A 72089-nucleotide genomic window follows, 5' to 3' on the forward strand; every position below is an offset into this window, starting at 1 on the left:
CACAGAAGTCACAGCTGACCTTCCGTTTAGTATGTCTCACTGACTGGTCAGCACCCCAGTGCTGAGCATGCCAGCACACCTTTGTGGTGTGTCCTTTCTTACCACAGAAGTCACACTGGACATTCTGCTGAGGATTCCATCTCTGCTGACTAGTACTTCGGTACTCAGTTTTCAGAGGAATGTTTCTTTTATTTGGAACCTTAAGTTGGTTCTGAATTGATGTGACATCCTTCCTCAGTTTCTTAGAATCTGATTGGACCTCAGAGACAAACTTTTGCATAATTTCTACATTACTATGCAACGTTGAGTTGTCCTGGAGAAGGTATCGAAGGTCACTCAGTTTGACCTCCTCAACCTCGTCACATCGCCTGCTGAATGCTCTAACCTTTTTATTACACTTTTTGACAAGTGTATAGAGGTCACTCAGGGCATTAACCATTTCATCTCTGAGCAAGGGTAGTGATATTACCTCAGTTGAGTGTTCCTCATCGTCAGATGCAATGGAGGGGTCAGCATGCTCAGAAACACATGGCTCAGCAAGTTCGTCAGCCATGAAGCAAATCTTTGCTGACTCAGTGGCATCAGCTTCTGATGATGAAGACTCATCACTGTCGCTCCAAGTTGCCACCATTGCCTTCTTGTTGTTCTTTCTTTCTTTCCTCAGCGTGGGACAACTTGACTTGATATGGCCAGTTTGATGACATTCAAAGCATGTAATGGGCTTTGAGCTGTCCTTCTTGTACTTGCTGTCGCTGGACTCAGCTTTGTACTTATCAAACTTCTTGTAAGGCTTCTTAGAATATTTGTCATTCTTTTTTAACAGCCTTTTGATCTTTCTAGTGAACATAGCCATTTCTTCATCATCTGTTGAGCTCCCATCAGTGGGGTCAGCTTTCATGACAAGAGACTTTTGCTTCTTGTCTTCAGACTTTTCCTTAACCTCGAAATTCTTCATTGAAATCTCATGGGTCAGCAGTGAGCCAATGAGTTCATCATACTTGTAGGTGGTTAAGTCTTGAGCTTCCTCAACAACAGTTTTCTTTGCTTGCCAGCTTTTAGGAAGACTCCTAAGAATCTTCTTGACTTGCTCTTCCTCAGTGAAGATCTTTCCAAGTCTCTTGAGCTCGTTGATGATGTTTGTGAACCTTGCGTTCATGTCAGAGATTCCTTCATCATCATTCATTTCAAACAGCTCGTACAACCTCATGTGCTGGTTGACCTTGGATTCCTTCACCTTGTTGGTTCCTTCATAGGTGACCTCAAGCTTCTTCCAAATCTCCTGCGCTGACTCACAACCTGAAATCTTGTTGTATTCTGCAGCATCTAAAGCACAGTGAAGCATGTTTATAGCCGAAGCATGATTTTGTAGCTTCTTGAGATCATCATCTGTCCATTTAGTCTCAGCTTTAACAACCGTTTGGCCATCAATAGTTTCAACAGGAACAAATGAGCCTTGAACTATAGATAGCCATGCACTCATATTTGTTGCCTAAATGAAATTTTTCATTCTATTCTTCCAAAAGGTATAGTTAGACCCAAAGAATAGACGACGCCGAGTTATGGACAGACCCTCAGGCAAAATCTAAGTTGTCAGATTTCCTGGGAGAAACCGAGTGCTGTTCTCAGCCATAGTGGGGATCAGCTCAAGGTAGTTAAACCTTGCACAGTGAGCTTTTAAGCTCTGATACCACTTGTTGGTCCCTTATAACGTGATAAGGCTGACTTCTTTTCCTATGAAAAGGATTACACAGCGTCACTAAGTAGATTCAAGATACAAGCTTAGTCAACTTGTGAGTGGTTGCACTCGTTGGAGGCGGGTTCGATTACATCATGGGTGGAACTTGAGAAGGAGTTCCTTTCTTACTACTTCCCGCCCTCCAAAATAGTCAAGTTGAGGAACGACATCACTACCTTCCGGCAGCTCGAACACGAAGCCCTTCATGCGGATTGGGCAAGATTCCGGAAGTTGCTTCGAAGCTGCCCGCACCATGATATCCCCAAGCACGACTTGGTAAGCACTTTTTTATCACGGATTAACACCTACTAATCGTGCCACCGTGGATTCCGCAGTAGGTGGGGACCTGTTTAGGAAGTCGGCCAGTGAAGCATACGAGCTCATTCACGAGCTCGCAAGGAAAAGCGTACAGTGGTAAGAAGATCGGCTTGCCGGACCTTCGCGACATCAAACGTTCGCCGTGGAGAAAGAGGCTCCGAAAAGTTCCATGGCGGAAATGAATAAAAAACTTGACGCTTTGATCGCCCAATTGAGCCTTAACAAAGTTGCACAGGTCCTGATGCGCAATCATTGTGGTGGAGACCATGACGGACTTAATTGCCAAGCCGATAGTCCTTTCGCCGGCGACACCGAAAATGTAAGTTACATAGCAGGCAATCCAAGGTATAATCCTAACCCGAACTCCAATTCACACCACCACAATAATAATAACGGCGGATGGAGGCCTCGATACCAACACCCGAACTTGTCGTATGGCAATAATAATAATGTGTTGAGGCCCCCATCCGACTTTGATCAAGAATATCGAGAAAATGGGTTAGGGCAATCACAAGCCATGCCCGGCAATCGGAACGCTCCACCTCCTGATAATGTGCATGGCCAGTCCGTAACATCCTTGTTAAAGGATATCTTAACCCGTCTTTCCAATAGTGAGGTGTTTTGGAGGGACCTTAACCGCCAGGTGGCCCACTTGAATCGTCAGCAACAGGAAAGGCCATTAGGAACCCTCCCGGCAAACACCGAGCAGAACCCGCGGGGCAAAAATAGGGAGTCCGGACAGGTGATAACGCTTCTAAATAGTAGAAGTTCGGACCCGTCGAGTTCCAATTCGGACAACTTGCAGTAAGCCGCCGCATGAGAAAGTCGAGCTACTTCGACTCTAAACGTAGCATCGGTTTGAATTTCTCAAACCCCGTGTTTATATGTATCATAACCGTTCTTCAACGTATTTTTATTTATTTTTATTTGTTCTCTCTTTTATGTTATTTTTAGTTTTCTCTCTTTTATGTTATTTGTTTTCTACTTTTATTTTTATTTTTATTTTTTATAAATCAAAAGAAAAACAAATCCCACTTTAAATCCAAAGAAAATAAGCCACGCGGGGCGTATACTTCTTTACGCCCCGCGCATCTGCGTCTCTGACCCCTTTGCTCGCAGTTGAAGGCATGTTACGCGAGGCGTTTACCCTTCCACGCCCGTGTATCGTTCGACAATTAGTTGCCTCAAAATAAAAGCCACGTGGAAGGACACGCGGGATGTGCCCTAGGGCACACCTCGCGTATCCTCGGGGAGTTGTGAATTATAACTCCCCATGGCAGCCTTTCCCTCTCCCACCTTTCCCATCACTCTCTCCTCTTCCCCAAAAATCTTTCCCACTTCTCCACTCCACCTCTTCTTCTCTCCAATCACATCCCACCTTTTCAAATTCAAATCTCTTCAACCTCCCTCTATAATAAATTTTGTCTTAACTACCCTCTTAATTATAATTTAAAAAAAAACATAAAAACATTAAAAAGAATTGAAATAATAAAAACATTAAATAAGCAATTAAAACCCATAAAAATTCAAAAAACTCCTTAAAAACCGAAAAACTGCTCGTCCCACGCGGGGCGTACCCCCATTTACGCCCCGCGTCCTCACCCTTCTCCCATCAAATTAGGGTCAGGAGGTGCAATACGCGAGGCGTGCTCTCCTTCACGCCCCGCGTACCGTGCCATTTGCGTGTCAAAAAATGGGCAGGAGGTCGGATACGCGTGGCGTGGCTTCTTCAAGCCCCGCGTACCCCTCTGGGAATCCGAGTTTTACTTGGATTCCCCACTCCTCCCCTATAAATAACTCCCCTTTCTCCCTTCTTCTTCCTCACAACTCATTCTCACTTCCCACAACCTTCCTACACACTCTCTCAATCCCTCACTCACAACATGGTAAGGCGAAAACAAGTTGCCGACATGCGTCCCCTGTTGGTCCCTTATAACGTGACAAGTTAGTTCCAAGGGGGGGGGAGGGATAGGAACTATTTAAAATTTTGTCCGTTAAGGCTGACTTCTTTTCCTATGAAAAGGATTACACAGCATCACTAAGTAGATTCAAGATACAAGCTTAGTCAACTTGTGACTAAGTCTGCTTCTTTACTTGACTCAGGAAATAGCACTTTGAGTCTATTCCTGAACTCAGCTTCTTAGTAAACTTAACTCAACGTGAGCTCTTTACTTAGTCAGTTTTTCACAGCAAGCAATATATATTAAAGGAGTTTAAGGGTTGGAAAGATATTACTCAGCAGACATATCTTGGTTCGGCCTCTCCGCCTACTTCCAGTCCCCGAAACTCGTTCCGAGCTTTTTGAATTCTCTACTGAGCTCTTTAAAGGTAGAGCACGAAACCTTTTACAAATAGAAGCTGAGTATAACAAGAGTACCTTCCTCTATACCTCTACTCACTCCTATATCTATGCTGAGTACTATAACCGAGTACTCAGCCTCTCCTTTCTATTCTTCTAGAAATGATAAAGTGTTTGTTCTAAACAAAGATTTCTAAGACACTTTAGATGATTTGAAATCACTCTAGACTTTTACAGAATAATATGGAAATAGGTGTAAGGTATTTGCTTTGCTTTTCTCACAGAATCTTCGAGTATGAATTTGGTCAGCGTTTTGACTAATTGAAGTTCTGCATCGATTGAAGCAAATGGATGGCCTTTATATAGTGACACTTGAGGCACCTGGTCATTTTGAATTTCGAAATAACCGTTGCAGGGAAACGGCTTCCTGTCGTTGTCACTCTAGGCGTGCTTAGCGTCGTTGGCCAATAGGATTCTTGCATCTTCTGTCTTCGTCAGTCTTTGGCAGAATGTTTCGCCATTTAAGGAAAAGTCCATGAGACAGCTTTCTGCGCCTTCTGAACTTTTCCCAAAGTAGAAATACTTTGTCTAGAAGTTGAACATTTCCTGCCGCTGTCCAGACTGCTTTGTCGTCCAACTCAGCAGCTTCTACTTGAAGCTTTTGCCACGAAGGCTTCTCAATCCTTCTCTTGCTGAGTCGTCGTTGTAGTTGATACGGCTACGTTTTGAACTCTTGGGCCGAATGGTATTGATGTGTTGACTTGGGCTTGACTTCCACTTTATGGGTCTTTGGGCTTCTTAATCTCAATGTCTTATATACAATTAAACTCAACATTGAACAAACACATTAGTGTAATAAATCAAAGCATTTTAAATTTAATGTGTTAGAATATTTTTATCATTACTTAAATAATTTTGTCAAATCAAAATCATGTGGAAAGGTGTTTCAACATCCCCCACGGTCCACTCGGGCCCGTACCTCCCGCACTCAAAATCAACAACTACACCAATCACCACCGCCCCCCGAACGGGAGGAAACACCACCACTCACCCACCAATACCGGGCTCCCTTCCATCTTCTCACCAAAGAGGAAGCCCAATCCTACCAAACACTCTCCGCCGCCCACGTGATGGAGCTTCCATACATTGAACGTAGCGTTCTCGATCGCTACAACATTGGAGGTGCCTTCGAGGACCGCCTCCATGCTCTAAATTGGCTCGATCACTATCGAACACGCCACCACGTCTACTCTTCGTTGGTCGTGGAATTCTACACCTCCCTAGAATCCAACAATGTTCCGGGAGCCACCCTCTTCAACTTCCGCCTTCACAACCAACCTTTCACCATTGACACCCAATGGCTCCGCAATCATTTCACCAAACAAGCGGAGGCGGGCATTGCACATTGGCCCGAGGGTGTCTCCCCTCGTGATTTTTGGACCTCCACCACCGGGTCCGATGATTACGATATCTCCAACCTCCGCCCGGCATGCATCCGTGATCCAATCCTCCAACTTCTCCACCGCTTCATCTCCTTCTACTTCTCGGGGAAGTCCGAGTCCACCAAGGTCAATAAGCACGAGCTTTTGGCCCTTTATTGTTGTGCAAACGGCCTCACCTACGACCTTTCCTACCTCGTGGCCGTCCAACTCCACCACATGCCCACTCGAAAACGTGGGAGAATCGGTTTGGGCCATCTCATCACCATCTTCGCCACCTCCGCTCTTGGCGAGACTGCCCTTGATCGCCTTCCAAGTCTTGAGCCTCGGCCCTTGGAGAAAAATGCTTTCAAATCTCTCAAGCGCCCTTCCTCCGGCCCGGGTGAAACTTCGGGGGCGGCCCACTCAAACGAGGAGGAGGGCTCGGACTCGGACATGGGCCTCAATTTCAGTCCACCACCCCTCCATGACTTCAACTCCCTCTATGCCCGGTTGGATATTTTGGAGGATAACCAACGCCGAGATCGGGCCCACTTCGACTCCCGCTTCGATGCCATCGATACCCACCTCGACGCCTCCGAAGTTCAAAGGCGTGAGGATCGGGCCCATCTCGATGCTCGCTTCGATGCCCTCACCAACTCCTTCGCCTCCTACTTCAACATCCACGGAAATCCTCCTCCACCTCAACCATAGTTTCCATTTTTTTTATGTTTTCCTTTGTTTTGTATTTTCTTTTTTTTCGTATTTATTTTAATTCGTTTCGTTTTAGGTGTGTCCTTTGTTATTTTTGTTATCTTTTTATGTTTTTATTGTACTTTCTTCTCCATTTTAATATATTTATGATTTCCGTTTACGTTTCTTCGTGTTTGTTTTTCTCAATTTATGCACCACTAACAACCTTCATGCAGGGCGTATTCCCTTTTACGCCCCGCGTGCTCGTCATTTTTCTTGCATAAAATGCTCAGAAACTCAAACACGCGGGGCACGCCTCTTAGTGTGTCCCGCGTATTTGAGTCTCTGGTCACAAAGAACTTAAAACGTACCTCTTACGCGGGGCGCCCCCCTGGGCACGCCTCGCGTAAGACCTGGCCTTCAAGGGTCCTATTTTTAATTTAAATTTCATCTTTATTTTTGTTTTTGTTTTTCTTTCCTTTTGCGACGTCCTTGGAATAGACGTCATTTTAATAACGCGGAGGGCCGTGCGACCCCGCACTTACCGTTTGTTTTGCACTAACAAAAATAAAAATTAAATAAACAACAAAATAATTAAACTAATTTATTGATTCTTTAATTTTTCCGACACACTACCTCCCTTGGAAATTAATTAAAGTTCCATTATTTGTCCTTAGATGTAAAGACATTAATACAAAGGATCGGTTTTAGTAAGAAATTTTAGTCTTAATTCTGAAGCTCTAGAATTTATGCAAAGCCTAGGTTCGTACTAAACAAAAACATTGAGTCCTAACCCAAAGGTTATCTCTATAATGAAATTTAAAAAGGCAATAAAAACGGGATAGTTGAAAATTTGACGAGAACTTGAACGTACACAATTTAACCCGAAATTTTGTGAGATATTTTTGAGCCTAAAAGAGTTCGCACGAGAACTCTATTTCTTTCACAATTTTTCGAGAGTTTTGACTTCACTCGACTCATAGAGTTTACACCTAATACCGGGTTAAGTACACTTATTTTGGTTAAAATGACAATAGATGATAAAACGAACCCACTTAGTCTAATTCTTTTCTTAAATTATTTTTCTCGTTTTTATCAACCTCTAGGAAACCCCCTCGAGCCTATTAACCGACTTTTCTTGTTAATACCCTTTTAACAATTAACCCTTTTTCCTCGTGTTTAAATACCAACAAAATTAAATCACACCCGAAATAAGCCAAGGCCTTGATAAGTAAGCACTATAAGCTTTCGAAATCGTTTTTGTGCCGCTCCCAAAACAAAAAGAAAAAGGAGAATAGAATAAAGAGCAAAAGGCATTCTCAAGCTCCACCCGAGCAATTTCGAGTTATATTTTACAAACTTGCCAAGGCCCAAATAAAAACACGGTGCGATCATCAAAATGGTGTTTAAACTCGAGTTCTTAAAAATTAACCACTAAAAATCCACCCACATTACAACCCCCCTCCGGGTTCTTTTTTAATATTGTCTAAACCGTAACATAGGAGGAAAAACCCGGATGAAAATGCAAACTCAAAGTGATCTCGAGTAAGTGCAAAGACGAGTGCAAAAACACCGACCCACCAAAATTTAAGCGTAAGAGTGAAATCCCTTGGTGAGGTACTATCGGGTTCTCAACAGATAATCGACCCCCGTTAATATTGCCTATTAAATTTGATCATGGAGGTTTCAAACAAGTTTTGGTCACTCATTTGTTTGCGTAAGTACTTGCCAAAAACTTTGCGTAAAACTTTAGCTTCAGAATCACGCACTTGGTAAAACCAACCGACGGTTTGTTTCTTAATAATCTCAATCCCTTGTCTTTCGATTTCTTTTACTTGACGACAAGTAAAACTTTAAAGTCCGAGGAGATTTGATAGGGGCGTTTCGTCCCTATCTTTTAGCGTGATTTACAGATTAATTTTAAAAGAAATAAATAAGTTTAATTGCAAAAATAAAGTGTTTTTAATAAAATAGCAAAATAAAAATAAACTCCGTACTTTCGGTTAATTTTCCTTATTTTTTATTAATTTAGAAAATAAAACGTCAAGCTAACTCGGCTCTCGAGAATTGTATTTCAGGTACGAGCAAGAAGTGAAAATCTACCAAAATACGCGAGGCGTATCACTCCTCACGCGGGGCGTGGAACACTTAGTCAGAAATAATTGCCCTATCCACAGGTACCACGTGGGATCTACTCAGCAATACGCGAGCCGTATCAACAACCACGCGAGACGTGGAACATGTGTCAGAAATGATAAGCCTAATCCTGAAAGTCAGACTGCATGGTCTCCCTGAGTCAACTACCCCACGCGGGACGTACCACCTTACATGTGGGGCGTGTAAGGAAGTTCTTCAACGCAAAAAGCTCAGAGACTCATTTACGCGGGGCGTGCCTCAGCTACGCGGTGCGTAAATGACCCAATTCAAGCAATAAAATCTCAGAAACTCAAACACGCGAGGCGCATCCCAGTCTACGCGGGGCGTGGTTGAGACAACAAGATCTGGATTCTGTCCACATGCAGAAGATTTCTGACGGAATGGGCAAATACGCGGGGCGTACTCCACCATACGCGAGGCGTATCATGGGAAATCTGCAGAAAATCATGTTCCTTCATGCTTGTATCTTATGAAATTACAATTTTGCCCTAGCTTGATGTGTATAAATAGGAGTGACTAGCACTCATTTAGACACCTTATCTTAGACCTTGTATACACTTTTGATATATAATTCTTAAGATAGTTCTTGTTAGATAGTTTGAGATTTTAGTTTACATAGCAATTCTCTTCCACCTTGAGAGCTTGTTCGTTGATCCTGGCATTCCATCAAAGTTCCGTTCCATCTCCGTTCACCAAGCTCGAAAGCTCCACCTCCAAGTCCTAAGAGACGACCTTGAGTCCGGTTAGCTAGTTCCGAGGGTGGATTCTTCCCTTTTCACTTGCTAATTAGCTTGTACTCTTCCTATGTACTAGGCTTGGTTGTATTTCACATTTACATCCTCCATATTTATGATTTATGATTCATAATCTCTTTCTCTATATTTGTGTTGATGTTTGCTACTTGTTTTGATACTCGTAATTGATTATTGTGTAGGAGAATGCGATTTCCGATGCCATTCGGGCTATCTTTAGGGATTCATATAGGTGTTGCCTTACCGGAAGTGACGCTCCGGAAACCGTAGGAATTGACAAACCACAGAACTTACGGGCCCTAATTTCTGGTCCCAAGCATTAGACACGCCTTGACTAGGAACCACGTAGTCTAAGTACTTCACGGATCGGTCACACTACACGTAGTCGTCATTGCAAGAGTAAAACATTAACCGTTTATATATTGAGAGTCATTGTTTGTCATATTTATAACTAATCGCCATCCATATCGTTTCGTAGAGTTTTGTTATATAAACTTGTCTCACCCATAGTTAGGAGTAGTTTGTAGTTGTTCCCCGAATCAACTCAAAGTATTCACCGCTTAGATAACGTATAAAACCGAGTCGTCTAATACTTGTAGTTATAAATCCCGTGGATTCGATACCCGGTCTTAACCGGATTATTACTTGATACGACGGGGTACACTTGCCCCTAAGTAGTGGTGTCTAGTATAGATAGAGCACTTAGAAAGATCACATCCATAGTCGTAACGCACTTAACATAATACATATTTCATCGTAGAAAAGCTCTACCGCACATCCCATCAGTGGGGCGTAATATTCAAACGCCCCACCACATGGTGAGGCATGATGCTCACACGCCCGACCACATGGTGGGGCATGATGCTCCCACGCCCGGGCATATTTGTGGCTGCTTTTCAGGTTTAAACACCGAAACGCTGTAGAAATGTCGCGTAATGTTCGTTATTTATCATTTGCAGGAGGTTTCGTTTGAAGATTTTGGCGGAAACGGCATTGATTACAGTTCATAGTTTTTTCCCAAACAAACGTTTCAAACATATCATGAAGCTGTTAAGTGGGCAAAACAGACGGCAATTGGGATCAGATTCGAGTTAACAACAACGTCCCACAAGACAGGGGGCAAGTCAAAGTGGATATTGGTTAAATGTGCTCGTGGTATTAAGAATTATAGAAGGAAAAGGGATATGGATACGGATGAGATACTACGGAGGGATACAAAAACAAAGTACTGTGGTTGTAAATTCCAGATAAAGGTTCTAGAAATCGCTGAATTAGGAGGTTGGGTGGTGAATAGGATTACTAGAGATAGAGGACAGCACTGTCATTAGTTGGTTATATATCGTCAGGGCTACAGACAAATGGTGTTAAGCCCAAAATATACCTAAAATATTATATAAAAATACGTTAAATTTACATTGAAATCGTGCTAAATATATTCATTTGGAATACTTTTACGTCTTTATTTACTTCTTTGATGCAAGGTACTTAATTATTTGGTTAAATCCAAATAGGAGCTAAAACGGAGCTAAAATGGAGGAAAAACCTAAAAAACGTACCAAGAATACGTATCAGTCAGAAGAACGCTCAAGGAGGATAAGAAGCAGTCGGAAGACGGGGAGACAAGTCCCTGTCGCGACTGAGATTTTCATAATCTCAGTCGCGACTTACGAAAGCCAAACTCTGAAATTTCGAAGTCTTCAACTCGCCCCTGCACCCCCTGTCACGATTGAGATTTTCAGAATCTCATATGAGATTTTCAGAATCTCATATGAGACAGCGAAGAATTCTGCACAGTTTTCACATGTTTAAATCCAAGAAACGCGTCTGTTCGTTTGGATAAAAGTGACCCTTCACCAACGGACACGGCCCATCATTTACAACCCTTCAACAACTATAAATAAGTGATCCATTTCAGAAATTAATGTTGTTGGTTAAGTTAGAAAAGTTAGAGAAGAGAGTTATTATGTTGAGTTTCTGACTCAGAAATGAGTCAGAAAGTTAGATTACATTTCTGTGTAAACAAACTTGCTGTACACAAGTTGTTATTAGATTAGTTATAAACACAGTATTAGTTTAGTTTCAAAGGTTGATCAGAGACAAGTTTTCATTCTGGTAGTGGACTGACCAGTCTCTATTCCGAAGATTCAGCGAGAAGAATTGACGGCTGAAGCGTATAGGGTCTGACAAACCTACGGAGTTTGAGGGAAAGATTGACAACCCGGATCTAAAAGTTTTCGTTGCAATGCTCTCCAAGTTTCTACTTCTCTGTTAACTTGTGAAGATTCACATTTCATTAATGATATACTTATTTATTCAATACATTCTTTCTGTTGTTATTTTGATATTGTTCTGACAAAATGATTTTCAAAATGATAAATTGGTGTTTTTATTAAAACGTTCTATTCCATCTTATTCTTATAAGAACTTTGTTGAACACTTGACAGATTTAGTTTTTGTGGATGACATGATCGCTGATCGTGGCTTATCAGACATAAAATACTAGTTTGATTAAGGTAGAAATCTGCTCCGATCCAGAGAGATTTCTACGGTTCAAAGCCATTTAATTGCATAAATTCCTATATTATTACATGTCCATAATCTTACCAAATTCATAGTTGCTTTCTTTGCTTAATGAAAATAAGTTTTATACCTTCTATTTATTCCAAATACGGAAGTATCTGTCTTGTAATCAAAATCTCAAGACGGAATTGTTCTCTAAACTCAATATAATATATCTAATCCTAATTTACCCAAACCAATTCAATCAATTAAACGATTTTCTTTTGTTAAACCTAAACACATGAATAAAACTGAATTAAATAAGGTTTTAGTTAAAAAGCGTTCCATGTGGGTTCCATATCTTTTATTACTACAAGCGTATACCGTGCACTTGCGGAAATCGCTCAACAAGTTTTTGGCGCCGTTGCCGGGGAACGCCAAATTTTTAATAAAAATTTATATTTTTCGTGTTTTATTCCGAACCTTGGTTTATGTTATATGTATTTATTTATTTTATAGTTTTTTTATTTATTGAGGATGGTCACTAGGACTAAATCCTCGTTGTTATTTAACGTTTGCAATTAGATGTTTGCAGATAAAAAATTCAAGTTTTTTCAAAGATAACCTGGAGATTTGATTATCAATGAAATTCACAGAAGGAGTCTACAGAAAAGAAATTTGGCCGGCAGATACATCAGAAGGAAAAGAAAAATTTTATGAAACAGGATGTCAGACGTGACAGATGATTTTTCTAGAAAATTTACCTCTTCCCAAACACATTTACCTCTTTTCTATACACTAACCCTTCACCAAAATATCACATCTCTTTGTAAAAAAAAATTATTCAAATCCTACATTACATCCAAATAATTTCTTCTTTTATCATATCATTTCCTTAAACACCTACATTTATCTCTCTAAGAAACAGTCGATCAACTCTTCTCAGACAGATATATCAGCAAGTAGGAATGAGGAATACAGTCCTTGAAATTATCTTATCCATTAGGAAGGAATTGTCGATTTTTACCATAGTTTCAACAGTTTCAGTTCATGCACGTAGTTCTTGTTCATGCGCGAACCCAGAAGTTTGGGCATTCAACCGGAATCAGTAGATCCTTAAATTGAGAAAACGTAAAAAAAAACATCTTATTCCAGGTAAGTGAATATGGACAGGACCATTATTTTAAATCGGTCCAGGTAATTAATTTTGTCCATAATTTTGATTCTCCTTAAGAATTCTTAAGGTTTGTCACATTTTTAGTTTTTAATATTTCATATTCTAATTTTTTTTTACATTTTATTTTAGTTTAATTTTTATATTCATCTTTAGTTTAGCAATAATGATTAGATTAGAAATAAATAAAAAATTCATTGAAAGATATTGAAAATATGCTATGTATCTTAAATATTTATACTTAATGAGGCAAATGTCTTTTAATTTAAAGAAATCTCAATTGAATTTAAAAAAATCTCAATTGAATTAAAATCACACATAATTTGAGTTTCTGATTGTATAGAGATTTTTCAACGAATCTCTACAGTTATTTTTATTTGACGTTTTATAAATTTCTGAACTTACTGAGAATTTTTAATTCTCAACTAAGATTTTACAATTCTCTATAGAACTAAGGAGGACCAATGCAAATCATTCCTTGCCAATGGGCAAGACGAGTCGCGATCGATATTCCAATTTCTCGACCATGACACGCATAATTTTCAATAAGATATCTTTTGTTCTATGAAAATTAATTTATTTAGTTTTCGTATTTTTAATTTTTAGTTTTTCTTATCTTTTGTTAATAACTTTTATTTCTATTTTTATTTTTATTTTTATTTATTTTTAGTTTATTTTTTTTCATTTCTAGTTTTGTGTACAAATAAGTTTTGTAAAATAAAAATCTAACTTAGTCATGTTTTGAAAATTTTCATTAAGTGTTAAATGTTTTTGAGAAACTATATATCTAGAAATCTCAGTTGAGATTCTCCATGTTTCAGGATTTGGGAAATCTCACTTGAGATTTTCTGTATTTTAAACATTTTTTATATACCTGTAAGAGATTACAGACATCTCATTTCAAAAATTCAGTCAGTTAAATCCAAAAGGTATCAGTTATACATCTTTTATTCTTAACTCACACAACCTTTCACTTATGTAACCTATATATTCTTGTAGGTTCAGAATTATTATTCAATTTCATTTCATCTTTCAGATTTCTGAATTTCTTTCTTCAAATTCTAAATTCCTACAGACACAATCTTATTTCACAAACATGACCAACTCTCTGAAAAATGCTAGGAAGAACACTTTTGCTCGTAGAAAGCGTGTTGATATCTCTTCACGCTCTGGAGCATGGTTTCCCATCTACAATCATGACGAGGGAAGACATTATTTGCAGTTTAGATATGCACAGTTTTGTGGAATGTTGTATATGAGTTCCTGAACGAAGAACTCGGGATAAGCGATGACATGAATCCCTATCTAACAAATTTGGGATGGACCAAGTTTGCTTCCATGAAGTTTCCTATAATTGGGAACTGGGTATTAGAGTTTTTATCTACTGTTCATTTCATCAATAAGAGACGTGTTCGTCTCAGTTTTCGTTGTGAGGGGCAGATATTCACTTTTGGATATCCAGAACTTCATAATTGGTTTGGATTTCCACCCAGAGACACAACTCAGCACCATCCTGGACGGGATATGACTTCTACAGACATATGGATGATGTTAATAGGATTTTGGCGATTCAATCCACGCCTTGCCTTCAACAAATCCATAAATTCTAACTCCATGTTGTATTTGCACAAATTCCTCTGTCATAGTCTTTTTGGTCGAGTCAGTAGCAATGTTGTGAAAGATACTGATCTCTATGTGTTGGGCGACATTTTCCAAGGCAACTCCGTGAACTCCTCGAAGATTCTAATAGAGGGGTTAGTTGTCGCTTCCCGTTTGAAGAACCGGAAGATTGGGTTCGCCAACATCATTTGTGGAATCATTCTAGGAGCCAAGGGAACCATTTCTGTCCCTTGGACTGATACGGAACCTTTCCCTATTCTTGACTACGAGTTCTTGGAGAACGAGGGGCTTGTTAAACGAGTTTTTCGTTCTGGTCCAACATTCCTTTCTGCTCCAGAGAGGCAAATCTTCATTCAAACGAAGATTAACAGGGCTAATGCACGTCGTTTTTCTAATTCTTAGGGATATAATTTGAGTTTCTGTTGATTATTGTATATATGAGTGTTTATTTATGATTTGAGTTTTTATGAGTAAGATGATTTTATGTAAATATATATATTAAGGTATTGTTTATATTTTCTTTATGATAAATAAAAGTGCATTAATTCCTTAGTTTATTTCTTTTATTTAAGGAACAACCCTTGGTTTTCCTTCAATTTAATGTTTCAGTTTTGTTTATCTCAGTTTCAGGGATTAATATTCACATTAATGTCACTTAATTATAAGAGGAATTGGTTTAGAAGTGTTAAAATCATCAAAAACAGTCCCAATTTTACCGAGAAATTCCAGAATCTCAGTTGAGATTCTAAATTCTCAGTTGAGACAGCAAGAGGACAACTTTCAGCAAAATTTCGACCCCCTTACATACTTGCTGTCGCGACTGAGATTTTGAAAATCTCAGTCGCGACCTGCGACTTCCAGTCACGGGATTTGGGCGAAATTTTGCATCTTTTCCTATTCCTACTCTAATTATTTACCTATTCATCTATCCTAATCAATACCTATTACTTACACCTATTTAAATCACCTATTTTTACACCAATCAATCATCTTTTCTCTTCCCAATACCAAGATTCACTCATCTTCCCCATAAATCTTTACCCTATTCATCTTCTTCTTTCCTAAATCACCAACATTATCTTTTACTCTTCCTTTCATCCTTTCATATTTTCTTCATCTCTTTCACCAAATTTCACAAAAAAAATGCCTAGACAAAAGACCGTTGCTAACAAAACTAAGGCCACTGAAGTCAATAGATTAAGGGTTCAATATGGAGCACCGTTCGATATTGCGACGGAAGCCGAAGGACGCAAATTTCGCCGTTTTTCCAATAGCCAAGTTGAGTTCGTCGACATGCTTTTCCTTGACACCGACACGGTAAATACATTTTCTTTTACCGAACGTATTGATGAATATTTATCCGTGCTTGGTTGGAAAAGATTTTCTAGTATGCGTTTTCCTAGTATTAAATCGCATATTATTGAGTTTTTGGTTACTTTAACCTATGACAAGAAGAAAGGAGTTATCTCTTTTCAGAATAATGGAGTTCGTTTTGACGTTGGGTATGCGGCCATGAACCGTTGGTTTGGACTTCCTACTCGGAATTTTTATTCCAAACCAAAAACTTTTAATTCACACACGGTTTGGCAATCTTTAACCAGCCTAGATGTTTTTAATCCAAAGAACACTTCTAGTAAGCTACTTAAGGATGATTGTATCTTTTTCTTTCACAAGTTTTTATCCTTTTCTTTATTTGGTCGGGTTGAAAGTTCAAAGGTGCAAGTTCGTGATTTGTTTATGTTGGATAGTATTTTTAAGGGTTTGACCATTGACAGTATTGAGGTGATATTTACTAATTTAGTTCGAGCTTCCAAGTCCCGCAATAAGCAAGTGCCTATGGGTAATTTAATTACCGGCATTGTTTTAGGTGCTCGGGGTGAATTAGTAGATTATCAAAATATGCCTCATGTTGGTTTACCTTCCTTGGATCTCACGACACTTCAAAGAGCCAATTTGTTGAAGAAATTGGGACCGCCCGCCTTTATCTCTTATGAAGCTCGTACAAGACGTGTTTTTGCTACCATGGGTAGTGAAGCTTCGAGTTCTCAAGGTTTGGGTGCCCAAGATGATGATGAGGAAGATGAAGAGGAATTTGATGACGAGGAGGAGGAGGCGCATGTTGATGTCAATGCACACGAGCAAGCAAATGAAGAACCGAATGTTGAAGAACAAGTTGGATGGCAACATGTTTTGCAACAAATGAACGAGCATAACCGTCACATGAATTTGCGGTTAGATGAAGTCGTTGCTACCAATGCCGAAATGAGTTCGAGAATAAACACGGTGGATGCCAATATCACTACGTTGAGACGTGAGCACAAATCTACTCATCGCCGGTTGCTATCTTTCTTCCGACGCCAAGGAGTTGAGACTACGCCTTCACCACCGAGTTCACCTTGATAGGTTTTATCCTTTCTATCTTTAACTCATTTTCGTTATTATTCTTATGTTTTGTTCAAGTTTGGTACAATATTTTTAATTATGTTTGAAACAATTATTTTTAATATTCTGTTTGAATGTTATCATACTATATTTTTAATTCTAATTCGTATGGTTTATTTCGTACTATTTTTCGTGTTTTATTGCTTTTTGCACCAATGAGGACATGGTCCAAATTAAGTGTGGGAGGAGATATTTCATATTCATTTTTAATTTTACGTATGAATGAATGCAACGAATGAGAATGAATGCTATTTTAAGAATAAATGCATATTGTTATTCAATTTTAAGTAAACTATAATATGCAACATTTTGCAAAATCAATTGCAACATTTATCTTTTATAAAGTGCAACATTTTTCAAAATAATGGCAATTTTTCATAAACGTAAAATTTTTGTTAACTATATTTTTCATATGTTTCAAACACTTTAAAATAATGTTGAGCATATTTTAAGGTTATCATTATTGATAGAAATAATATTTCTATACGAGCAATATTTTTACAAATCTCCGATACGATTTTATCAAAAACGTCTCGAGTAAATGTATATAAGTAAAAAAAATTTAGTTTCAAATCTCTACTTTATATCATGAATTCATGATAAATATAAATCTTATTTTCAATTTTCAATTAGGTTTATAGGCATAAATCAAACAAACAACTTTAGCTTTTTAGCTCGGTATGATTATTCGTCTTACATTAAAAACCAATTGAAGTTTTTAAGGAAACTTTAGCCATAATACATGTTGAATTTCAAGTCAATATAGGATGAATGTGCTATTTTTCTTTTCCCAATTTATAATTTTAATCAAATAGTCGTATTCTTAACTTTTGGCCACGATTGAGACCAACCTTATCACAATCGAGGTATGAAAGGGAGAACATTAAGTACTGTTTACTTTTGGCCACGATTGCAACCATCCTTATCACGGTCGAGGTATGAAAGGAACGTTCGAAATTAAAGCAAAATTAAACGTGTTTAAAGTTTTAAGTAACGATTGCGTCCACCCATGGCATGGTCGGTACCTCTTAAACGAACACAAAAGCAAATTAATTCATATAAAGTCACGGACGAGACCACCCTTATCATGGGCGTGACTAAGTAAATATATTAAACCTAAGTCCTTAATAAATCTATATTTGTAATAGTTTAGGTTTGGGAAAGGAAATTTTGTGCTTAGAAATGCCTTGAGACGAAAGATTCGAAAACATGCGTGCTTACACCGTCCCGAATACTTCAATATAAAAATTGAGATACAAGACGAATGATATATCTCTTTTACACAAGCTAGTTTGATACTTTGCGTATAAATTTACCATGAAAAGTTTATCTTTCGGTTTAACTAATTTAAAGAGGAATATATGGATATATGTTCTATTTATAAAGAGGTTGATTAAGAATAAATTCAGTGAAATTTTGCTCGGGACTAGCAAAAGCTTAAGTGTGGGAGTTTGTTAAGCCCAAAATATACCTAAAATATCATATATAAATACGTTAAATTTACATTGAAATCGTGCTAAATATATTCATTTGGAATACTTTTACGTCTTTATTTACTTCTTTGATGCAAGGTACTTAATTATTTGGTTAAATCCAAATAGGAGCTAAAACGGAGCTAAAATGGAGGAAAAACCTAAAAAACGTACCAAGAATACGTATCAGTCAGAAGAACGCTCAAGGAGGATAAGAAGCAGTCGGAAGACGGGGAGACAAGTCCCTGTCACGACTGAGATTTTCATAATCTCAGTCGCGACTTACGAAAGCCAAACTCCGAAATTTCGAAGTCTTCAACTCGCCCCTGCACCCCCTGTCACGACTGAGATTTTCAGAATCTCATATGAGACAGCGAAGAATTCTGCACAGTTTTCACATGTTTAAATCCAAGAAACGCGTCTGTCCGTTTGGATAAAAGCGACCCTTCACCAACGGACACGACCCATCATTTACAACCCTTCAATAACTATAAATAAGTGATCCATTTCAGAAATTAATGTTGTTGGTTAAGTTAGAAAAGTTAGAGAAGAGAGTTATTATGTTGAGTTTCTGACTCAGAAATGAGTCAGAAAGTTAGATTACATTTCTGTGTAAACAAACTTGTTGTACACAAGTTGTTATTAGATTAGTTATAAACACAGTATTAGTTTAGTTTCAAAGGTTGATCAGAGACAAGTTTTCATTCTGGTAGTGGACTGACCAGTCTCTATTCCGAAGATTCAGCGAGAAGAATTGACGGCTGAAGCGTATAGGGTCTGACAAACCTACGGAGTTTGAGGGAAAGATTGACAACCCGGATCTCAAAGTTTTCGTTGCAATGCTCTCCAAGTTTCTACTTCTCTGTTAACTTGTGAAGATTCACATTTCATTAATGATATACTTATTTATTCAATACATTCTTTCTGTTGTTATTTTGATATTGTTCTGACAAAATGATTTTCAAAATGATAAATTGGTGTTTTTATTAAAACGTTCTATTCCATCTTATTCTTATAAGAACTTTGTTGAACACTTGACAGATTTAGTTTTTATGGATGACATGATCGCTGATCGCGGCTTATCAGACATAAAATACTAGTTTGATTAAGGTAGAAATCTGCTCCGATCCAGAGAGATTTCTACGGTTCAAAGCCATTTAATTGCATAAATTCCTATATTATTACATGTCCATAATCGTACCAAAGTCATAGTTGCTTTCTTTGCTTAATGAAAATAAGTTGTATACCTTCTGTTTATTCCAATTACGGAAGTATTTGTCTTGTAATCAAAATCTCAAGACGGAATTGTTCTCTAAACTCAATATAATATTCTTATGTAATCCTAATTTACCCAAACCAATTCAATCAATTAAACGATTTTCTTTTTTTAAACCTAAACACGTGAATAAAATTGAATTAAATAAGGTTTTAGTTAAAAAAGCGTTCCCTGTGGGTTCGATATCTTTTATTACTACAAGCGTATACCGTGCACTTGCAGAAATCGCTCAACAGATGGGCGGACTAAGCCCGGGTTCTAAAAAACTTGTTCGTGAAATGAGTTCAGCTCAAGCTAAGCCTTGTGCGATTTTTGCTGCAATCAAAGAAAAACATCCGGAGGATCACCCGACACAAAGACATATCTATAACTACAGGGAGAAAATGAGGACTGGGAGCTTTGAGGGTCGGGATGTAATCGGTCAGTTTTATCGGCTTGCTATAGATAAGGAATACATACATTGGATGCAAGCGGTGCCGGGCAGCAATGTTGTGACTCACTTATTTACGGCACATCCTACATCGATCACACTGTTCCGATCTTATTACTTGTTTGTTGGTATGGATTCAACATATAAAATAAACAAGTATAAGATGCCATTCTTTGAGATCATTGGAATGACGCCTTCAAACAAAAACTTCTTGATCGCATATGCAATCATGAAGGATGAAACTGAGGGAAGTTATATGTGGGTGTTACAAAAATTGAAGTTTTTGCTCCAACCTGATGTGCATCCGACAGCCATTGCTACGGACCGAGAGTTAGGACTGATGAGACCGGTTCGTGAGGTATTTCCTCATAGTCATCATTTATTGTGCACATGGCATATTAATAAAGACGTGGAGGATAGAGTAGGCAAGTTGTGTGGAATGAAGAGTTTCGATGAAGTTTTTAAGAATCCCAAATGGAAACGTATAATTGAAGCCCCGACAGTAGCCGAATATGAGGCGGCAGTGGAAGCCATAAAGAATACTACTACCAACTGGCCTCGTGTGATAGAGTACGTGGAGACCACATGGCTAGTGCATAAAGAGAAGTTTTGTCGAGCATGGACGAACAAGGTGTTGCACTTAGGAAACACCACAACCTGTCGAGTGGAGAGTTCACATGCACAGTTGAAACAGTGGTTGAATTCATCTACTGGTGCACTTGATACAGTGTGGGCGAATGTGCACAAGGACATTGAGGCTCAGATCGAGGCGATCAAGTAAGACATTTATTCTGTTATTTAATTTAATCTTTTAAATTGTAATACATTAGTTTTGTAATCCTTTACTGTATATAATCAGATACTCACTCGAGGACTCGAGAAGAAGAAATGCATCGGCTCACTGTCAACAACCTTTCAAGTATCTCAACTTACATGTTTCACATTACTGCTTACGTGTACTGAATGATGAGCTCAAGCGTATGCGCGGATTGAGTATGGATGTGGTAAGTGAATGTGGATGCGTGTTGCCCATGACTCATGGCATTCCGTGTGCATGTGAGCTTAAAACATATATTGACACAGATGAATCGGTCCGTGCTGACCGCATCCATCCTTTTTGGAGATCTCTTGCGTTTGAAGGGTTGAGTGACATACCAGTTACTGCTCCCGTATATGCTGACGGGTCTGAGGATCGCCGGTGTTTTCACTCTTTTGTGGAAAAGGTTGAAAAATTAGATCCTTCAATGGTGCGTAGCATATCGATGATGATTCGTGATCAGATAAACCCGGAACAAAGTGGCTTCAAAGAACCTGAGGTCAAAGACACTATTAGGGGTAGACCAAAAGGGAATTCATCAACGAAACGAAATCTGAGTGCATGGGAGTATAGTAAGGCACCACGAGGTCGAGCACGGTCCTCAGGTTCGAGGAGTAGTCGTAGTCGAGGCTGATCCTCATCCTCATCTGTGCATAACAACGAGATGTCGGGTATATTTTATTTTAGTAATATATATGTTGAAGTTAAAGTAAATATATTTTTTTTGATGAATTTCATATATTAATATTTTCAGCCGGATTTGATGCGGATATCGCCGGTTACCACCATTTACATCGGGTTCAAGGTCTTATCGTATCATTTATTACTGGATACCATGATGTTGTAGCAGATGGTAACTGTGGATTTCGTGTTTTAGCCGATGCCATCACCTATAACCAGGAGGAGTGGAAGCTGATGAGAGTGCTCATAGAGAATGAGATGCGGGCAAACTGTGATATGTATGCGCCAGTGTACGGGAACGGATTCGATGCTTCCCTCACGCGTATTAAATGGGCAGGAGCGGGGTGTGGTGAGTCCCATTAGATGGTGAGTCCGGATGACTTATATGTTGTTGCATCTGTTTTGAATGCAGTAATATTCCTTTTTACTACATCACAGTTAGGATGTTGCACTATACTGCTGATGCGTTCGGACGATGGAAGACCACCAGAGCGAGAGATTGTGATTTGTCATTTAGGGAGTTATCATCACTACATACGTCTTTATTTAATTCCTGCATTTCCAGTGCCTCCCATTGCCACCCAATGGCGTATATTTTATGATCCGAGTGTTCGTCACTTGGACAATCTATACGCTGAAAGGAGAGCGGCTTGGACTAGATTATAGTAGTTTTATGTGTTGTAATTAATAATATTTATTCATGAACTTATATTATTGTTACTGATTTTAGTTAAAATTGTATGGTATTTTTAGGTTTTAAGTACAATTCTGTAGTTACGGGTTTAACGGTCTATTTACGGGTTTAACAGCCTATTTACGGGTTTAATAAGCTATTTTTTTTTGCCAATCCGTCACGCGGGCGTGTGGCTATCATGCTTCACCGCGTGGTCGGGCGTGATAGCCACACGTCTCACCGTGTGGTCGGGCGTGATAGCAAAACGCCCGACCTTGGGGTGAGGCATGTGGCTATCACGCCCGACCACGCGGTGAGGCGTGATAGCCACACACCCGACCACGCGGTGAGGTGTGATAGCCACACGCCCGCGCGACGGATTGGCAAAAAAAATAGCTTTTCCCTCCCCAAAACCCATGGAAGGGCATTTTCATCCTTTCACGGGGGTAGGGGTGGGAAATTGGGGCTGGGTTTAACAACACCCTTTATAATTGGGTAATTAATTTATTAGTCCCTATATTTTGACAAAACACACTGTTTAGTTCCTGTATTTTTCTCAGTGAACTGTTAAGTCCTTAACGTTTTTCTCAGTAAATTATTTAGTTCATGCTGTTAGACTCTCATAAAGATTTTGTTAGTCAATTTGGATTTGCGTTCTTTTCCTTTATTTTCCTTTCCTTTAAACTCTAATGCATCTGAAATCAACTTTGAGTGTTCTTCTTCTTAATTTTCTTCTTAATCGTTCAAATTCGTAAGCATTGGGTCTGTTCTTTTTCATGTTCTCTATACAAATAGCTTCTTTTTCTAAATTGGATTTTCTCTTCTGAAGTTTGAAGGTGAATAGTAAAGGGTAATTTAGTCATTTCCGAAGTCATAAACGGTAAAAAATCTAACAAACAGACGGAATGACCAAACAGTTCACTGAGAAAAAGGTTAGGGACCTTACCATATGTTTTTAAAAATACAGGGATTAAACTGTGTGTTCTGTCAAAATATAGGGACTAATAAATTAATTACCCTTTATAATTTTATATAGAGTTCACTGTTTGTTACCAATGTTGGTAATAAACTAAAAGTAGATACAACCATTCTAATGGTTGTGTACTACTTTTTCATCAAAGTGACAAAAAAAAAGAGCTGCTACTAGAGGTGCCCTAAGGGCAAAGCCGGCCTTGAAACTTAATATACGTAAAGTTGTTAATTATAAAAAAATAAAAACTTCGTGAAAAATTGATTTTCACGTTAAATCTTTAAATTTTACATAAATCCTCTATTGTTAAACATACTTTACGTAAAATTGCACTCAATTTATGTAAAGTTGTGATTTAAAAAAAAAACTTTGCGAAAAATGTGTTATATATATATATATATATATAAATTTTCCTTAATTGATTGATAACCTGTAATAGGGTGTCCGCTATGGTTACTTTGTTTTTTATAAAATACCGTTACTTGGTGTGGTTTTCACCATTGGATGATAGAGCATAAAATTAATCCAATGGTGAAAACCACACCAAGTAACGGTACTTTGTAAAAAACAAAGTAACTATAGCGAACACCCCTGTAATAGTAGTAGTAGATGCAGTTTTTATTAATTTATGTTTTATTATTTTAATACACGTATTAGTTGTTTAAAACAAAGTATTATTACTTTGTTTTTTATGTTCATGATTTTTGTGGAACATTTCCTTGTGTAGTTTTGTTTGTTCGACTTCTTTTGTTTCAATTTTCAGCATGTAATTTTCTTTAGAAAATAACAGAATAACAATGGAAGGTTTGACTTGCATTTTTTTTAATGGTTGTACAGTAACTATGTACTCATAAAGGTAAGGTGATTAATCAACTATGTAAACCTACACTTAGAAATCCTTATTAACATATGAAAATTGAATTTGAAGTTATAAAATTAACATAAGTAGTGGCATCTATGAATGTAATCATTATGAAATGTATTTAAATTTTAAGAGTCAAATGCACTGAAGTTGTTGACTTTTGAACAATATTATATGTTGGCGACAAAAGGTAATTTTGTGTCACAAATAAAGTTTAGTTTTACATCACAACAAAATTATGGGAAAAGTAAAAAAAAAAATGAGGTCAGAAAAGGAAATAAAGAAAGAAAAGAACTGGCAATATCAGCCACAGAAGTTGAAGGTGAGAGAAACGACTTTGTCAAATTTCATTATGACAAGAGCAAAGAACAAAACACCATCAATTGAAAGATCTAAAAATTTCATCCCTAAATGACAAACTTTCACAACCATCAACTTGTAAGTCTCGGTCATTCAATATCTACTTGTGGTCCAGGAAAGACCTGGAGATGGATTGTTCTACCTTCTCAAAGGGTGTAAAAGTAGAAGTGCTCAAGAAAATTCGAAGCTTTGGGTGGGAAGTCAATATTCAAAGAAACAAAGGACATCTTCTATCATGGTTGACACGGCATTTCTACAACCAGATCGTAATACTCAACCTCACCCTAACCTATCCAAAATTACCCATTCACCTATCAAATTACGCCAATTTTAATTAAACTGAAAACAGATTCTTCAGAGTTGACGAGTTCGGCCAAAATTGGTGCAAATATAATCGCAAGGGGATAATAGCATACTGAATTCTGGATTTGTAACTATATATAGGGTTGAAGTAGACATCTCAATGAGAAGAGAATTTATTGTACACCCCTACATCTCATGATACTAATTTCCGTAATTTATACTGAATGGTGTGGATTCATAATTAAACTAACTACACCCCTACATCTCATGATACTAATTTCCAAAAATCGATTTGCTACAAGGGATAAAGGAAAAGGGCACAAATTTAAATGCAAATGCAGGCTAGGATAAGCAGCAGCACAAACCATCAGGTAGAAGAGAATTTCAAGCATAAACTTGGTTGGAAAAAGAAATATATAATTATGAATGACCTGAAACCACCGATCAGTGGCAGAGGAATTCCACAAACTCTCCGACCCAATTGCAGTTTGACAGAAAACATAATGACTGACAAAAGACAAATGGATGTGTGACCTCCCTCCACACTTTTCACCAGAGACTAAAAAGTTAACAACATCCCACGTACACTAGACTTCAACAACTGTTTTACTCACAGAAAAATCTACCTACATATCATGAGACCATGACACGCGCAATCATCACCTGGGTCCAGTTTGCAGTTTCCTTAAGCTGCTCATCATCAGATTTAAGGCACTCGCCAAGAAAATCAACATAGAATCCATTGTCCCTAAACAATATCTTTGTGTTGGAACCAAGTGCATCGGCCAGATCACCCATCACTGCAACTGCAGCCTTCGTCACAGTTTCATCCCTGCTTAACATAAAGTAAAGACATCAGGAAGGTAAAAAGAAAAAGCAATGAATATAAAAACAAGATTTGGGAACCAATTATCTGAGGGCAAAGTATATACCTTTGACTCTCCCTGAAAACTAATTCTATGAACTGCAATAGATGTCCAGCATGTGGCAGCATGACCTCTGGCTTGGAATCTTTGAATCCCTGAAGAATACCAGAATATGATTCAAAAATGCTACGCTTTAGCTGATTTCCATACTCCATCAACTCCTCATCGCTGTTATCCAAACGGGCACAGATTTGGGCAGCACTCTGCATCATTGTAATTGAAGAGTCAATGTACTTCAAAAATTGTTCCCCGATAGCAAGAGCTATGTCCCCAAAGCAGGAGAATATCGGAGGCTTCACAGACCGGTGCAGTTCAAGACTTTGGAGATTGCGGATAAGGTGGGTCATAATTCCATCACAGTATGGTAAGACCTGGCCATCCATTGCTCGGGAAATGTCACCAACGACACCAATAGTGATTGAGCAAACCTGGTACTCCTCAAAATTCTGCAATCCCATCTCTAGATACTTGTACAATTCAGGCATATACTTTCCGAACTCTGTCCCAGAGGCATAGGCTAGAGCACCAATTGCAAGCATTGCTTCCTCATGCACAGTAGAGCTTCGGCAAGCGAACACTCTGAGAAACAGGATCATAATTGCATCTGCAGCCTGGAGTATAATAGATTTGGTCTCATCAGTACTGCTTAGTTTCTGTATAATGACTTGAAGAACACCACATAGAGAGGCCTGCAAATCTCCTTGCTTCTCCCTGTCATCTGAAGATACAATCTGAAGATCCAATGTCTGCCCCAACTTACCCATGATGACTGGAAGCAGCTCCATAATGACTTGAGATGTTTCCACAATATTAGAAGACCTGATAACTTCATTCAAGGTTTCATATGCAGCAGACCTCAGCTTTGAATCATTCCCATCTGTACGCTCAGCAGTTTTAAGAAGTTGAGATATAATGCCAGGAAGGCATGGAGTGAGCAGAGAGGAACTTGCTCCTGCATCCTCATATCCCTGGGCAAGATAATAGATCGCACCACAAACCTTTTCAGCTACATGTGGAGCATCATTAATGCTCTCCAGTAAAACTGCCACAATACGGTGAAGATTCTCAGGAGAAATCACAGAAAACCCATTAGCAGGACAGTGCAACAACTCAAAAATACGGCTAAGAGTCCATGCAGTTGTGTCCTTGACATGGTTATTCCCATCTTTCATAGCATTAAGTAGAAAATCCAACCCTGCATTTACCAGTGGGCTGAGCTTCTCAATACTTGGGCCTTCAAGAATTGAGCCAAATGCATATGTAGCTGCTTCACGACAACGCCAATCTGGCTTAACTATGTTAGCCTCTACAAATGGCATCACAAGGGAAACAACTGCATCTCCAACAGTTCGAGCAACAAGACCTAAACATGTACCACCAGCCATGGATATGTTCCAGATGCCGTCATCCTGATCTTGATCCTCATCCTGCTTCAATAATGTTTCCAGCAACATAGGAACAAGAGAGGACAGGGCCTTCTCAATAAAGTGTGAGTTCACAGCCTCAGAGTCCCCACTTTCAGGATTCCCATACTCTTGAATCTCTATCTCTTCATCACAGATCGAACTCCAAAACTCAATTGCTTGCAGGGCAACTGTTTCCTCATCTCCTTTTACTGCATTTGATGTAAGCTGAAAGAGGGTTTGCATATATGGTCCAAGTACTGTATAGTATGTTGATGCAATTGAAACAAGACATTCAAATGCAGCCTGTCTAATCTCTTGTTCTTTGGATAAGGCAGTCTCACAGATAACCTTCATTATGTAATTTCGCTCCATCTCATTTTCAAAGTTGGTCTGCGCAAAATCCAGGGCATTATATAAAGCCTTTGTTGCTGCTAGGCGGACTTCTGGACCATGTTGAGCAAGGTTCATCCCTTGGACAACAGCAGTAAGAACAGAGTTCACTTCATCTTGGACAAGGTCTTGATCAGATATCTCCTCACAAACATATCCAAGACTTTCCAGAGTCGCCTGTTTTAGTGCTGCCGGACCATCTTGCTGGGTCATATTGTTAAGCAATGATCCGATTAGTTCAGGCCATTGCTTCCGGGGAATCTCGATAGAAGCCACTTTGGCAATCACTTGCGCAGAAGTATGCCTGGCCTCTTGTGCAGATGACCCCAGAGTTCTCAAGAGCAAGTCTTTGATTTGAGATTTAATAGAAATTTCAATTGACATCCATCGTTGGACAAGATGTTCCTTTCTAACAGCATCCTTCGCGTCCAAAGAGTTCTTAAGTACAATACCAGCCAACCGACGTGATTCAATAGGCTTCTCATTGTTTGCAAGCTCAACAGACAGAGACAAAAGGAAATGAGGCAAGTTATGCTCTTGGAACTGTCTAAGATTAGACTCTGCCTCATTTCGGACTGCTGATTCAGCAGACTGGGCAGACAACAGAATTGAGGTTATATCCATGGCCACCCTTTACAAGACTGAAACAGAAGAATTAATCTGCAAGTTAATACACTAAATAGAACAGAAAATAATAAAACATAAATAATACCCCCTCCGTTTTTTCATATTACATGTATTTTTTAGACATGCACAGGAATTAAGGAGTAATTAAATGCATAGCAAAAAGACTTTGCTGCCCCTATTTATTGAGTCCACTATTCTATTGATTAGCATTTTGCAATTAATGACCCACTTATGTAAAACCTAAGGGTTATTTTGGAAAAAATTAATTATTGTGCATGGATTAAATCAAAATGACAAGCATTATGAAACAAAAAAAAACTCTAAAATGTGATGTGTAATATGAAAATAAAACAGTTGAAAAATCTCATTCCATAACTTATGGAAATAACCCAGCCTAATCAACAACTAATCAACTGAGTATTAGGATCAAAGCAATTAATGCAACTTGGCAAAAAAACAGATAAAAACAGCAGGAACCACAATCTTAAATAGCATTTAAACTAATTCCACATGCAGATTTCGAAAATTTCTTGGTGCTAGAGCAGAAGAGTTTATTTCAATAGGCCAATTGAACCAAACAGTTGCTCCAAGTAAAATCATGTGAATAAGGCTTCTACTTCTGAGAGCAACAAACTCAAAATTCCAATATTCACATTTAGTTTTAACCACCTGCATATATGAACCAATATAAATCGAAGAGAAATGGAAAATCCTCTCCTTAAAAACACAAGCATAGTTCAGAAAGAGAAATAGGCAGCTAAAACGGAACAATAACAGGAAGAACGCTAAAGCCCTGGAGAAGCACAAAAGAAAATAAAAGGAAGTAAATACTTCGATTCAAGCATTCGAACAAGCAAATTGCGAAAAAAAAAAAACCTAGACGTCAAAACCTCCACACCAAAAAGCACTGACACAGAAGCTGTAGAAGAAAAATCCCTAGAAAAATAGAATAAAAGCCAGAGAGAGAGAGGAATACCTAAGAATACGAATCCGGCAGTAAGATGAAGGTGAAAAGCACAGCTGAAAATGAAGTTAGGGTTTCTACCCCTCTCCAACGGAAGAGAGGAAAACGACGATTGAATTGAAAAGGGGTTGAATCGGGAGTTTTGAAAGGTTAGAAATGATATTATTATGTTGTTATATAATCTAATTTCGAAAGGTTGGAAAGAAGCGGGAGGTAAGCATTTTCTCAGAAAAACCAACGGGCAGAGTTTTTGGGCTGCCCGAATACGCCGACCCCGAAAAACCCTAGAATTTTGAAATCTCGCACGTGCCATTCATTCCTCACACGTTTGAACTTCTAACGATCAAATGTGAATTTTCTTTCACATGGGCCACTCTTTTACGATTCTGATTGGATTGGGCTTGCACTTTTACGTCTCCGTCTCAACCATACAGCTTGATTATACTTCACTTGTATTACTTTTTATTTAAATTTTATAATGAAAAATAATACTCAATGTATATTAAATTGAAACCAACTTTTGAAAATCACTAAAATCACAATATAGTATGTTATTGTGTACTCAATTTATATCATACCCCCATCAAAACTAAAACTACTAAAAAATTTAATAAAAAAATATCTTATTACAGGCTAATTTATTAGTACAGTTGTAAAGTAGTTTTTAAGATCCCATAACAAAACTCAATTACTTAGTATTAAAAGATTCTAAACACCTCCAACTATCTTCAAAAAGTTCACAAAAATCTTATCTAGAGCTCAACAAATTTAGACAAAAAAACAAACACTCATAAAATCTCAGACCAAAGAAACATATGAACCACATTATGAGCACAAATTTCAAGATTTAAAGTTTAACAATCATCATAAATAATAATATTTAAATATATTAATTATTCAGTTTACGTGAAAATTCAAGATTTAAACACATTATTAATTACATGAAGCAAAAAAAAAAAAAACTTTGATCTATATTTGAAAAACTCAAACCACCCCAACTCACTAGCCGAAGTCAATCACTCACATGCTACTTTAATTTGGACAATCTTGCATTTTGATTCAGCTCTAATGATCTTTATAAAAGGTGTAATCTTTTTGTCTTAGGTTTCCAACTCAATTTAAACCACCTAAATTATGGTGGAAATGAGAGGTATGGCCAAAATACCAAGTAATATGCATGTTATCGACTTAAACATAGTTGATCGACTATTTTAAGGTAGGCGATCATCCATCAACATAGTTGGCCACTACCTTGCTTAGGGTTTGGTGAAAGTGGCCTTTCAACACTCTTATAGCCTTTGTTTTTAACCTATTTTGTTTATATGAAACATAATGATATACGAATTAGGGAAAGCAACAATTATTTGTTGCATTTCTTTCTCTATCTATCATTTGGATTGAAGAGAACTCTTTTATCTCTTTATAAAGATCATCAAATGATTACACTCAACCAAGATTAATCACCACATTTATCGCACTAAAACACCTTCAAATGCCCAAACTAACTTCTTTGAAATTGATAAGAGTCTCATTGTTTGCTTTTGAGTTAACTTTTTAAGTCCAAAATCCAAAGTTTTTCTTTCAACCATTTTTCCCGGATTCAATTTGTGATATTAGTGTAAACCAATATGAGTATTTTAGCATCACATTAAAAAGCTAAATACTAAAGGGCCTTTAAATTGCACTATTTGTGCTTTAATATGGTGTTTGGTATTTGATGGGCATAAGTAGCCCAACCCAATGTGTACGTTTTCTACTTATCATTTCATTGAAACAAGTAAAAATCGCATTCACACTGTTAGTTCTAAAGTTCTTGGAAACACACCACAATAGAAAGACCTCCGTTTCATTGACTTTATTAGTTTCCTTTTTTCCAAGCAAGTTAAAAGTTATGAATTTTTGGATTAAATTAAGCACTAGATCTCGTAAGGACCGAGACTAGAATTATTGGCATTGAAGTCATCACGCCCTGTGAGTTCAAGCCATGCCTTCTGGGGGCCCATTTTCTCAGGCCAGCAAAGTAGAGATGAATTATCATTCTCTACCCCCCCCCCCCCCCCATTAGCTGTTATCCATGTTTCGTTCTTATGATTGAAAAATTGACCTTTTAACCTAATTGAATAAGTTGAGCCATTAATTTCTTTGTCCTTCTTTAGAGTGCTTAGGAATTCTAAAGTGATGCTATCATAAGCAGTCACCTTTTTGGTGGCCAACCAATTCAAATCAATCATGAAATCTAAGGATTCTTCAAACCTCCTTGTCTACTCCTAAGGTAGCTAAATGAGCTAGATCAAACAAATGCATATGGGCAGGGGGTAAAGTAGAAAAATATTTAAATGTGTCCCCCCTCTTCTTCACAAGTCAAATTAAAAAGGGTTCTAAACCATACCAATAGGTGCGAATCCCATGGTATATATGAATTCATCCGCGTCCTTTTTCACTTGAGACTCTCTGGCCTCACTATTCGTCAGCTTCCTTTTTAATTCTTCAACCTCATCCCCATTAGTCTTTAAGAGGATGGCAGCCATATAATTATTCGTCCTCTCCATGCTAGGCTCCCCCTCTAATTCCTTAACATGTTTCTCAGTTGCGATGCCCTTAACGATCGCCTGCCTGACCACCATGCCATGGTCAAATGTTTAAAATCAAAAGAAAATGGATCATTTCAAATGATCAACAATTGAAATTAAGAGAATAAGGTGAACATATCGCTATGGACTTCCTTATAATATGGTTGGCATGACCAAGGGCAAATAACTTATTTGGGTCATCCAAGACTTTAACATCCATCAAGGTTGGATTCTACCTATACTTAGCGTGCCAATAATCATCAAAAGAAGGCTTCTCCAGCTATGAAAAGAAAAATACATAAGCATGTCAAATATTACAAGGAATAAAAAAACCAACCAACAAGAAAGTACTTACGAGCGTAACATCAATATGGGTCAAAATAGAGACCCAGGAAGGCGCAGTTAGAGTAGGACCTCTAAACTGTAGGATTGGACCCATCAAAGTAGAATTAGATCCGCCGGATGAAGGAACAACTGGTTTAGACCTCTTTGAGAGGGGAATATCCTTAGTGGAAGAAGAGGTCCACTTGCGTTTTTGCCTCTCTTAGGCCTTCTTCTCTTTTGCCTTTAGCACCATCCTTGGTGATTGAGGATTTTATTTTGGGCAGGTTTAAAAATGGAAGGTTGATTTTGGAGAAAGATAATGGTACAAGCAAGTGCCCAAGGCATCCCACTTTGGGATCTTTTTAAATACAAATTTGAGAAACGGTTTGCATTCCCCGAATGCAAGATGAAGCATGTATCACCCTTTAATAGGATGTAGAAGAATTCTAAAAAACTGTAAAGGTTTTTATTTGCTTCTGGTTATGAGAGTGATATTTGAGATTCATATTACGACACATAGATCCGACTTAAACCACTGTTAATCAAATTCTCTTTGCCAAGACTGGAATCTCATTTCGTCTTTTTAGAAATTCGATGGTCCCAATTTAATTAGGAGTCTTTGACAAATACAAATGTTTCCTAAATACAAAATCTTGTCTCTTTAAGGATTTTCCTTGTTAAGTTTAAAGTGACTTTGTTTCTATTTCCTACTTGGGTTACATTACACTCTAATGTAATATAGCTTTTATTCACATTGCTCTTTACTTTTTCTTTTTAGATTATTTAGTCGAAGAATCCGTCGTTGGAAGCTAACCTTGCAAGAACCTTGAAGAAGCACGGTACGGAATCTTGTAAAAAAGATCACTAAATCTTCGGGTGATCATTTCACCCAGCAAATAATTACTTTGAATTATAAGAAGGAAAATTACAAATCTGGGTCAAATGGGAAGCTCATTTACATATTAAACCCATTTACTAATTCTACTACATATCTAGACTGATTTTGTGTGACTTTCCAAAAATACCCTCAATATTTACGCGGAGCTCGCCCCATCTCGTCTGACTTCGCATATTCACCCATATGCTAAGCTTGCGAAGTTAATGTTTTGATTTACTTAATGAATTTAGTTCGCATATGCGAAGCCTGCGAAGCCGAAGTTTGTTTTGCTTGATGAATTTAGTTCGCATATGCGAATGCTGGATATGATTTGAAGCTAATACGCGAAATGGTATATAACAAAAATTGGCAAACAACAACGGATTCGAACATTAAAATCATAACATTATCAAAATTTACAACAAGATTGCCACAATGAACTGTACTAACCAATCATTTTAAAGTGAAACTAACTAATCCGGTACCAAGATTACGCATCCGCTTCAAAATTGGCACCGGATTAAGTTAGGTCCACTTTGAAGATTGGCACCATGGGATGGACGTGTCCCATGGTGCACCCCGAGATTGACACAACCTCTCCTAACGAATCATTTCAGGAGTGAATGTGTCAATCTTGGGGAAGTTCATCCCTATACAGGAAGGAAAATCATCTTCCCTGCAGCCCAGTACGCCGCCTTCCAGAAAGGGATGTTACGTATTCAACCATCTACAGAAAAAATTAACCGTGTTAGTTATGAAAAAGGACGATTTTGGCTTCGCGAAATGAAAATTAGCGAAGCATGCGAATGTAAATGTGCAGGGGAAGAGGTGATTTTACTTCGCATATCTATTTTTTCGCGAAGTCTGCGAGGTCTGAAATGTGACTATCTACGTCGCATATCGATGCTTTCGCGAAGTCTGCGAGGTCTGAAACGTGAGGATCTATTCGCAGACTTCGCGAACTAATCGATTCGCGAGGTAGATCCATACGTTTCAGACTCTTTCTCTTCGCAGAACTTCGCAAAATCATCAATTCACGAAGTAGATCATCACTTTCCAGGCTCGTTCTCTTCGCAAAGCTTAGCGAAACCATCGATTGCGAAGTGAATTCATGAAAAAACGCAGGAAAAAAAAAACAGATACTTACATTTTTCGCCCCTTTCACCCCCAAAAGCGACAATAACAATATGATAACATGGGAAGAACGAAGGAAATAACGTAGAAAAATCATTTCTTTGATGGTAACAAGAAGAAAGAAACCAAGCAACGAACAGGAAGATGAAAAACCATTTACTCGTTTTCTAGGGTTGGGAAGTTGCAGAATCAAAAGATGAAGAGATGAAAAAGAGAAATTCATTATGATTTTGACTAAATGGTGCAGATTTCGTGCAATTTAAAGGAAGAAAGGAAGATCAAAAGTCTTGAAATCATTAATGCAGGAGCAACTTTTCGTATAACCAAGGAGATAGGGGGGAGCGGTGATTCGCGAGTGGTGGAAGTGGGAAGGTCGGGGGTATTTTTGAAAAGTCACACAAAATCAGTCTAGATATATAGTAGAATTAGTAAATAGGTTTAATATGTAAATGGGCTTCCCATTTGACCCAGATTTATAATTTTCCCATTATAAGAAGGTGCGTGCCCCAATCATCACCCTGTTTTATACATTCTCACAGTTCCCCCCCCCCCCCCCCCCCCGCTTTTTTTATTAGAAAAGAGTTACTTGTACTCAAAAAGGAAAAAAAAAAAAATTGTTGGTATTGTCTTAATATTTCAAAGAAATAATTTTTAACAAAATGAACAATATAAAAAATGCAACATATATATATATGATCTTACATTTTTGTGACCAGGCAAATAAACTAATAATATTTGTAATGACCTCTGTTTACATTGCAGTTTAATTTATACTAAGACCTAACTATATATTCACACCAAACCAAATGCTAAAATAATTCGCACAAAATTACAATACAAAAGAAAAATAAAAATTAATTTGCAATGACAAAATGAATTAAGAATGAAAAGTTTAAAAATGTTTCTTAAATACATGATTAATAGAGGTATTTGTAGAAGAATGCTTGTTGTGTCTTACATGCGGAGAGAGTTGGCGGACAGGGGTCTTTATACCGCAGAGCTTGTGCTTGATTCGCCACCGGAAAAACATTTCCAAGCCACAACCTTTGTGCGACAATTGTGAAGAACATGATTGAGAAACATGATCCTGATCTGCATAGTTATAATTGTTGAAAGAGTTTGGAAGCTTCTTGTTCAAATTCTTGGAGGCATATAATGCAGATGATGCAGCTAATGCTGTAGCATCAGGAAGAAAACGCTCCATCATATAATCACGACACAAGCTATCATCTCGACACTTCACACTCTCTAAATTTAGTCTCTCTAATCCATGATTATGATGATCATTTTCTTCAGCCTTCTCAACTATGTCTATTGCTTGTGTCAATGACAAAACCTCTACAGCGTCCGAGAAAACATCGGACACATTCTCATCTTCGTCTACATCTGCATCGCAACCAACATCCTCATGAATGTTAACATAACAGTTACTTGTGCTTACTTGTTCCTGTGGCTGCCATCTACAGGGGGGGAGCCTCGGACGAGGAGTTTCCCCATCTTCCATATCACTTCTCTCAAAGTTTTTCGGCTTTCCAGGAGCTTGTTCCCAGCAAAATGGAATCCCACTGCTTGAATCCTGCAAACTGATATGGGAATTGGTAGCAGAGGAACCCCCTAGGCGTCTGGTGGATAAAAGCGGCAAGTTCAAGTCCAGCTTCCTGGGGAAATTGGTAGTCCTCCTCCTGGCTTCCTTCCATTCTTGTTCCATGTAGAAAATTAAGAAAAGAGAGGAGAGAAATGGAGAAGTTGAGAAGAATGAATAGAAAGTAGTGGTGGCATGTTAACATGAGAAAGCAGTTGGAAACTATAGATATCTCGTGGAAACCATTACTACTTTATTGATGGTCACAAGTTCAACTTCTAAAAAGTGTTCTTTCTAATAATTAAGAGGTTGGCAGTAGTTCAGCTTATCTTTGTAGCACTTATATAAGTAGTAGGCATGAATTGACCTGAAGATGCACCAAAATTGTAATCATTTAAAAGGAAGCTGCCATTTCATGTAAATATTGCTTTTGACCGTGGTAATTCCATTACAAGTTAAAAAGCAGCAGAAGCAGTCTGCACCACTTGTATAATACATTGATACCAAAAACACCATCATGTAGAATAAATATATATTTACATATGCTATCTCACTTTCTACTTTCTTGCCTTTCAAATATATATTATATTTATACCTTTCCTTTCCTTTCCTTTCCTTTCCTATAGGATGCCCTGCTAAATCTGCATCTCTTCTTTCCTAGGCAGAAAATCCAAAAAGATAACTTGCCCCGGCGAATGGAAGCGGAAAGCAAACGACTATGGTACTGCATAATATAATCCCGATATTGATTTTCTCTTATCTCACGTTTGTTGTTCATCTGTCCGTTGCTTTGCTTTACTGTATAACTCAATGGTATCAGAATGGTTTGGGTCAAGACAAAGAGCAGCTTCACAGTCTCGAACAGTGGAGATGTTGTCACCCATTGAGTCGTAAAATGCAGCTCGAAGATGAAGCAGCTGCAAATCTGGCTTGAAAAGTATTGCCTTTGAAAGCTCTGAAATGGCTTCAGCTTCTTTGTGGTCATCCATTAAAACTGAAATCAACACAGTATTAACTGTTTAACTCAATCTTTATCGGTACAGCCTTAATGTGTATTTCATAGTGACAAAGACTCAATATTACTATCTCCAATCTACTTTTCTGAACGTGTATAAACAATTAAGCATTTATTTTACACTTCAACTAAAACAAGTAAGACTAATGAGACTTGAGGTGGAAATAACCATCACCTTTAAACTTTTGGGTTATTCACAAATCCTTCTACTGTAATCCTTTCCAAACAATGTTTAATATAGAAATAGAACTCAATTGAATTGAATTCTTTTAAAATTTATCAAAATAAGAGTTTTCAAACAACTGCCACCTTATTGGCAGAGGTAAGAAATCACCACGCCTAGATATTTATCCTATTTCACATACTCCTTTTATCAAGCAAGTAGTCTTTATTTGAAGATACTAAATACCATATTCAAAATTTTCAATATCTCCTTAATAAAATTAAAAATGTTCCCCTAGAGTTGACAGGCGGAATCAATTTAGCCCAAATCAAATTTTAGGTATCAACTCAGCCTCAAGTTAGAAATATTTAACAAATTAGCCCAAATACAATCAGTTTTAATACCTAAAATTTGATAAATTTGGTCAACTTTATCAAATATTGCCAAATTGAGGACGGAGTTGATACCTAAAATTCGATTTGGCTAAAATTGCTCCTGACTGCCAACACTAGGGGCTATTTTGACCCTTAATTCCTCCTTAATATAATTGAAATGACCATATTCACAAGGGAAAATTACTAAAAACCAGAAAATGACAAATGAGGGCTAGTTTACAAAAAGCAATCCTAATATCCAGGTCGTCTGGAGGGAAGTATTGCTGAACAGTTACATAGAAAAGTGATCTGTAACCATTGAATAGCCAAAAGAACTGTTTAGCGATAACACTTTGAAGGGTATATATTTATGACCTTGAAGCTTCCAGTAAGCAAGCATATTAATGACACAATTTTTGCTCATGATAGCTCCATCAAAATCAACGTAATAAAATCAGTAACAGTTCCATATTCTATAAGAACAGAGTTGTTTATTGCCAAGTAATGTTCACCAGTTATCGATGACCTAGACAGAAGTTCTTCTATAGGCCTCAGTAGAGAACATTTACACAACTATACTTGACTGGAAAAAGAAAATCTCCACCAATTACTAAAGAGTCAATAATCTCAATTAGTTATTTGGAACCAAAGCGTGATTAAGCATTCTGAAAAGGGACTAGAACATTTTTATAACTTAAAATAATGCAAGCATCACAATCAACATTTACTTCATACCATGACTTTGCAGTGCCAAAGACCATATTAGTGTTATGACTTGCAACTAAAAAGAAAACCCTAGAGAGAAAAAGAGGAATTATGATTACTGGACTTACCAGCTGCCCTGTATCTGTATGGATATGTCCTCAACGGATCTAGTTGAGTTGCCATACAAAGATCAGCCTTTGCCATGTCACGATCACAGTACTCAGAACGCTTCTCATGAGCAGATGCATTATTCCTGGCTTTTTCTATCAGTTTTGTCATCTCATCATATGCAGCTTTGCGTTGATTTTTTAGATGATATACACGTGCCAGACCCTGGTGTGCTCTTGTATGCTTTATATTGAGCGCACTCATGTAACAGTCAGCAGCAAGATCCAGCTTATCACAATCAACATACACACTCCCTAGATTATTAAGTGCCTGCCGAACAGAAAAAGTGTCTTAACTATAGATAATATTCAGATTCACTCATTGCAATAGGACGAATTGGCACTTACTTGTCCTTTCCGGAGCCCATCTGAAGGGCACCTAAGCGCTTCCTCAAGAAGTTCGATGACATACATTGATGATTCAGGATCAAGACTTGAATCTGCTAAAGCATATGCCTTAAGAAAAAAAGCTTCAAATGATCTTTGAATTTTGATGGACTCCTCAGCCTTAGCTAGTGCTTCTTCACGATGCCCAGTGTCATATAAAATCCATCCTTCATATACAAGTTTCTCATGCTCAGCAGGAGAGTAGTTTCTAGCCAACCGTAGACTACGCATTGCAGCCTTTTGACAATTTAATCTATAAAATTGAGAAACAATAGAATGTTATTGGAAACCAAACACAAATGGGGAAAAAAGAGAGTAAAAACCCCTCTTTGGAACCTTAAAAATCCACCCCACACAATAAAGAACACATTGGATGTTGGATGTGAAGAATAATAAATCAAATCTCATAAAATTAGTCTAGGAAAGTAGAAACGATCAAGAAACAAAGACAACCTCCACATCTATAAAGAATTGACAAGACATAAGTATACAATAGTGTTTCACATGAACCCTGACTATCCAGGCTTTATTAGAATCCACCCTAATCTAGGATTTATTAGAATCCTAGGGTGGAGATTGAAATCATCAAGGCTTAGATCGAATAAGGCTATCTAAGGGTAACTGACCAAATGTGAACACTACTGCATAAGTATAAACCCTCAAGAGCCTTATCAACACAAGAGTGGCACGTAAGTCATACAAATAATGAAAAAACAAGTATAGTTTCAAGTCTCTGTTTGATTATCATTCACCGCATAAATGATTAAGCAATGAAGCAAGCAAGAACAGTTTAGCAGAAAAATCAACCGTACTTTTATCTGAATAAATGTCTCTGTTTCTCTATCCTCTCCCTGCTAATACTTCTCCATATCCTTTAGACTTGCTTACCTTTTGTCTTTAGCACATGAAAAATAATTATAAATGAGGATAGAAGGAATAGGAAGAGTTGCATTTTATGTTCTAGCTATCAGCTTTAGTGTCATGGTCCCATGCATCATGTCAAGAATGATGGACATACTAGCTACACCATTGAGGGCAAGGCTGCACTGTTTAATGTTTCAATCATTTTAAGTTGCCATCATAGTTATTAAAGGCGCATGGCGCATGGCGCACTAAGGCGCAAAGGGTCCTGGAGCCTTGGCGCATGGCGATGGCGCGCGCCATAGCGAGACAAGGCGCACCGACAAAAATAAAAATTATAAAACTATAAAACTAACATAAAAATGCAATGAATACTAAATCATGAAAATATCTTAAGCATAAATAAATTTAAAATGCAAAATAAACCCCATATTAGCAAACTTTAAAGTTGAATACTAATTCCTAAGTTCTACTCCTAATCAAAACTCTCCAAATCCATCACTCCTCATCATCACTATCACACTCCTCATCTAAAGCGTCATCATCAAACTGATCCTCTTCATCCTCATCAACAAACTCAGTTTCTTCTTCCTCCTCATCTCGAACAACTACATGGGCTTTTCCTCGATCCTTGGAAGATGATACTTTAGCCTTTTTTCCTACTCTTCTAGTGTTATATGCAATCTCTTCAACTCCAGCAGCCTTACCAACTAAACCCCATGTTAGAGTTTCATCTTCAACTCTTCATGACTCTGTCTCTTCGTCTTCTAATTAGTTTAAAACGTATAATCTCTCTCCTCTTTAATACTTTTTGTTAATAGAACATGTGCTTCATCCCAGATATATAAAAAAACTGCCCATAACTGCCTCTAACTGCCAAGGCGCGCCTTGGTGCGCCTTTGGCAATTGCATTTGGCGCAAAATGGCGCACCAGGCGCGCGCCATGGCGATTGCGCCTCGCCATGGGGCTGCCATGGCGCTAAGGCCTGCGCCTGGTGCGCCATGCGCCATAGGCGCGCCTCAGGCGCGCCTTTAATAACTATGGTTGCCATTCCAGTACACATGGTCAGATATGCATTTCTGGAAGAAACAATGGACATAAGATCTATAGAGATGCAAGTTTCAATTTAAAGCATCTTGTAAAAAAAAAAATACAAGATGATAACCTACAATAGGGCAGTACAATAGGTTTATTTTGAGGAGCAAGGTTGGTTAATGTTTGAATTATCATTCCACTACACATGGCAGATACCCATTTCAGAAATTAATCCATGAAGATAAGCTATATAAGCATCTAAGCAGACAAATATGAAACAGTAGTCTAAAATGGTGACAGTACAAGATCAACAAATGGTGACAGTACATGATAATGGTGACAGTACACAGGCCCATATTACCATGTCCTGCAATTAAATCAACAAATAGGGCTGCGAGGAATCGAACCCTAGACCACTTGGTCCAGCTGGCTCTAATACCATATCATGTAACCAATTGAACTAAAAGCTTAAGCTGATAGTTGAAGGTCCATTTCATATTAATATCTGACAGTTTACAACAATGTCAAATAATCAGAGCTTAGAAATATATCACATTGTTGAGCACCAGATATATGAAGGCATATCATATGTATAGCGTTAGGAGAACCACAATATACTTACCGTAAAAGGAGGAGAGATTGCCTGAACCTTAGAAGGCTCTTGCCTGGGTCATTTGCCAACATATGGTGCACAACAGCTAAGGAGCCTATATCATCAACTGAGGACCATCTATCATACAGTTGCATCCAGCAATCCGCCTGACTCCACTGCTGGACAAGAGGGAGAAGAAGTTCTACCATTCGATCACCATGCATCTTCCCATTAAACATCATGTAATTGGGCTCCAATGTCAAGAGTGCACGAACATCTCTGAGAGCTCCTTCATAATCCTCCAAAGCAAGCGAAATCCATGCTCGTAATTCAAGGCAATCGGGAGAGACCTTGAAACCAATTATTTTGTTGAGCTCCGAAATTGCTGCTCCATATCTGCCATCCTGCACCAACATAACAGCTCGGTACTTGTACGGAAAAGAAAGAGTTGGATCCAGCTCAGTTGCTGTGTTCAAATCTGTCGTCTTTTCCTTCCCAACGCAGTATACTGCCCTTTCCTGATAAATCCAACCCACTGGCTTACAATCAGAAGCCAGCGAATTCATCATCTTGTATGCTGAATACTTGTGACCACGTCTGTACCTGGCCCTTGCGAGACCTACTGTTGAATACATATGACCTGCCTCAACAGCTGCTTCAAACCAATTTTGGGCATCTTTATATTCTTTCCTTTCAAGCATCACAACACCTAACTGATGATATGCAACTTGTTTCTGCCAACTTTCAGTTGCACACTCTGCCAACCTCTCCAATAGCATCACAGTTGCATTGGATTTCAAATCTTCCTCTAAAGCAACCTGGCTTAAAAAGAAATACAACAAAAACGAAGCATGCCCAGCCAAAGCCAATCTCTCCCTACCCTCTGGACAGCAAAATAACCTCATCACATGAGAACTGTGCAGCGAATTCGGAAGCTCCCTTAAAAACACCTGTAAACAAGCAGCCACTAAAAGATGGGCAGTCTCCTCCAATCCATACTCGATTAACAACATTGCCTCCTCCATGTCAACAACTAGAGACGCCAAATGAGCATCACAAGCGGACTTCATTTCTTCGCAGCAAAACCTATTTGCAAAAGAAAGAAGCTGTAATAGAGTGGATAGATCGAAAGAACTCAACTTTTTCGTCCTGCTATAAATCTCAACAGCTTTCATTCCTTCTGTAGATATCCCATTACGCGAAAAATTAATTGTCTCCCTCCGCGATTCAACGAAACCGCCATACAACATTGTTCTCAAAGGTCGTGAGAGCAATGCAATATTGTATCGGACACATCTAATCTCATCATCACCGATGCAAAATGACATATCGGCAACATCATCTGAAGTTGAACATTCCTCGTCTAGTAATGATTCATCATCCAATTCTCCTCTATGAGACGTTGAACACATACAGCGATCATGTATCGATTCGGGATCATAACCCGACACCAAACAAGCCCTAGGGCATTCTACATTTCTCCCGCAACAATTCATGGCCGATGTACCAACTAATTCATCTTCTCTTCTCTCGAATCTTAACCACGAGGCCAGGACGATTTTCCAGTGCACATCGACCGCGTGCTGTCTGGCCACACGAAGGCTCCTCCGGAACAATTTCGGATCCGCTAAACCACGGAATATCGCGCATTGCTCTAAATGAATCTGGGATTTCTTAAATTGGGGACAATTGTGAAGTCTACGGTATACTTCCGCAAGGGTTTCGACAAAATCAACATATCTGAGGCAAGGGTCGATAAACGGCTCGAGAAGATCGGTGTCAGGAAGACCGTGTGGGAGTAGATTTTCAACAGGTATATTATTGGTGGTATTGTTAGGCGGTGTTTGAGTGGTTCGATTTGGTTTGATTCGAATTGAATTGACTCTTAGGTCTTGAAGGTGTTGCAAAAACTTTTCCCCAACGCTACCGAAGCTGCCTCCGCCCCCGGCAGAACCGTTAGTATTAAGAGCGTAAACCTGGGTGCCTTTACACCCCTCGATAAACTTCAAGCTACGCATTGTAAATATATTGTGCTGCATCTATGCTATAAATATATATATAATTTAAAAAAGCTTTTCCAAGGATTTCAAAACTGGAGATCTGGAAAAGGAAGAAAAATGCAATTAAAAGATACCTCACAGCCTGCAAAAACCACCGTATAGGAAATGGAATGGGAAAAGCTTGGAGACAGAAAGAGGGGAAGCTACGATGGTAGATGCAGGCGAAGGAGAAAAATTGTGGTTTGATTTTCTCAAGAAGAAAAAAAAGGGAAAAAGAAAAATTGTGATGAAAAGAAAATGGAAAAAATTAGAAGAAGGAATATAAGAATATGATCTGGTGTTCAAGATGGCAGCCAACAAGGAGATTGAAAGATGAGGTGGAGGTGGCCGTTGAAACGGCCACACTCTTTGACTCTCTCTTTCTCTCTCGCTGTCTGTCTGTGTCGCTGTTCTGTTTCTCTCTTCCTCTTCCTCTTTAGTATTGTTCTATGTTTTAGTTTTTCTCAACTTACGTGAATTTTGGTGTCTGATTGTGTTTTTTTCTTTTTCTCCCATAATTTCTACTTTTTTTACATCTTATCCGGTAGATCAAGAGAACCGCTAAACCAATGATTTTCTTCTTTTATATTTATTTGCTAAAAACAAAATCAAATTTTATAGTACATATTTTCAGTGGCGGAAGCTCGGAGGTTAGACCGTGGATAAAACGAATTTAAATGCACTTCTAACATGTTTGTAAAAAAAGATGATGCCAGACTTCCTCTTTTCGTTACTTTCTGCTGATCAAATTGGGGTTAGCTTTCCCAGGCTAATCCCGGACTAAGGGTTTTCAGTTTTTTCTTTTCCTTTGCCTACCAAAAAAAAATAAAAAAAATAAATTATATCGAGAATTAAGAAAATTAATGTCTAACATGTATCAATTTACCCTTCCAAAATATTATGTTATTTCGTTTTTTATACCAATAAAAATTCTTTTCTTCTTAATGTAACACATTAAATAATCTGTAAGAAAATCACCATTCATCTTGTTGCCCAAATCAGTTTTAATTACTTTCATTGCAGAGAAAGATCTTTCAACAAAAGTTATTGCAACGGGTAAGATCAAAATCGTCTCAATAAATCGATATGTTAAGGAAATAGAGAGTGCTATTGCATTTGAACCATCTTCTTTTCAAGGACTCCTATATCTGTCAAACTAGAAAATGTCGCATTTGATCTCATTTCACAAATGAAGGGTTTGAGTTCCTCTTTAAACCGAGTTAGATCACAATAAGAAAAATCTTCCGAATATAACTCAGCAAGACGAAGCATTTGTCGGTGATCGAAATGCTCAAAAGCATTTGTAGGATCAAGACATGACATACAAACAAGTAACTATGTATTTGACTCAGGAAAATGATTATCCAATTTTGTAGCAAGATGACCAACAACCTACCATTTTTCAAATATAAAAAATCAAACATGGTTGAATACTAGTTATATCACTAGATGAAAAGTAAAAACAAACAAAGTACCTCGACAAAAATCTCAATATAAAAGTGATGTGATGAGTTCTTTGAACACCATCAAGAAGCTTTCTAACTCGATCTGTAATAATGTCTTTCATATTGGACACTTCAATTTCATTTTCTGAACAAACATCACTGACTTCTTTGCATAACTCTTCCCATCCAATCTCCATGTATGTTGACAAACTCTGTTTCGTCAATCTAATCATCTGTACATCATTAGCAATATTTGATGCTTCACTTTTAAAGACTATGATAACACATTTATCATTCTCAATATGTGTTTCATTAAATGAACAATGAAACAAAATTCATAAATCCACATTCTTCTTATCAAACAATATACACTGCTTGCAGCCTTATGATCTGTGGCATCAGCATGTACAACATGAAGCATCTGTATCATTGAACTACATATACTAAAAAGACGTGAAACTGTAGTATAGTGAGAACCCCATCTGATATCTCATGGACGAGCTATAGAGATTGAAAAATCTAATATAATACGGTAGTTTTGATGTATTAAGCCTTATTATATTTTGACATTTAGTTGCCAGAATCCGAAAGTATACTTTACAATAATTGAATCTACAAACATTGTAGAGATTTTTAGATGCTAAAACTGAAAAAGAAATAGAGTTTCTTGAAGATGCTAAGAACCACTATGTACTAGTCATTTTGTTTTACAAAGAGCATATAAAAATTGAAAGTTTTTTTTAGCAGTTCCAAGCCTGAAACAGACTGAATTTAATCAGCAGCTACCTACTTGGGAATATGAAATTTTTAACTTTATGGTTAATTTTCAACAGCTTGGAAACTTCCAATTATGCGATATCCAACAACATTCTAAAGAATCTAATTTCATTCTAAAGTATCTGATAAGACTGATGTTTATGCATTTTGGGTGGTCCTCTTAGAACTAATAACAGGAAGGAAGCTGATCGAATCAACAAGGCCTCAAAGAGAAGAGAATTTGGTTCTATGGGTAATTTCATTTTATCATTCCAATGGAAGTGTTTTTAAATTTTTCATCTTTTAGCAAATGGTTGTTATTTATGGCTTTAAAAAATTTTCTATGTTCTTGAATATATATTGGTTATCTTTTAGAGCTTCTGTAAAGTATCTTCCTTTACACTCTCACTCAGCTATCTATCTCTCTTGCTATTTGCCTATAACCGAAGCAAACAATAGAGCTTCTAATTTTTATGAATATTAAATGAGTTCTTATGTAGAACACAATGAAGATCTATATCTCTAATGGACGAAAACAAATAGTGAAATGATTGTGTATTACAAATATTGCTCTAATTTCACTTGGAGGTTTGATCTCTTTTTGCAACTTATAATTTCATCAACTTCACAATGAGAATTGCACTTGGTATTTATAATAGAGGCTTGGACAAAAGATCCGTTTGGATTTCAAAATAGTCGTTTGGAGGGAAACAGCTCATGTTAACATCAACTTCTGACTTATGTGATTTACAGTCCAAAAGTTTTCCGTTGCAGAAGGATGGGCTCTTCTGTCTTGAGCCACGCTTTTTCTGAGTTTTGATCAAGCAGACATGCAGTCTACCAACTTTCGTACCCTAACCTTCAGCCCACGTTACAACCCTTAAAGACCTATGATTTTGTTTAATTTTAATGCATTAATTTTGACCGGATGGATGATGCAATCCCAACGTGACCACTTTGTGCAATAACATATAGAGCGTTTACAAAAAAAAATTTACCCAAACACTTGAGCGTTAGAGTGACCACTTGTGAGCTATCAATTTTAGTTCTTTTCTTTCGTTTTCATGAAGTGTTGATCGATAAAACCAAATTAATCAGTTTTGGAGACTCGTCTGAGGTTCATTATGTTTTTAATTGTAAAATGAGTAGTCTGAACAGTTGTGAATAATAAAGTGTAGTAGATTCTTGTTTTTGTAAGGGAGCTATTTGTTGATTTTTCTCTGCTTTGGATTCTGTTTTGCTTGAGGACAAGCAAGATTCAAGTGTGGGGAGGTTGATAGCTCCCATTTATATAGGGTTTTTAGTGTTAATTTAGTTTGTTTTAATTAGCTTTTAGTTAACCTTTTGTATTAATTTGATAGTTTTTAGTTAAAATTAGTAATTTCCTTTATTTATGGCATTTTTGGTGTTTTTATGGATTTTCAGGGACCTTTCGTGCATTTCCGAACCAGACCCAAGCCTATTGGAGCATTTCCGGATTATTCAGGGACCGTCAGAGCACTTTTGGGATTCATCAGGGACCATTAGAGCACTTTTCGAAAGCCCAGGGACCTAAACGGATAAAAGCCGGAGCAAAATCACCCTTTTTAGGACCTGTCTCGTCGAGACAATACCTGTCTCGTCGAGACAGGCCCTCGTCTCGTCGAGACACTCATTGTCTCGACGAGACGAGGCGGGGGAAGGCGCACCAGCGCCTTCCTCCTTGCTGAAATCCGCGGATCAGGGCCCAAAAGCCCATTAAACACTTTGTAAATGCCTATTTCGCCCCCGAAGACATTAGGGTTTCTCCCTAACTCTATAAATAGTGAGCTAATCTTCATTATTCGGGGGGGATTAGCCAACGAATAAATCGGAGAGCCGCTAGGGCTTTCTCTCCTCCATAATGTAGTTTTATTTCTTTTTAGATTAGATTTTCCTGCTTTCTAGGTTAGATTTATTTCCTGTTTTTATTTCTTTCAAGAACAATTGATGGGAGAACTTACTCGTCTTCTATTTCTGTAATTGGAATCGGCAAAACGGGTTTTGGATTTCTATCTCTTTCCCTTTTATCTTTTGCGATTATATTTAATTGAAGCTTTTTCCATTATTCTTATATGCCTATTGCTATGATTAATTTGTCTATGAATTAATCCTCATCCAATGTGGGATATGGGGATGAAATTGATTATATGAATATGTATGATTAGGGATCTAGGACCTTTGATTAATCAGTTTATGCATGCTTAATGCCTAGATATTGTTAGGAACAGGATTTATACTAGAATGAACATTGATAATGATCAACTAGCCTGTTTATGTATATAATGTGCTTAATGCCTGTGACCCTGACATTAAATAGGATTATAGATAGATGAGAACCTGACCACGGAATCGTCTATACCGAACTTGTGTAAATCTGACTTCGCTAGAGACCACTAGGAATGAGGCTTTGTGGCTGGGCTACGGCTTTAGCCTTAGTTGTCAATAAACCTAATGCTTTGTATGACCTAGGGTATATGCCTAATCAAGCCGTCACCCGAATGCATGTGAATAGGCTAGACAAATCCCGTACAAATTTGTCTTTCACTTAGGACAATTACCTTCAATCTTTGGTAAAACACAAATCTGAACTCCCTAAACCCATACCTAGGATTTAATCAAAGGAATCCTCAACCTATATTATGCCATCCGTCAATTCACCTTCTACCCTGTCAATTGTTCACTTTATTTTGTTATCTTTATTGCTTTCAATTAGTTAATTAGTTATCAAAAACCCAACTTTTATCCAACCCTCTAAACAATTAGATCATTCTAGGTAGATTTGCTAGTTATAACGAATAGTCTTTGTGGTTCGATCTCGTGCTTAGCACAATATTACTTGTTGCGATAGGATACACTTGTCCTATTAAATGCTATATACTTTACGAGCATTAGTGCACATCTCAGGTTTACCTGCAAGATAATCAGTGCCTCCTAGGTACCCAAGTCTTTTTGGGTCCTTTAGGTTAGTTTTAACAGGTTTTGTATTTTCTTCATTAAAATAGCCATTCTTGTGTCAGCACCTATTTGTGACATAACCTCTTTTTCCATAGAAGCTACAACAAGCTTCTGAATTTTTCTTCCATCCTTTCCTATTAGAAGCATAGCTTCTGTAGTACTGTTGATGGTGGCTATATTTCTTCGGAGTCAAGTGACTCTGAATCGATGTGATGTCCTTTCGAATGTTTTTAGATTCTTTATGGACTTCAGTGACAAACTTATGCATGATTCTTAGGTTTTCATCTTGCCTAGTACTTCCTCAATTTCATCACATCTCCTTCTTAGTGCCCTAATTTTTTTATTGCACTTCTTTACAAGTGCATAGACATCACATAGGGCATTTATCATTTCATTTCGAAAGACGGGAAGGGAAATTGCCTAAGCATTCTGATGGTCATCATTAGAGGCATTGGAAGCTTCAACTTCTTCAGTAGTTACTTGCTCTTCTTTCTCCGCAACTATGAAACATATATTGGTTGTTTTTGAAGGTAAATAGGCAAACGTTTGGCAGCGGAAATATAAAAATTTTAATATATTTCCTTTAACCAAGATCCGTTAATCGTTATTTCATATAAAGAGGGATAGAAGGAAATACCTTTTGATGTTCTATCTACTGTTGCAATCAAAGTGCCCTCAACTCTTACTCCGAGTTCACGAGCACAAAACAAAAACACAATTCAAACGAAGTTAGAACTCAACCGTGTAATAGCAACCAAAGTAGATTGCCTCTAATTAATCAACACAAGATCAAGGAGTAAAGGAAAGAGATGAAAATCAATTGATCGGAAGCAAGCGGTGAAAGATGATCCACTACAGTATGGGGTCGAAATTCACTCTCTCCGAGATAGCTAGGGCTGGCCGAAATTTACAATAAGGGGGGGATATATATAGTCTATTCCATCTAAACCCTAGTTAGATAGAATTAGGTTACTGAATAAGAATTTAATTTGGAATAAAACTCTTATTGTTATTATCTATAATTATATTTAAATATAAAGATAATAATAACTTATTGATGGGATAATAATAGAAGCAATTTAATCTCATTAAACCTCCTAACTTATTTATCCTATAATTAATTTAATTTAATTCACAATCATAATCTAATTACAATTGTTTAAAAATAAATTAATTCCTTTATGTATATAATACATAAATTGCCCTCCCCCCTATGCTACTGGGCCTTAGTGGACTCAGTTGGACTTCCGTCAATTAATTAACATATGTTTCTCTTTTGGGTTCCAAGTCTTATGTGTGACCCATTAGGTTCTTATTGCTTCTAGCCGTATAAAACTATTAAATTAATTTTCTCAGAATTATATTTAATCTTTGTATAACGGAATGAGTACGCGAACTGTGATTGGCAGATCCGAAACATTCCCCCAGAGCTATAAAAAGACAGGTTGATTCCGTCGTTGACCTTTCAATATTAGTTACAGTATAATTCGATCCTTTATCAACTACATCCTTGAACAGAATCTTATGACTATGGATAATGTCAAGTCACATATAGCGAGACGTTCGTTTTACTTATACATGCCGAGATAGCTCCAATTAGATAGGTTAAGTGAAATCTGCATTTCAAGTCTTAAGATATCACCTTGCAAGGATTAGAGTTAAGTGTTCCACAAGCGATCATTGGACGTATCTCCCATTTATCAGTAGTGACAAATGCTCAATCCAATGTATAACTATCCTGCAATTACTTCCTGTGATACCCAACATCTGCCGTACACACCCCAGAGTCATCCCTGTTATGGATCGTGTTACAACAGGATCAAAGCATCACAATCCATAATCCAGAATCACTAATTAACATTCCTTTGAGTCTTAGGATTACTTATACCTATTAATACCAATGAGATGAACAGGTGACAAGGATAAATCTACCCATCCTGTTATCTCAAGTCGGGTCCCCAATCCTAATGAACCCCTTTCATTGGATCCATGTAACTGTCCAGATATCTGCATATCTGAAGCTTGTGAGATCAGCTCTCTGTCTCGACAGAAAACATTGTTACATGCAAGTCTCAACAATGTTATGTCAATCCCTATTCAAAACATATCACTTGACTTGGGGTGGTTTTAAGTTTATTAGTTTATTATAATGTTTCGTCTCACTTCATGCTTGTATGAACACTTTATAATCACTTTAAATAAACTTAGAGATTTCCTTTTATTAGACTTATTTAGTTCTTTAAAAGAGGTTGCTGATAAGTGTCCAATTCAACGTTCAAATGTCCACTTTAGTGCTAGGTTATTTAATTAATTTAGTGTTGTTTTGGGTGTTATTGCTTATTTTGGTATGATTTATCTCCACAGGACTCAAATGACTAAAAGGAGCAGAATTGGACTTAACTTGAAGAAACTTTGGACTTGAGACGAAATTGGAGTTAGTCTTGCCTAAGACTAAGAAGCAGACGGGCAGAAATCTTTCCAAATATGTCAAGTGCGAATCTGTTCAATTTTATCACGTTTTCAGATGTCTATTAAGGAGTTTTGAGCCTACAAATCAGGAAGGAAGAAGTCAAGTAGTATTAGGAAGTTAGAATATTTATTTTTTATAATTAGCTAGGATTTATCTCCTAATTAGGGTTGGAGAATTCCTATAAATAGGAGAGGATCTATCTCTAAATGAGGGAATTTTTTATTTTAGTTTTTTTATTTAGTTTTAGGTTTAGCTTTTATTTTGTTATCTCTTTCCCAAGAGAGAAAGCGTTATTCTTCCATGGCTATTCATAGCTAAATTTCCAATTTCGGTTAAGGGTTAATTCAAGGGCAGGTTTTCTCAAGTATTGTGAGATCGTTTTACTTCTATAATTCTTCTCTATTGATGTCATTTATTTATTCGCTGTGTTTAGGGATTTCATCCCAATTGTTAATTTACATTTGAGTAATAACGGCCGATTGTTCTTTGACTAAATTAACATACAACTATTTGATTAAGCTAGGGAATCGAAGAGTCATTGTTTAGTTGAATCAAAAAAGGTAGTGATTGATAACATAAAATCGAATCTTGGAATGTATTCGGAGATAAAATCAGACTGACAATCTGAAGTTCCTTTCTCCACGTGACATTAATACATCAAGATTCAATTTTATCACATCAAGTGAATAAATAATTAAGTTTATGAATCGATATCACTGAGAATCGGTTGGCTTAGATTAGGTTATTCTATTTCATAATGCTATTAACAGGTTGAATCTTAGCCGCTGAGGAAAGGTTATTTGTTAATTATGGATTGGTTATAGGGTCCGTTTGTTTTATCTGTTGTTTCCTGTTGCTGTTTGCTGTTTCCTGTTACGGTTTGCTGTTTGCTGTTTGAAAAGGCTGCTGTTCCAAAAAGCAGGGATTCCCTGCTTTTATAAAAAGCTACTTTTCGGCTACAAAAGGCAAACAGGAGGTGTCTAACCAAACACCTTAAACTCTCCTTTTCAAAATGAAAAGGCAAATAGGAGGTCGAAAAGCAGCTACCAAACACCCCCATAGTCTTAGTTAACCAATTCAATAATACGGAAGAATAATCCAAACTAATCTGATATTTGATTTAGAAGAATAACCTTTTCCGTCAATGATCAAGACTAACTGAAATCCTTGCCTGAGAATCCCTTGGCTGAAATCTTCTTTATTTATTATATTCAACTTCAATTTTGATTTTGTTATTTCTGTTAACTTAGTTCATCAATCTACTCAAATCCCCCTTTATTTAATTTTGTTATTTTCTTGGTTATTAATTTAGTTAAATCAATATTAATCCTTTGGGTTCGACCTTTACTTACCCTTGTGCAAGCCTTTATACAGTTATGAAACCAAATCTTATTAAAACAAATGACATAAAGAACAATTCATTTACATTAGGTTTATATCCTGGAACAATTGTCTATAGGACACTAAACCCCAACATACTCCCACTTGGACTAAAGCCAATTGTTTCTACAACTTATCCCAGTAGAACTTAAATGACGATCATGTACTTTCTGGGTTAAAGGCTTTGTCAACGGATCTGCAACATTGTCCTCTGTAGGTACTCTTCCTATTCTCACATATCCTCTTGCAACAATCTCTCTTACAAGGTGGTATCGCTTAAGGTAATGCTTGGATGCATTATGAGACCGTGGTTCCTTTGCTTGTGCAATGGCTCCATTGTTATCACAATACAGAGTAATGGAATTCACAATGTCAGGCACCACACCAAGTTCTGTAATGAACTTCTTAATCCCAAACTGCTTCCTTTGCTGCCTCCGCATCAGCGATGTACTCTGACTCGGTCGTAGAGAAAGCCACGCTTCCCTGCTTGGAACTCTTCCAACTGACCGCGCCCCCATTCAAGATAAACAGATATCCTAATTGGGATCTAAAATCGTTCTCATCTGTGAGATGACTGGCATCTGAAAATCCTTCTATTTTCAAATCCCCTTCTCGGTACACTAGGAACATATCTTTAGTCCTTCTCAAGTACTTAAGAATGTTCTTGAGGGCAATCCAATGCTCGTCACCCGAATTACCTTGATAATGACTCGTTATGCTTAACGCGAATGCTACGTCAGGTCTAGTGCAAAGCATAGCATACATAATCGAACCGATTGCGCTGGCATACGGAATTACAGCCATGCGTTTCTTATCATCTTCGGTTTTAGGACATTGATGATTGTTTCACTTTACCCCATGTACCATGGGTAAGTTACCTCGTTTCGATTCAAGCATGCTAAACCGCTTTAGCAGCTTTTTAATGTATGTAGCCTGTGAAAGACCAAGCAGTCTTCTTGATCTATCTCTGTAGATCTTTATACCTAGTATATAAGTTGCTTCGCCAAGGTCTTTCATGGAGAAGTTACCTGATAACCATACTTTCACCGACTGTAGTAGAGCTATGGCATTTCCCATTAGTAATATATCGTCCACATATAATATGAGAAATGCAACTGAGCTCCCACTTGCTTTCTTGTAAATGCAAGTTTCTTCGCAATTCTGTTCGAAACCAAACTGTTTTATGGTTTCGTCAAAATGCTTGTTCCAGCTTCTAGATGCTTGCTTGAGTCCATAAATGGATCTATGAAGTTTGCAAACCTTGGTTGCATCCTTTGATGTGAAACCTTCAAGCTGCATCATATATACATCCTCAAGCAGGTTTCCGTTTAAGAAAGCTGTTTTCATATCCATTTGCCAAATCTCGTAATCGTAGTGAGCGGCAATAACGAGCATTATTCTGATTGATTTGGATATGGCTACAGGAGAGAAAGTTTCGTCATAATCAATTCTTTGCTTCTGACGATATCCTTTCGCTACTAACCTAGCTTTGTAGGTGCTAACCTTTCCATCTATGTCGGTCTTCTTCTTGAAGATCCACCTGCACCCAATGGGTTTTATCCCTTCGGGTGGATCAACCAAAGTCCACACTTGGTTAGTGTATATGGAATCCATTTCAGAATTCATGGCCTCAAGCCATGCTTTAGAATCTGGACTGGTGAGAGCCTCTTCGTAGTTTTTGGGTTCGTCGTCTAACATGGGAACCTCATCATCATCTCCCACTACAAAACCCTATCTAACTGGGAGTTCACGAACTCTTTGTGATCTACGAGTAGGTGGTGGCACTTGAGTCTCATCTAATGGGACTGCTTCGGGTTCCTCAACCGCCTCTATTGTTTCAGCTGGTGTTTCTTCTTCTTGAACTTCATCAAGTTCAATCATGCTTCCCTTTTCTGTTTCTTCGAGAAACTCTTTCTCTAAGAAGGTTGCGTGCTTGGATACTATTACTTTCTGATCATCTGGATGATAGAAGTAATACCCCATAGTTTCCTTAGGGTATCCTATGAAGAAACATTTATCAGATTTAGAATCTAGTTTATCTGATGCTATGCATTTTACAAATGCTGAACAACCCCATATTCTCATAAATGAGAAAGTAGGTTTCCTACCAATGAACAGTTCATATAGTGTGGAACTGGCGGATTTAGTTGGTACTCGATTTAGGGTGAAGAGGGCAGTTTCTAAGGTATAGCCCCAGAATATCTTTGGAAGTAATGCTATGCTCATCATAGATCGTACCATATCTAGTAAGGTACGGTTCCTCCTTTCGGATACACCATTGTGTTGTGGTGTATAAGGAGGTGTCCATTGTGAGCATATCCCACATTCAGTTAGATAATTTAGAAAATGATCCGAAAGATATTCACCACCTCGATCGGATCGAAGTATTTTTATTTTCTTTCTTATTTGATTTTCTACTTCATTCTTGAAGCATTTGAATTTCTCAAAAACTTCTGACTTGTGCTTCATCAAGTAAACATAACCATATCCGGTATGGTCGTCTATGAAGCTTATGAAGTATCTGAATCCTCCTCTTGCTTAGACTGACATAGAGCATACATCTGAATGTATTAATCCTAGAGTGTCTGATACACGCTCACCTTTATTGCTAAAGGGTGTCTTTGTCATTTTACCTTTTAAACAGGCTTCGCATGTTTCCAATGATTCACAATCAATTGAATCTATAAGCCCATCTTGATGTAGCTTAAGCATGCGTCTTTTGTTTATATGGCCTAAACGACAATGCCACAAGTAAGTCGAATTATCTAGCTTATGTCTTTTGGTATCAATTGTGAATACAAAAATTTTATCGTCTAACACATAAATCCCATTTAATGATATTCCTGAAAAATAGAAAATCCCATCTCTATAAAACTCGCAATGTTTGTTCTTTATTGAAATATGAAAGCCGTCATCAACAAGACAGCTAATAGAAATAATGTTTCTGGACATTTCTGGAACATACAGACAGTTCCTTAATTCTATTACAAGCCCAGAGGGCAAACTCAAAGCATAATCTCCAATAGCGAGCGCGACAAATCTTGCTCCATTTCCTACTCGCAAGTTTATGCTTCCCTTCTTCAATTCCTTAGTCCGTCTGAGTCCCTGCATATTCATACAAATATGAGATCCACATCCGGTATCCAATACCCAAGATTCAGACTGTGAAATTGTATTTATTTCAATATAAAACATACCAGACGTCGAAGTCCCGACTTTTCCCTTCTTGAGGGTGGCTAGGTACTCCAAACAGTTTCTTTTCCAATGCCCATCTTCACCACAAAAGTGGCACTCTCCTTTGGGCTTCTTCACTTCCATCCCATTTTCTTTGGTGGGCGTGGCCCCCTTGCCTTTCTTGGGATAGTTAGGATTGGGAGGGTTCCCTTTCCTCTTCTTTGATCCCTCAATGACAAGAGCCGGTATTCCCTTGTTTTCCTTCATATTAGGCTCGACTGTCTCGAGCATATTTGCAAGCTCTTCAAGAGAGGTTTGCAAGCCATTCACTTGGTAGTTCATGATGAACTGTGAATAACTCTCGGGGAGGGATTGAAGAAGTAAGTCCATACTTAGTTCATGATCCATCGCATCTCCAATACTAGAAAACTTGGTAATAAGGCCAATCATCTTGACACAATATGTCATTACAGATGTGCCCTCCTACATCCTGCATCGATATAACTGCTTTGATATCTCATAGCGTTCGCACCGAGTTTGATTCCCAAACAACTCTTTCAGGTGCGTGACGATGGAATAGGCATCCATCTCCTCATGTTGCCTTTTCAATTCCGATGTCATCGATGCAAGTATGATACATCCCGCGTGATCGTCATCAGCCTTATACTTCCGGTAAGCATTGATCTCATCAATGGGAGCATCATCCACCGGGGTAGGGGGTATCGATGTATCAAGTACATACCCTATCTTATCGAACTTTAAAACAATTTTGAGGTTGCGATACCAGTCGGTGAAGTTTGAACCGTTCAACTTGTTATCGGTAAGTATATTTTGCAGATTGGTTTAGTCATGATTTTAAGAGTGTTTTAATTTAACATGAGAGTGAGAAAGAGTAAACGTATATTATTCATTTGCTTTAAAGTACATCAATCTAAAATTATAGGTCTTTTAATTCATTTTAAATTGCTCCCACTATTTTGCCAAATTAATAGCCCTCCATATTAATTCAAAGAATTTCACAAATCCTTTAGTGAGCTAGGATCCTAACTCTTGAAATTTCACCTTGCGTTTACTCAACAAGCTAGTCTCATTTGTTAGGTAGATTCATACAATCAATCACATCAACAATGCGATTCCTAGGTTATTGGGTTACTAAGCACATTAGTAACTAATATGTTATTCATATTAATCCCAACCATATTGCCCATTAGTTTATGACAATATGAGTTTACCCATCCAATTATCATAATCTAATTTAAGTATTACCTTATATTCATGAAAAGGCGATTTTCGATAATTCAGGTGTTACCATAAGACCCCGAGCTTGAGTTTACTCAACAACCCAAAGGCCCCCAGTACTGCCGGCTGAATTATAATATTAGGGAGGGGCAACCGATTTTAATAACTTGCTTATTTACTTAACTTTTAATTAGTGAGGGATTTTTATTTTAAGTCCCATAATCTAACCTAGTCTTGATTTGCTTTAGCATACATCAGACACATACATTGGCGTTATGGACATATTATCTAAATTATTCCGTTGAGCTAGAAACGGAATAAAAGGCCAAACCTAGGGAAATACTAACTATTACATATTTCTCTTTAGGTCCTCCGTCTTCTCCATGACGCCTCGAAATTACATCAATATTAATTTCTATACTACTAAAGAAAACTTCAACTAACTTAAAGGGAATTAGATGAGAAGAGAAATTACAATAGATAGTAGATAGGCAGGACACGCAGGTCCTATTTCAAAAATACCAAAAGACTAAATAGAGGGTTCAAATATGTCCATAACTCCAAACATACATAGACTCAATTAAATAAATTTAATTGGTTGATTACATAAAATATTTATGTAATATTTAGGTTAATCACATTAACTTGTCAAATTAATTCTATCAGTTTCGTATCTTCTATATTTAATCTAATTAAAATGTAACAATTACATATTAGATTAATACAACTATACTAAAACTTTTGTTATGCATATCCCGGTTATTTTGTTTTAATTCATTTAACATCTTTGATTTACAAATAAGTAAAACAAACTTTTAAATAAATTCTTTTATTCGATAATCAAAACAGAAAATTATTTATTTCTGAAACTTATATATATATATATATATATATATATATATATATATATATATATATATATATATATAAACATATATTTAAAACTAATTTTATTTTAAAACAAATACGTCCTCGGTCCGGACCCGTGACGGGCCCGAACTTATGGCTGCTGCCGTTCAGCAGCAGCCATGCGTCTGGCCCGTCGCTGCCTTGTGGCAGCGGCGGCTAGCCTCGACCCGGTTGTTGAACAGCAGCTCGGGTTGCGCCTCGCGGCGCAACCCGAGCTACTGTTCATATATTTTTTTAATTTAAATATAAATAAATAAATATATATATATCAGTTTTAAAATGGTTTAAAAATGATTTTCAGAAAATAAGAAAACCTTTTAAAGATTTTCTGTTCTATCTTTAGAATTAATAAAACTAACTTTTATCAATCTAACTATAAAACTAATAGATTTTGTTATAATGATTATCAACCAAAAAAATTAGGAACATATGCATAATCAATTTTAATTAACAATTAATTAAAACTTATTTATCTTTAGAATTAATTAATCAAAACAGTTTTGTTAATTAACCTAACAATAAATATTTATTCAATCTGATTGAAAAACCTTTTAATTTTCATATATGAAATACCGGATTTAATGTAGGCTTTGATACCACTGAAGGTAAATAGGCAAACGTTTGGCAGCGAAAATATAAAAATTTAAACCTATTTCCTTTAACCAAGATCCGTTAATCGTTATTTCATATAAAGAGGGATAGAAGGAAATACCTTTTGATATTCTATCTACTGTTGCAATCGAAGTGCCCTCAACTCTTACTCCGAGTTCACGAGCACAAAATAAAAACACAATTCAAACGAAGTTAGAACTCAACCGTGTAATAGCAACCAAAGTAGATTGCCTCTAATTAATCAACACAAGATCAAGGAGTAAAGGAAAGAGATGAAAATCTGATCGGAAGCAAGCGGTGAAAGATGATCCACTACAGTAAGGAGTCGAAATTCACTCTCTACGGGATAGCTAGGGCTGGCCGAAATTTACAATAAGGGGGGATATATATAGCCTATTCCATCTAAACCCTAGTTAGATAGAATTAGGTTACTGAATAAGAATTTAATTCAGAATTAGGTTACTGAATAAGAATTTAATTCGGAATAAAACTCTTATTGCTATTATCTATAATTATATTTAAATATAAAGATAATAATAACTTATTGACGGGATAATAATAGAAGCAATTTAATCTCATTAAACCTCCTAACTTATTTATCCTATAATTAATTTAATTTAATTCACAATCATAATCTAATTATAATTGTTTAAAAATAAATTAATTCCTTTATGTATATAGCGAGACGTTCGTTTTACTTGTAGAGACCGAGATAACTCCAATTAGATAGGTTAAGTGAAATCTGCATTTAAAGTCTTAAGCTATCACCTTGTAAGGATTTAGAGTTAAGTCTTCCACAAGCGATCCTTGGACATATCTCCCATTTATCAGGAGTGACAAATGCTCAATCCAATGTATAACTATCCTGCAATTACTTCCTGTGATACCCAACATCTGCCGTACACACCCCAGAGTCCTGTTATGGATCGTGTTACAACAGGATCAAAGCATCACAATCTATATTCCAGAATCACTAAGTAACATTCCTTTGAGTCTTAGGATTACTTATACCTATTAATACCAATGAGATGAACAGGTGACAAGGATAAATCTACCCATCCTGTTATCTCAAGTCGGGTCCCCAATCCTAATGAACCCATTTCATTGGATCCATGTAACTGTCCAGATATCTGCATATCTGAAGCTTGTGAGATCAGCTCTCTGTCTCGACAGAAAACATTGTTACATGCAAGTCTCAACAGTGTTATGTCAATCCTTATTCAAAACATATCACTTGACTTGGGGTGGTTTTAAGTTTATTAGTTTATTATAATGTTTCGTCTCACTTCATGCTTGTATGAACACTTTATAATCACTTTAAATAAACTTAGGGATTTCCTTTTATTAGACTTATTTAGTTCTTTAAAAGAGGTTGCCTTTATATAATTATGAAACCATATCTTATTAAAACAAATGACATAAAGAACAATTCATTTACATTAGGTTTATATCCTGGAACAATTGTCTATAGGACACTAAACCCCAACAGTTTTAGCAGCTTCATGTCAAAGGATGATGATTCATCGTTGTCACTCCACGTTACTACCATGGCCTTCTTGTCATACTTTTTCTCCTTTTTCAGAGTTGGGAAATTGGACTTGATGTGCCCCGGCTGATGACATTCGAAGAATGTGATAGGCTTGGAGGGTTCCTTTCTGAACTTAATATGACTTTACTCCCTTCTAGACCTGTTAAACAGTTTGAATGGCTTATTATATTGATCACTCTTTCTGAACACCCGCTTCATCTTGTGGGTGAACATTGCCATTTCTTCATCATCATTAGTGCTTTCTTCTGAGGAATCAACTTTCAAAACAATTTGTCTTCTAACTTCTTTTTAGTCTTAAAGTTTTTCATTAAAATTTCATGTGTCAGAAGAGAACCAATCAGCTTATCATATTAGTATGTTGTTAAATGCTGAGCCTCCTCAATGGCTGTTTTCTTGGCCTGCCAATCTTTTGAAAGGCTTCTGAGGGTTTTCTTGACTTACTCCTCTTCCGAGAAGACTATCCCCAATATTTCGAGCTTGTTTATGATATTGGTGAATTTGGCATTCATATTAGAGATGTCTTCTCCATCCTTCATTTCAAACAGCTCGTAGAGTCTCATATTTTGGTTCACCTTGGACTCCTTTACCTTGCTGGTTCCTTCATAGGTCACTTCCAACTTGTTCCAGATCTCCTGGGCTATCTCACAACCTGAGATCTTGTTGTATTTTGCAGCATTTAAAGCGTAGTGAAGCATATTTATAGTCGAAGCGTTAGTTTGCAGGTTCTTTAAATCATCATCAGATCATTTATCCTCAGTCTTAATGACTTGAGTCCCTTCTACTATCTTAGTAGGAACATAAGAGCCTTTGGTTATTACTAACCAGGTGCTCATGCTTTGAGTTTGGATGAAATTTTTCATTCTGTTCTTCTAGAATGTATAATTAGATCCAAAAAACAAAGGGGGCTGGTAATTGATAGACCTTCTGGAAGGATTTGAGTGGTCTCGTTACTAGGGAGGTTCCTTGTGCTGTTAACATCCATTTAGGGATCTTGAGCTCAAGATAGTGTTATCTTTTAATAAGAGCTTTAAGCTCTAATATCACTTGTTGGTCCCTTGTGAGATATTACTAGTTCCAAATGGGGGTCAATGGAACTATTAATTGGTTAATTTTTAACCTTTTTCTCATTTTTCTCATTTGGTGTGTTTTTGTTTGCAAAGAAAGAGGCAAGATTTAATATCAGAAGCAAGTTCAGACCACTGACAAAGATTGTCTACTAAACGTGGTTCTGATCTCAAATATTGCGTTATAGTAGTCTGTTGTTTGGACAAAGCTTCTGATGATATTATGGGTTTAGCGCTTTAATAACAATTAAATAGAGGCAATATATATAAGTAGAGAATAAGTGTCAGAGTGTAAATAATCAGAAGTAATAAACGCAGAGTTAGAAAATAGTTACTCAACAGAGTTATACTGGTTCAGCCTCTAGCCTACGCCCAGCCCTTAGAATACCTTCTTCTAAGCTTTAATCCACTAAAAAACTATTTCACGGGTAGAGCACAAACCTTTATACAATAGTTAGAGCCTTTGTAAAGTACCATTCTTTACAATATCTCTTAGCTATTTATTTTTTTGCTACTTGCTTATGATCGAAGCAAATAATAGAGCTTTTGAAAATACTTTGAATAAGAATTGTTCTTAACAAAGAACTCAATGAAGATCTAAATCACTTTTGGATAAACGCAATTATTACCATGATTGTGTATTGCGAATATTGCTCAATGAACACTTTTGAAAGTTTTAATCTCTTATAGCAGCTTAGGATTTCGTCAACTTTTCAAAGAGCAAATGTCTTGGAATTTATAGTAGTGCCTGGGCAGAGCTTCCGTTTGAAATTCAAAACTAGCCGTTTGGAGGGAAACGGTGTCTGTCAACATCAGACTTACGATCTATCACCTTTCGCTTAATATTAAGCGAAAGGTTGATGGTGGTATCGAAAGATACAAGACTCGCTTAGTCACCAAGGACTATACACAACATGATGGAATAGACTTTGAGGAGACCTTTTCTCCTTTTGTGAGATTTACTTTCATAAGGCTCATACCCGCAATTATGGCAAGTTTGGACCTAGAGCTACATCAAATATATGTTAAGGCTACTTTTCTTAATGAAGAATTGGAGGAAGAAATTTACATGCAACAGTTTGTATGTTTCATTCAAGAAGGCTATGAACAAAAGGTTTGCAAATTGATCAAATTGATCTATGGCTTCAAACAGTCTTCAAGGCAATGGTACCTTCGTTTCATAATGAGATGACATCGAATGGCTTCAATCAAATCAAAGAAGACCACCGTGTCTATACTAAGCGCTATGGAAATAAGTTTAAAATTCTATCATTATATGTTGATGATATCCTTATTGTAGGTAATGATAAGAATTTTGTAAATCAAACCAAAGCTTTGCTAAGTTCAAGTTTTGAGATGAAAGATATGGGAGAAGCAACATATATCTTTGGGGGTCAAGATCACAAGGGATCACTCTAAGAAACTGTTGGCGTTGTCTCAAGAGACTTACATCAACAAAGTTCTTGAGCAATTCAATATGCGAGACTGCAAACCCATAGATAGCCCAATGAGCAAAGATCATGTTCTAAGCTCAAAGGGGTGCCCTAAAACACAACAAAAAATCCAGAAATAGGAAACTGTTCCTAATGCAAATGCGGTTAGTAGTCTTATGCATGCAATGTTATGCACTAGGTCTGATATCTGCCATGCTGTCGGGATGGTAAACAGATATCAATCCAACCGAGGTCAAGCTCACTGGTCTACTATGAAGAGAATACTCAGGTGTCTCAAAGGAATGGCAGACTATTCTTTGTGTTACCAAGGAATGAATCTTATACTTAGAGGATACACAGATGCAGATTAGGCAGGAGACTTGGATGAAAGAATATCCACAGCTGGCTACGTCTTTTTACTCGAAAATGGGGCAATTTCATGGAGTAGTAAGAAACAGACATATATAGCCTTATCCACCATGGAAGATGAGTACGTGTCTTACTCATCTGTTGCACAAGAGGCTGTTTGGTTGAATAGATTCATGAATCACCTAAACATTGTTACTGCAAGCTCTCTAGTAATAATTAGTAGTGATAGTCAATCTGTTGTTGCTTTTTCTAAGAATCAAAGGTTTTATAGCAGAGCAAAGCATATTGAGATTAAAAATAGATTTCCTTAAAATAAAAACCACATTTTATTCCCATAGGTTTTAGGAGCATTCCAAGGAATATTCTAGGGATATTTGGATAATTATTATGATTTGCTAAGTTTTCTAGCTTTTATTCAATATACTTTTCAATAAAAATAGAAGTTTTTTTTTATATAAGCCCTATTTTCGCTCATAGGGATTCCGAGAACATCAAATAAGGATATTCTCTCCATGGAATGTATCTTGAGGGTCTTTAGGTAATGATCATAAATCTTCTAAGATTTTTCCAGTATAAGTGATATTCTCATCAGTAATTATCCTGATTGTTATAGGATTATCGAAATGAAGTAACAATCGTACATGGTTTCAGTTATTCTTCGGAATATGGGGGTAATTAACTGCGAATACTTTGCATAAAAAACATAATTTTATTGATACAAGTCCTACTTCAGTTCCTAGAGATTCCGAGAATATTAAGAAACTTGGTATTCTCTCCATTGAATAACCCCGAGGGCCTTTCAGAATTGGTCATAATCTTCCGAGATTTTCAACAGAATGAATAGTATGACATCAATAATTATCCCAACTGTTATAGGATTTTCAATACGAAGTAACAAGCGTACAAGGTTTCAATGTATTCTTTTTTTTTTTGGTTAAACCATCCGGTACTCCGAACCACATTGGCCGACTAATCCGGATTCGGGGCGGGTCCAAGGATTACGGTATTTAAACCCCTCCCAATCGCCGTTGTGGGGGATCGATCCTGAGACCGCCCTACCAAGTGCAGCCCCATGCTACCACTGCGCCAACCAACGATTGGTGGTTTCAATGTATTCTTTGGAATATGGGGATAATTATTGTTAATATCATATTTGATTAGAAAAGTTTCCTCAAAACCACTTCCTCAATATTCTTATTATTTTGAATATCATTTTATTATTTTCTTTAAATAAAAGATTTTTTTGGGTAAATTCATCATTAAATCAAACTTTGGACATATTCACGTCCATCGAATTTCGCTTCTTAATTTAAAACCAAATTAACTCATCATGTTTCTAACTTGTTTGAACGAATCCAAGAAGTTGGGAAGTCCCTTCTCAAAATAATAACCATGTGTTGATGTATCGCTTTGGAATAAATAGAAATTATTTAGGGTTGAATGTGAAGTAGAAATCTCATAAAAACTTATTAAGAGATATTTAAGGAGGTTCTAAATTACGGTAAAGTAGATATAAGAGTCCACGAACTGTCTCTGAAGGGTATGGTAGTCTCATTGGTGGTGTCTGATGTATCAATTATTTCCCAGCGAGTAGAAAACAACCCGAGTGGCGACTCTCATTATCCTTCGGGGATGGGTGTTTGCCTCGTTCATAAAACAAAGAACCTAACTAAGAAAAAAGAAAAAGGAGACAGTATCGAAAGGATTCGTCCCCTTCAAAACCGCGTGACATGTTCCTAATACGAACAATGAACATGAGGGAACCACTAAAAGGGAACCCCTAGAGTGAATCTAATTCATAAAAAATCCTCCCCGTGCACCCACTGTGGGAAAATCCCCTCACGCTCTTACTTTTTGGACCGCCCACTCACAACTATCAACATCACAAGGAAAATTTCCCACAAGATTATGTGGGTCTTCAAATCCCTCATCTGTTACAGTCTCTTTGAAACCCCTTTCTTGAGTATCGCCCGCTTTAACTATAGAATCATGTCCCTCTCTCACAAATTATCAAAACCTATAAATTAGGTCAAGAAAAAGGATGATACTTCACCAGAAAATGGACTAGAAAATCAAAGAGGCATCTTTCATTCCTTACCTTCAAACGACCACACAATGTGAGGAAATCGATAGCTGAAGACGATGAAGCAACAAATGGGGCAATTATAGAATCAGAGTCCACAACAGATCCCAATCATTTAGAGGGGTCAAAAGTAGGAGTTGCGACGATTCTAGAAGATAGAAAATTAGTGGAGAAAGAAGGGCATAAATGAAGCTGATGGAAGAAGGAGATGGTGGAGTGAAGAACTAAAGAGCGATACAACAGAGAGGAAGAGGGTGTGGAAGAACTCCATTATTTAGGAGATGGAAAGGAATATAGTGGGTTGGTATTATCACATGTAGCAAATCACGTGGTTTCTATTTTTCTTTGTCATTTGTGTCGATTGTTTCAAAAGAGTGTCGAAATGACTTATTTTTCTTGGTTATTTGCATCGCTTATTTCAAAAAGAGTGATGAAAATAACTTATTTTCCATCATTTGTACCATTCTTCAACAGACAAGTGACACAAATAACTTATTCTTTTTATCATTTGTGTCGCTTGCCATAAGAAGTGACACAAATGACTATTTTTGTACTAGTTAGTGTTGGGTAGCATGAGGAAATGAATGAGAGAAAAATACCGAGTGAGTGAAGAGTGAAATAGAATTGAGAAACACGAATGTGGTGCAGATTAATACATATGAAGACTTTTTTAGCCTTATTTTCATTTATTTATTTATTTATTTCAACCACCTACCAGAATAAGAGAAATTATATCATACATTTGACCACATCATATTCTGGTGTGGAATGCCATAACCAATCAAGATAATACGTACATAAAAAATAGGCCTAATACACAAATAACCCCTTGAACTTGTCCAAATGTTGCAACTGCCCCCCTCAACTTTCTATTGTAACAACTTACCCCTTAAACTTGTTCAATTGTAAGACATAACCCCAAATTGGAAAATTTTTTACCCCGTACTTGAAGCAACAGTAAAAGCGTTTATCCGGATTCGTATCACGCCAAAGATCTGATTATCACACTCCACGAGCGTTGCAGATTTTGCATTTCACGCATTTCTTCAATTGCAGTCCATGTCAGCAATTTGGGGTTATATTTTACAATTAGACAAATTTAAGGGGTAAATTGTTACAATTAAACAAGTTCGAGAGGTAAGTTGTTATAATTGAAAGTTGGAGGGGGTAGTTGCAACATTTGGACAAGTTCAGGGGGTTATTTGTGTATTAAGTCTAAAAAATATAACAAATAATGCCAGCTTTGCAAAATTATTTTGCCCAATGACTTGTTTCTCTTAGAAGATTGTCGCTGGCGACTACCATTCTGTTACTTCTTCTTTGTCGGCCACCACCACTGCCTTGTTCGTTCTCCTTTACCATCACATCTGGTTGTCCTTGCCCGTATGCTACTTTCCATTTCTCTTCCATTATCGAAGAATGTGATAATAAAAGATTGACTATCGGGGAGAAAAGTGATGAGGAACCGAGTGACCACGACAAAACATGTAAATGATTAATGGAGAAGGATATGAAATCCACTCATCACCAACAAGTTTTAAAAGGACAAAAGCATTAGTTTGGACCTGACTTGTTTTAAAAAGTTGTATTTGCAAGAATTCCATATTGCATTGTTGTTTTAAAAACGACCACATTAATGCTAATTGAAAATTAATATTGTTCTTTTACATATTCTATAAGATTGATGGGTCGTTAATTTTTTATACAATATTTTGTTGCTCACTTTCAAAAACACAGTTTTATTTTAGGGTTGCTAGAAGTAGTTCACGAAGGAGATGAGTTATATTCTTTTGGGAGAGAACTAATGGAGTAGTGGTGGCCGACATAGGAGAGCTAACCAAACATTGGTGGCCGACGGTAGTCTTCTAAGGGCTTGATTGGATGGGAGGTTTGGGAGGGTGAGTAAGGGAAGAATGATGACACGCGGAGAAATTCTGATCAACTACCGTCCCTGTGGGGGCGTCGTTGGGTTCGACGGGGGGAAGCTCCGATGCCAAAGTCAGTAAGAAAGAACCAGAGAGCAAACTGAATTGACAAAGGGTAAGTAAATGTGTACCTTGATAGCCTGAGATGTAGGTTATATATAGCTAGAAAGTTGTAACTTACAGTAACTAGAAAGTCTCCATTAATGTTCCATTAATGGTGGTTACAAGTTACCTAGAAGCCGGCGGTTAGCTAATTGATAGCTCATTAATGGTCTTTATGGCCGGATCGGCCCAGCCGTTCTAATGGCGAATGAGTGTCCAAGGAGATTCGCCTCATAGGTTCTCTGACGGGTCTCTTTTGACGAGACCTTAGTTACCCGGTGATCCGCCAGTCGGATCTCGTCAATACGCGGCGTTCTTTAGGTGAATATTCCTCTGGGTCCTCGGGATAATATCTCAATGTTATCAGAAGCCCCCCCTAAGTTCCCTAAAAGTCCTTTAGGGCTTTTGAGCTTCTGCGCGCCGTCATGATTACTTACATTAATGAGCACTCTGTTCGATGCCAATCGCAGAGTGACACGTGTAACGGGTGCCCTGTTCGAGGAAAGAGAAGACACCTTCTTCTCCTTTCTCTTTCTCTTTCTTCCCATTTCGTCTTCACTTACTATTTTGTTGCTCGAAGCTTTTTCCTGGGAGTTTCAGAGTTCCTTCAAAGCTTTCTTACATGTAAGTTCATCTTTTCTCATTCTATTTTTTCTGAATGTTTAGGAGTTCTTCGTCCTCCTCTAGATCAACCTCTGAGCTTTTTAATTTGACCCCTCCTCCTGAAATTGTAGTTAGTTTTAGTTGGACCACATCGTCATCGGGAAATTCATCTTCCTCCGAGGACTCAGTTAGCTCCGATTTAGCTGAGTTACGTAACTCGGCGTGTAATCGCTATCGAACTCGTTCCACTAGGAGTCAAATTCTTTCTACTTCGGCCACCAGTATTGCTCCGGCCGTAGATTTTAGACGTTTTTCGGGAACAATGGCCTCTTCTTCTGCCCAACCTAGGAAAAAGAATCCCCGAGCGGAGTCCACTTCGTCTCACATGAACGCCACGGATCTAGCGGATCTGGCGATTCGCTTCCCCTGGATCAATAACTATGAGACTCAATTAGCGGCGGCTCATCAACGTCCCTCCTGTCCGCCAAGTGGCTTTCTAACCGTATATTGTAGTCACGTAGAGAGAGGGTTCCGACTTCCTCTTTCCAAGATGATGGCAGACATCCTTTCCTATTTCGATATCACCGCCAGCCAACTACACCCCAATGGCTGGTTAGATATTGCTTTAGATTGCTATCTAGCCTCGAATTTAGGGGTAGTGTTCACTCCGCGGATCTTTAGAGCTTTTCATAAACCGTCAAAGCGAAAGTCGGAGTCGTTTCTTACTTTTGCAAAATTTGGAGTGTATTCGCCATTCAGTGGCAAAATGTCCAATGTCCACTGTTGGGACGAGAAATTCTTCTACGTGAAGATAAACGAGGGCGAATCACTAGGTTTTCCAACATTCTAGAATCCCAAACCTTTACATATGGCGGGTGATATGCAAATATTGACGGCGAGTGATGAGGTAGTGGCAGAACTCATGAAGAGTGTCAAGGCGGATGCCTGGACATATGCGGATGCTTTAGCCTTCATGATGAGCGATATTCCCCTGATTCACAAATATGGGGACAAGTTCATTTACTCAAAGATTACATAATTTGACCAAGGTAACTTTGTTTTCTTCTTGAACCTTGATTACTTTATTATTTTCTATGGCAGGGGTTTATCTAAGGCCAATCACGCTCTTGCAGAGAAGCGCAGGAAGTGGTTGGAGGATGAGGCCTGCAAGAAAGCTCAGGTGGTGAATCCTCAAAAGGACACTGGGAAACGTCTGGCGGATGGAATGGTCGATCCGCCTCTGAAAAGGAGGAAGCCTGCAGCCTCTGGTGGTCCCAAGTTTATGGCGGATGCCATGAGATCCGCCATGCCCGCGGGGGAGATGGAACAAGTAGGTTGCCTTTACCTTTTGTCTGTTCGTTATGTTTAGAATCTAAGTTTTGATCCTTACTTCTTTGTGCAGACGGCGAAGCCTGACCTAGGCAAATACTGGTCCGCCAAGTATGGGGCCGATGGATCCTTAGAGAATGAGTCTGTTATCAACGACTTAGATGAGGCTCTAGGCCAGTTGGGTGAGGTGCAGAGGAATCAGAATCAGATTCCCGGATTAATCCATGCTCAAAGGGGGAAGACTGAGCTTCTCACGGTAGGTCCCCTTGCTAGAAAGGATCTTTTTTAGAAAAAGCTATACCTTTGTTCTTTCCTTCTTGACAAAAAGGTTTGCCTTTGACAGATGTATACTCGCATACGTGCTATGGAGGCGAAGCTCCTTCAAGGTGTGGCGGACAAGGCTACCATAGATAGGTTGGAGAAAGAAATAGCTGATGCCAGGGCGAATATAGCATCCGCCACGACTGCCATGGCCCTTAAGGATGCCGAGATAAAGAAGCTGAAGGAGAAGATCGAGGCTGATGCCAAGGAGCTTGAGAATGTTGTAGGAGAAGCTGAGTACATGGCTGGTGAGCAAGCTTTCTTTTACGGCGAACTGATTATGGCGTATGTCTCGCTGGCGCATCCTGAGATCGATTTCACAGATCCGCAGTTCGCCGTTCCAGAGCCAGAAGATGTTCTTAAATTTAACAAAATCCTGGACATCAAGGACTACCTCCGTGACTATGTTCGGAAATGGATGAAGGGACCTGTTGAAGAAAGCAAACCTGCCACCAACGTCCAGCTAGTGGATCTTGAGGAAGTGCCTCCGAAGTCTGGTGAGGAGCTGATAACCGATGGCCCCTCTCTTCCAAGGGAAACACCTTCTGTGGAAAAGGAAGTCTCCTTGGGGGGCGTATCCGGGGCTGTCGAGAAGGAAGCTTCTCAAGCAGATGCTTCTGGCGAGAAGAATGTGAAGGAGGATGCTCCTGTGGTTACTTGATGTTTTATTTTGTTTGTAAAACTTTTCAAGTACAATTTGTTTAATCCTTATGGTAGCTATTTATTTTACCTTTACGTCTGCGTAAACATATAAACGTCTAGGGTTTATTCTGGAGTAGGTGGCCAGCCATACTCCTATTACGTGAACCTTTGCGAAGGTTAGAAGCTGTTCTATTCCTTTAGAGGAAGTAAAGCTGCCTTAGGGATCAACTTGCTACCTATCTTTGAGGTGAAGTGATCCGCCTTTAGGACTTGTGAATCCTTCTTTGGGAAGGGTGTAAGAGAGTGTAAAGACCTTGCGTCCAAGGATCGTTTTAACTCTATCTCGAATGAGGATCCTCTAAAGATGGATCCGCCCATGAGATTTGTTCTCCTATCTTTGAGGAGAAAAAGTAGCTATGAGATAGCAGTACTTTTTTAATGTGGAGAGCGTTGGATGCCCCCCTTCTTTTTAAGACTGGAATATTGATATTGCTGCAATAAAAACTTTAAAAAGAACATAGATAATAGAACAATTGATGTTTATTGATAGGAGAAATGCTTTATTACAGCAAGCAGGTCTTACATGTGAGCCTCGTTAAAACCTTTAATAAGAAAAACCACTTGGGAAAAAAGCTTACTAAAGGAAAAAGAGTACTCAAGACCGTATGTACACTTTATTTTCTGACAAAATATTTGCGGAGATTTTGGAGGTTCCACGTGCGTGGTAATGTGTTCCCCTCCATGTCTTCAATCTTAAATGTGGCGAACCCAATCTTGTCCACTATTTGATATGGACCCGTCCAGGTGAGCCCTAGCTTGCCCTTCCCTTCTCGAGACTGGATTTTGTCAGATTTGCGGAGCACGAGGTCTCCCACATTCAGGTCTACAAGTTTGGCATTTTTGTCATGGTAAGCGGTGATCCGCTGCTTGTATGCCGCCATACGTATATAAGCCTTGTCTCTTCGCTCCTCCACTTGATCAAGACTCTCTGTTAATCTGTGGCTGTTGTCCTCTTCGCAATAGAATGCAACTCTATCACTTGGGACTAGTATTTCAACTGGGATTACAGCTTCTACACCATGAGAGAGGGCGAATGGTGTTTCTCCTGTGGCCGTTCTAGGAGTGGTGCGATACGCCCATAAGACACTTGTGAATTGATCCGCCCACTTCTTATCATATTCCCCCAATCTTTTCTTTATTCCTTTTACGATCGTCTGATTCGTAACTTCAGTCATACCATTGGATTGAGGATAATAAACGGAGGCGAATCTGTTCAAAATGCCCAATTTCTCACAGAAAGTTTTGAACTCGTCACAGTTGAACTGTGTTCCATTATCGGTGATGATGGTGTGGGGTACGCCATACCTTCCCACGATATTGTCTTTAACAAATTCCACCATTCGTTCGGCCGTGATGGAGGAGACAGCTTCGGCTTCCACCCACTTGGTGAAATGATCTACTGCCACTACCACATATTTCCTCTGTCTACGAGTAGAAGGAAACGGTCCAACAATGTCAATTCCCCAGATGGCAAAGGGTCTCCCTTCAATGATAGGCCTCTGGAGATGTTTGGCAGTGTGTGATTCATTCGCATGAACCTGACAACTATGGCATGATTCCACCAATTTTTGTGCATCAAGCTCGGCAGTGGGCCAATAAAATCCTGCTAACCTGGATTTCTTTAAGATAGTGGCGGATGCCTCATGGGCCCCACATGATCCTTCGTGCAGCTCCCTGAGGACTTGTTGTCCCTCTTCTGGCAGAATACATTTTAACCAAGGATGGCTAAATGACTTTCTATAGAGGCAATCGTTGATCATGGAGAAATAGGCCGCTTTCCTGACGATCCGCCGAGCCTCCTCCTTATTGACGGGTAGAGCTCCATCTGACAAATACTGGCGAAGGGATGTCCGCCAATCATCCTCTACTGTTGTGAGTAGGGATACTTCTTCGGAGGCGAATGCGGGAGCAGCTTTAACCTCGAAGGGACATTGCGGATCTGTCCAGCTTTCTTCACTAGAAGCCATTTTTGCTAGGTGATCAGCTTCAGTGTTTGATTCTCGGGGCACATGGACTAATTCCCATTTGGTTTCTTTAGCTTCGAGGTGATCCAGCAGCTTTTTGACCTCAGCTACGTATTTGGCCAGAACGTCATCCTTTACTTCGTAATTTTTGATCACTTGATTGACCATCAACTTGGAGTCACTATAGATCACGATCCGCTCGGGAGTGATTTCTTTAAGCAGGCGTAACCCTAATATTAGAGCCTCATATTCAGCGGCATTGTTGGTGGCATGGAAATCCAACTTTGCTGCGTACCGTAATTTTATGTACTGGGGGCCCTTGATCATGATACCTATGCCAGCTCCATCTGCAGAGGAAGCTCCATCCGTGTACATCGTCCACTCCTCTACTTGAGATTTAGGAAGATTCACTCCTTCTTTTGTGAATTCATTCACAAAGTCTGCCAAGACCTGATTCTTCAAGGCGGTCCTGCTCTCATATCGCACATCAAACTCTCCGAGGCGAATTGCCCATTCCATCAATCTCCCTGAAGTGTCCGACTTTTGCAATACCTTTCTCATGGGTATATTCATGCGAACTATGACAGTGTGGGC

General features: G+C 38.0%; 3 protein-coding genes across 3 annotated transcripts; all 3 read right to left on the reverse strand.

The window, feature by feature from the left end:
• Nucleotides 1–25351: 25351 nt before the first annotated feature.
• On the reverse strand, nt 25352–29465 carry LOC136205658 (importin subunit beta-1). Its single transcript, XM_065996343.1, has 3 exons — nt 29277–29465; nt 25884–28314; nt 25352–25783 (listed from the first exon to the last, which is right to left on the reverse strand). Exons 2-3 carry the CDS (start codon nt 28295–28297, stop codon nt 25585–25587), a joined length of 2613 nt encoding a protein of 870 aa, XP_065852415.1. The 5' UTR covers nt 28298–28314; nt 29277–29465; the 3' UTR covers nt 25352–25584.
• Nucleotides 29466–34869: 5404 nt separating this feature from the next.
• Nucleotides 34870–36013, reverse strand: LOC136206154 (uncharacterized). The gene has a single exon (XM_065997093.1). The coding sequence runs from the start codon at nt 35875–35877 to the stop codon at nt 35062–35064; it is 816 nt and encodes a 271-aa protein (XP_065853165.1). The 5' UTR covers nt 35878–36013; the 3' UTR covers nt 34870–35061.
• A 122-nt stretch (nt 36014–36135) lies between these two features.
• Nucleotides 36136–43582, reverse strand: LOC136206153 (ethylene-overproduction protein 1). Its single transcript, XM_065997092.1, has 4 exons — nt 41082–43582; nt 38524–38815; nt 38137–38446; nt 36136–36745 (listed from the first exon to the last, which is right to left on the reverse strand). Exons 1-4 carry the CDS (start codon nt 43088–43090, stop codon nt 36513–36515), a joined length of 2844 nt encoding a protein of 947 aa, XP_065853164.1. The 5' UTR covers nt 43091–43582; the 3' UTR covers nt 36136–36512.
• Nucleotides 43583–72089: the final 28507 nt, after the last annotated feature.

The sequence above is a fragment of the Euphorbia lathyris genome, chromosome 9 (genome assembly GCF_963576675.1).
Source record: "Euphorbia lathyris chromosome 9, ddEupLath1.1, whole genome shotgun sequence".
Lineage (NCBI taxonomy): Eukaryota > Viridiplantae > Streptophyta > Magnoliopsida > Malpighiales > Euphorbiaceae > Euphorbia > Euphorbia lathyris.

Bases quoted from the DNA above. Each gene is read 5' to 3' on its own strand.
- LOC136205658 (XM_065996343.1), bottom strand. From the start codon at position 28,297: ATGGATATAACCTCAATTCTGTTGTCTGCCCAGTCTGCTGAATCAGCA. The intron at 25,784-25,883 runs GTATATACTTTG...TATGTTAAGCAG, and splicing joins GTTTTCAGGGAGAGTCAAAG to GGATGAAACTGTGACGAAGG.
- LOC136206154 (XM_065997093.1), bottom strand. From the start codon at position 35,877: ATGGAACAAGAATGGAAGGAAGCCAGGAGGAGGACTACCAATTTCCCC.
- LOC136206153 (XM_065997092.1), bottom strand. From the start codon at position 43,090: ATGCAGCACAATATATTTACAATGCGTAGCTTGAAGTTTATCGAGGGG. The intron at 38,816-41,081 runs GTAAGTATATTG...TCAATTTTATAG, and splicing joins CAATCTCTCCTCCTTTTACG to ATTAAATTGTCAAAAGGCTG. The intron at 36,746-38,136 runs GTAAGTCCAGTA...TGTTGATTTCAG, and splicing joins ATACAGATACAGGGCAGCTG to TTTTAATGGATGACCACAAA.